The 72089-nt window shown below is 35.6% G+C and overlaps 1 long non-coding RNA gene across 1 annotated transcript; it reads right to left on the bottom strand.

Annotated features, from left to right (window-relative positions):
* Positions 1–21375: 21375 nt before the first annotated feature.
* LOC141373676 (uncharacterized) lies at positions 21376–44923 on the bottom strand. Its single transcript, XR_012379916.1, has 3 exons — positions 44846–44923; positions 32971–33125; positions 21376–21435 (listed from the first exon to the last, which is right to left on the bottom strand). It is a non-coding gene; the product is annotated as an uncharacterized lncRNA (long non-coding RNA).
* Between the last annotated feature and the right edge of the window lie 27166 nt (positions 44924–72089).

Raw genomic sequence — 72089 nt, 5'->3', positions numbered from 1 at the left:
AGATCTCAAAAAAGGAGAAAAAAGTGGACCCGAAAATCATAGCTCAAGGGCTTGGCACTGACAACTAATAAAATTGTTGAATTATTAAATAATTGATTTGTTCATATTCAAAAAATGAAAAGTGGTAAGTGCAATGTGTTTTCACCAAAAAACAACTCATGCTAAATTAATCTTTTTTTTTTTTCATCCTGTTGTCAGGTTGGAAAATCAGAAGTTTCAATAATAATATTGCTGGATTTCAACAAAATTTTTCTCTTTTTACTTTTTAAAGATTTTATTTTTAAGTAATCTCTACACCCAACCAGGGGCTCGAACCCACAACCCTGAAATCAAGAGTCACACGCTCTGCTGACAGAGCCAGCCAGGTGCCCCAATTTTTCTCTTTTTAAGAAGATGAAGGGAAATGATATGATTTCAGTTATATGTGGAATTTAAGAGATAAAACAAATGATCATAGGGGGGAAAAAAGAGAGAGAAGCAAACAAAGAAACAGACTCTCAATTACAGAGAAACTGCTGGTTACCAGAGGGGAGGTGGGTGGAAGGATGGGTTAAATAGGTGATAGTGATGAAGGAGGGCACTTGGGAAGAGCCCTGGGTGTTGTCCAGAAGTGCTGAATCACTAAATTGCACACCTGAAACTATTATTACACTGTATGTTAACTAACTGGAATTTTAAAAATTTAATAAAAAAAAAGAGAGAGAGAGAAGATGGGAGAAAAATAAACACGTACTGAACATCTGAATGAAGCCAATGCTGGTTGAACCCGGCTTCTTAAAAGGATGAATGTCAATCCAGGGAGAAATCTTGGGGCTGTGTTGCCTTTTTCCTCACATAGCTGTCAAGTGCCTGGTGTGTGCTAAAATTTGAGGGAAGAGCAGTGAGCAAGATCAAGATCGGGCAAAGACAGACTCTCCCTTGCCTTCACGGAGATTATGTAAGTTTGACTTATTTCATTAAAAAGTGGGTGGAAAAATAGAAGGTTATTATTAAATCCTTAGACTTTACAAAGTCAGATGTAGAACCAAATCATCATATCAGAGACTTCAGATTGAAAAGGTTAGGCTAGAATGAAGCATCACACCTGAGAGCAAAATAGTTAATAGGGATAAATGTAAATTTGAAATCTATTTAAAACTGAACTCAGCAGATGTCTCTTGAGGTCTTGAAGTTTTGGGTGACTCCAAGATTAGAGGAGGTTAGAATGTGATTTAACTTTCAAATTAGCTAATGAAATCCTAAATTGTATAAATAAAGGTAAAGTTCAGTGTCCAAAACAAGGGAAAATGAACTACATTGCTTAGATCAACTTGGAAGTTCTCATTTTGTTTGGAGCACCATAAATTTAAAGAAAAATAACAATAATTTAGGGGAGATTAAGCATGGCAGTCAAATGTCTGGAAATCCTGCTACATGAGAACCTAAAAATTTGGAACATTTAAGAAAATGCAAAAGAATAGAGCATGTGCACTAAGAGAGTAATGTAATTGTTTTAATATGTTCTTAGGACAAAACTAGGATTAAGTGATAGAAATTACAAAGACACAAATGGCGCTAATAAGAATATATACACATATATTTACCAACTACATAAAAGAAGAGAGGGCTGATGTTTAATATGGTGGATAATAAAAATGACCACTCTGAATGGCAAGCTGTGAGGAATATTTTAGAAAGAACTTCTCAATTAGAAAGGATTTCAGTGTAAATGATAGCTAAGATCCCTTCTCATTTCCTAAATCTAAATCTATGAGACTATGTAATAGAAATATTTTCTTCTATATATTTGACTTCAGATGAATGTTTCTTCCTGAATTACTATTCTATAACCACAAGAGATGAACAGTTATTAAGTAGGAATGGTTTCTCCAATTTCTCTTGCCTTGATCTATGGATGTTATCATCTTAGAGTTTAAACCCAGTAACAAGTGAGCCTGGCATCTCGATCAAGCCACATTTTACCTCATTTATTGTACTTTGCTCAAACAAAATATTAACTTATTTCTCCTATTCTGAATCTTCATGCTGCTTTTGTCTTCATTTTTTTCTAACAACAAAATCATTTCATTCTAGCTCCATTTTGGATTTTTGGTCAATTAAGCTTGTAGTTTCTTTTAATCTTTAATTTACATTATTCTCAGAAGCATTCCAAAGATGCCATGGTTTATGATGTATTACTGTAGTTCCTGGGATGTCATGACACTAAGTAATTCTCAGCTTTGCCAGTGTCCAAATCCCAGAGAATCTGTGGGATTTCTCCAGACACTGACTTCCTCTCTCTTGCACAATAGCTGAGGCTATGTCCTAACTGTGTTGGGTGAAGGGATCTTTCTAGCCTTTCTCTACCCCTGCCTTTTAAAAGTACTTGTTATCTTCAATCCCTGCGTTTCTCCAGTCTTGTGAAGTACAAATATGTTTGATTTTTCCTAAATTAATCCCTCAGCAGAATTGCAGGCTTGTTCCTCCCCCAACACCCTGTTCTACTTAGTCAATTACCACTTGTCCATCTGTTTCTCATTTTCTAACATTTTGTTGACATCATTTGTCTGGAGTCATTTCTTATCTTGTTCTTGTTGTCCTCATGGATTTATACCTTTATTTTATCGTGGTGTGATTTTAGAAAGAGACAGATATAAACATTTGATCTGACAGGTTAAATTAGAAGTCTCATCTTTTTTTTTTCATTTGAATGCTTTTGAATTTTTGTTGCTTTTATTAGTTCAACCACATATTGCCTCTTTTTATTAAAAAAAATTAGTGTTAAAACCAAGGAAATGATGGGCAAATGAATTCAAATTGTAATAATATATGTCTCTGTTCAGGGGAAATTACATATGGTAATAGTTCTTTTTTTTATCCATTTAAAAATATTTTCTAGATATTACAGCTGCACTATTTTCATAATAAGAAAAATTAATTAAAATAACCAAAATAATTTTATTCCATATTTTCCTTATTGTGCATTTTTAAATAATTTGAAGAAAATACTTAACCCAATAAAATTGCCTTAGAGTTTATATTAAAAAAATTAGAATGCATGTTTAAAATAAAAGTATTGAGAAGAATGGGTTATAAAATAAAACAACATGAGGATTATGAAATGAAAATTTATTGGGAATAAGGTGCTTAAGAAATATATATTAGAGCAATTTAAATTTACGACTTGGGCATTGTGGTCACCTTATTTCTTTTAAGGCTACTTGTAGTGAGCTTTAGATGTAGGACACTGCCTGCAAGATCATGGAGATGCGAAGTTAAAGCCTGGCAAGCTGTGCTCAAATGGTTTGGATTTTGAAGAATTAATATTCACATTTTAACTTCGAGATTTTGGTGGGAGGGTCTCCCTAGAGGAGTTGTGAGCACTGTGCTCCACAAGTGTTAGATGTTCTCCATAATAATCCCTGGATTTGTCCTTGGTGGGGGCTGAAGGCAGTGGGAACCCAGGGGAGGATTATTGTTGGCATTGTTATTTAAAAACAGAGTAAACAAATAACAAGGAATTCACTGTAGAGAATCTGCTGCCTTCAGCTTTGAGATAGGGGGATTCAAGTAGATTTTTCAAAATTTTACTGCTGGTTTTACTAACAGAACAAATGTGGATTTAAAAAAAAATGATACAAACTGCTGAATGTTGTTCTCTAAAGCAGCTCCCCCTCTCCCACCACACCCACACAAAGTGAGTAGCTCAAGTCATAGGATAAATTATTGTGACATTTTTACCCCTTTTGCCAGTACAAGTGCATTTCACCTTATTTGATCTCATCTATTTTATTCCATTTTATCTCATGACAGGTAGCTCAGATTTTCCTTAATCTAGGTCATTAACCCCTTAGATATACATTTTTAGTATGCCCTAGCAATACTCAATATATTTAAATGAATTTCTGCAACTAAATTCATCTGCTATGAATGTACAGTTATGTCTAAAATAGCCATAAGCTTTCCCTTCCAACTTTCTCAGAGATGACTGATACTTCATTAAGCAGTTTTAAAAAAACATTTGTTGATATTTTGCTGTTGTTTATAATATAAATTTATACTTATGGTACAATATTTGGAAAATGCAGTTAAATACATGAAAATAAACATTATCTATAATCTTACTATTTTCAAAAATCAAGTGTTACTATATTGGTATAATCTTATTGGCTTTCATTTTCATAAGTAGATAACTTATTATTGCTGTTGCTTTATAAATTTACAAATTTAGGCTCATAATCTATGAGCTTTTCTATCTTTTTAAAATTACATATACTGTTTTTCTTTTTTTTTTAGAAAACTGCTTTCCATTATATTGTGAAAGAACATTCTCCTTATCTCATGTGTGGAGGACAGCACAGTTTTTAATTAAGTACATAATTATTTATTATATAGATGGTTCATATTTCATTTTTTAAACCATCTTCCCATTTCTGAACATTTGGATTGTTTCTGGTTATCTGTGTGTGTGTGACTATATATATTGTAGGGGAGGAAAAATAATTTCCCCACTACCCTTCTAAATTCTTGGCTGAGACCCCCCCCATAATAAAAAAATTGATTAACAGGAGAAAAAAAAACAGGAATTTTAATAACATGTTTACTTCCTACATATATAGATACCCCAGGAAAAACAGTAATTCCTTGAAATGGCCCAAGATATTACCTTAAATATCTTCAGCTAAAGACAAAAGAAGATACTGGGCGGGGGGTGGGGGGGAGGAGCCAGTTATGGGAGGTTATTAGGCAAAACAAAGTAAACAAGGGTAGAGTTATTATGCAGATTTAAGTCCATGTCCTCTCCATTGATAACTTTCTGGAAATGTAGTCATCCACCTCTTCCTGGTACAAAGAGGAAAACACCCTTACAAATGGAGATTTCCTTTATAAATGTAAATGTGTCTTACAAAAGGGTAATTTCTACATAGTTTTCAGAGCTTTTCCTATTTCTGCTGTCTCTTTATATTATGTATGCTTCTTTATATATGTGTATATACATATAGAGACAGAGACATAGAGACAGAACCAGAGAAAGGCACAGAGAGATAAAGACCTCAAGTAAGATAGTTTGTGAAATAAACAAAGACCAACCAGGTAAGTAAAGCAAAAGCTATTCATTTAGAGCTTGTGATAGCAAAGGAATCAGCCACCATCACTTGTGTTTGGCAGAGACTCAAAGGCAAGCAGAGAAGTGGAAAAGCATTAGAGTGTGTGTGGGAGGCGGGGGGAGACATAAGGTATGCCCTGATTGGAGGCAGTTGACATGAGGAAACTGTAGGCGAAGTAACTAGAAGAGGGGCATCTTATGTTATTAGTTAGGAGTACATTTTTGGCCTTCTCTGGTTGGTTCTAAATTGGAAGGGGAGAAGAAAATTAGGAAAACTGTCAATTATTAATCAAGCCTTGACTGACATTTTGGGCCAACTGCTTTAGAAATTATGTTAGGCTATCTGGATTGTTACTAGAGATAGCAGTCTGACTTCCTGCAATTCTGACTAATGGTTGGCTTCCTGGTGGGTTGCTGAAGATTGTGGATCAGAATTTTACTTTTATATCTGATCTGGCCATTGTTTGTTTGTAAATTCAGTCTCTCAACACTCCTTTAAAACACTTCAAATAGACATGGAACATTTACATAAATTTATTACATCCTAGGTGACCATAAAAGTCTCAATGATTTCTAATTGATATGCTACAGACCTCATCAAGTGATCAATATGCTGTAAATTAGAAATTAACATAAAAACAGTAAAGAAAAAAAGAGAAAAAATGAGGAGGAGAAAAAGCAGAAGGAAGCTGTTAGGAAAGGAAACTAGCATCCACACTAACAACCACAAAAACTTCACACCTGTGGAAAGTAATTAACAGTCTTCTCAAAAGGACAAAATCAAAATGGAAATTTCAATTATTTTGACAGAATGGAAGTGCCACATATCCACATCCATGGAATCCAAGTAAAGTAGTACTTGGAGGAACTTGTATGCCTTCTCATGTACATATTAAATAAGGCTTCAGTTAAAATCTGTGCATGTGATTTTTTTTTTCAATTTACTTGGATATTTTCAAAGAAGTATTGAAGAATGTTTATCCCGAGTCACCATTTTTTTTTATTTTATCACATTTGCTTTATCACTCTCCCTCTCTATGTGCATGAATTTACTTCTACACATTTCAGAGAAAGTTGCAAACATTATGCCACTGAATCCTAAATACTTTAGGGTATATTTTCTATAAACAAGGAAATAACTGTAGTGCAGTTAATTGATTCAGGAATTTTAATATTGATAGAATATTATCTAATATATAGCCCATATTCAGATTTCACAAATGGTCCCAATAATATGCTAACTTTATTTCTTGGATCCAATTCAGATTATGCATAGAATTTAGCAATCGTGACATCACTCACAAGGCCTTTTAACCTGGAAGTTTTGCAAACCGTTTTTTTGTCTTTTGTGAAATATTCTGAAGAATACAAACAGACTAATCTGTAGACTGTCCCTCACTTTCATTTCCTCACAGTTAGATTCAGTTTATTCATTCTTGGCAAGAATACAACATAAGTGATGCTGTTTTCTCAGTTCATCACTCCAGAATGTTGGTTTGTCCCATCCTTAGTGATGTGAACTTTGATCATTTGCTAAGGTGTGTCTGCCATGTTTATTTCATTTTAAAGTTTCTGTTCTTCTTTCTGAATAATGCTTTTGTAAGGAGATACTCTGAGACTATCTAAATATCCTGTTCATGAAATGTTTGTATTTGCTGAAAATTCTCATCTGAATCATATGTCTAGGATGATTACAAAGTGGTGATTTTCTAACTCCATTGTCCCTTCTACATTGATTGGTAGGCATTCCACTATAAGAAAGTCTTCCTTTCACTACATTTATTTATTTACATATTTATTTATGTGTTCCTTAACAGATGTACATTTCTGACAATGTACTTTGTGCCTTCTTAGGGTAGAGATTCTTGAAGTAAGTGCATAAAATTCAACCAAGCTGCTTTCCAGAAAAGCAAGATTTGGAACTCCTTTTACTAGTGTATTAAAACCCTTACATCTGCAGCACCTGGATGGAGTATTCAGTTAAGCATCTGACTCTCAGTTTTGGCTCAAGTCATGACCTCCGGGTCGTGAGATTGAGCCCCGCGTCAGGCTCCATGCTCAGGACAGAGTCTTGAAGATTCTCTCCCTCTGCCCCTCCCCCCTGTACTCACTCTCTCTCTCTCTCTCTCTTTTTCTCTCTCTCAAATAAGTAAATAAATCTTAAAAAAAAATAATAAAATGCTTATCTCACCACTGGCTATATTTTCAAGTGTTTGAGATTCGACAATGTCGGGTGAGATGTGGAAACTGCTATTTGATTTCATAGTTTGTGTTTACTAATGATACTGCAAGTTTATTTCATATTTATATAGGTATGCTCACTTACGTCTTTCTTTTCTTTTGGACTATTGGCATTTTTCTTACTGATTCTTTAAAGGATACATATTTGACATACAATTGTCCTTAAAATATCTTTTCTTCCAATCATGGTTGTGCTGCCAATATTTACAAAAGTCCCTGCAACTCCAGTTTACCAGCTCAGGAAATTTCTCGAACTCTCTTTCCAAAAGTTATCAGGAGGATGGCCAGTTGCCAACTCTCCTGTCTGAAATCCAGGCTCCTGGCATCCTGTTTATTGTTTGCCACCTGATGTCTTATGCAGACTGATGCATTTGTAGGACCATCACCTGGATGCTGATTTCTGTTTTACCCCCAGGACTCTATAACTCCAATTAGCTTCAACTCTATGTTCCTAGCCTGAGGATAAGTCTTGTTTTAAGCCCCCTATTCACTCCGGCTGCAATAGCCTTGGGTTCTGCTTGTGTTGGAGGGAAATTTTGACAAGTAGAAGATACATTTGGAAGAATACAGATTATGGAGGCCTTTGCATTTCAGCCAAACCTGTGAGTGCTTCATCAAGATTAATGGTTCTCCTTGTGTGGCCCTGGGAGACCCATAGACCCTCTCGGGTGATCATGAAGAACAAAACTATTTTCATATTAAAACTATCTTTTTCTTTTTCATTCTCATTCTATCATGAGTGCATGGTGGAATTTTCCAGAGGCTACATGATTTCTGATATTGCGACAGACTGAAGGTAGAAACCATGTGAGAATCCAGCCATCTCTTATTCAATCAGCCACTAAATATTTTTGCAAAAATGTAAAATAATGACACACTTCTCACTAGATTAGTTTTTTAATGTAATAACTTTGTATTAAAATATGCTATTAACACTGGGATATACTTGATATTTTACTTTTTATGTTTAAATAAAGTATTTAATTTTTTGAGTATAATTTTAAGTATAATTTTTAAGGATAAAATCCAAATGAACACAATCAGCCTTGTCATATTTTAAAATAATAAAAAAACCCTTATGCTAAAAAGACATCAATAACTAGGTCACACATGTAAATGCCTAATGATTGTTAGAACTCTATGTTGCAAGGACTGACTCAAGCCTACATGACCAGCCTCTATATAACCCACTTTCTTTTATTCTGGACGTGTTCTTTACACTGATTTTCTTTCAGATCCTCTAAGGAGTCAACTGCTTTCCAACCAGATGGCCTTCACAGACGTTCCTTTGTCAGGAACCCACTGACCCTCCTGTCTGACATGGCTACCTTATCTCATCTCTCCTTTACAATAACTTCCTTAGAGATACCGTTCCCAGATTACTGCTCAACCAAAATTTAATCACTTTCACATTGTCCTTTTTAGCAGCTTGGCCTTTTCCATATAGACCTTGTTAATTTAATAAACATACCATGGAGCAAAAGGACTTGAACAAAATAAATTCTTGAGCATGGCTAATGCCCACCAACAGATAATCTGCTACACTGCTCACTTTTCTCTTTCATTTCCCATTGTCTTCCTAAACACTGAGGAACACTCATTTTCTTGTCACTTCTATGATAGATCCAATTTTCACATCTTAAATAAATTTTTATATTAGTTATTTTTTACGGGAGAGTTTTAAAATTCTTTCAGAGTCAATACCCTTGGTACAGTCTTTCCAAGTACATTTAAGTATTTTTATATTAGATTGTAAGCATCTAAAGACAGGTAGAAAAAAAAAAGATTATATGCCATACGCTCACACACACACACACACACACACACACACACACTATACCTAGCCCATGAATACACTGAAATACACCAAGTTATCTGACCAAATATATTATATGATGATTTGTGATTATTTATGTATAAAAATCCAAATATTGTCATTGCCTGAACTGTTTTTAGCCCTATCTTTATCATTGTCATCATTCAGCATTTGCCAGTTGATAATTGAAGTTAATGAAAATTTGGAAGAGGATGAGCCTGGGATGTTATGGTAAGAAAGAATTACCAGATGTGATACCATTCTTTTTTTTTTTTTTAAGATTTTACTTATTTATTTGAGAGAGAGAGTGAGCACAAGCCAGGGGAAGGACAGGGAGAAGCAGACGCCCTGCTGAGCAAGGAGCCCAGCAAGGAGCCGGGTGCAGGGCTCAATCTCAGAACCCCAGGATCATGACCTAAGCTGAAGGCAGACACTTAACCGACTGAGCCACCCAGGCACCCTGATGTGATACCAATCTTGCTGAATCTTGTAGACTTCTGGGATGGTGGAGGGTTTAAATGGAACTTCAAAAGAAGTGTCGGCTTAGAAAATTGAAGAGATATTGGAAATCCACTCAAGGAAAACTGTTTAAAGGCATGATTAAAGACGGAGAAATGTCCCTGACTTGTTTGTAGATTACTGAATTACTCAGGGTGCTCAAAATTGATTAGAATTGTTACACTTCAAAACAATACTGGGCAATCAGAAAAAGCAGATCAGCAATCACCAGAATGGGTCACACACAGTCCCACTTTGAAGAAGAAAATGTCTGCTTTCTACCCTCTTGTGTGTCCTCCTCAGTTTCCCATTCAAGAAAGTACATACATCCAGGAAAGTCAGTGCTTTCATGCCACTTGAAGTCATGCTGGTCATGAAGAAAAGGGATTTGACAAACACATTCCCATTAAGGTAGATTTACTTTTGGCGTTGACTTTTCCTAGGAAAAATTTTATTTTAAAATACAGCTTTGATGACAGAAATTAATGAGTGTTATCTTCACATAGAGTGACAGAGAGATACCTAAAGGTAAGAGGCCTGCCCTGTTCTCTTAACACACTCTGTTGGTTCTTTGTACTCTTCCCTTTTTGGTTTCTACAATAAAAACTCTAGCTTAGACTCTGATGCAAGCACACTACTTGTGAACAGAGTGTGATTCATACATCTATCTCCTTTCAAAACTCCTTTCTCTACTTGGCAGGCATATCTGGGTAACACAGTGGTAGGAGAAAGTCAAAGTTTTTGAGCTCAGCAGAAGTGAGAAAGGATCCTGCCCCACTCCCTTCCTATCTGGAGATTCCTGAGCAGTCATACTCACTGATATTGTTTCCTCATCTGGGAATGAGAATCATAAGCACTGTTGTGAAAATTAAAGATAACATGAGTATGCATAATGGGCACACCATAAATCAGCTAGTTTGGTAGATATTATACTTGTATAACAGACTGTACAGTTACACGACTATGTCTAGTAGATATAGATCTTTATACATAGCATCTGATTCTTCCTCTGCAGATAACATATTAGATATGTTATACATAGTATACATGCTATTCCGGCTTTCTTTTCTGTGTGTGCAGATCTAAGCCGCTATCCAGCTTGTACACACTGTCTAATCAGGAGGGAAGGTGGCCATAAACAACTGGGGAGGCCATATTTGTGCATCCCAGCTGCTATCAGCCCAGTATTTATTTAAATTCTATGTCTATCTTAAATAACACTTCTTCCTTGATGTCTTTATTGATACCATCCACTGATGATATTGAGACATCCACAAAGTCTCCCACACTGGATTCCCACAGCGCCTTTTTATGTGTCTATTTTATTTTGATAATTGAACATTTTTTAATTAACCTATTTCCCATATTACAATTTTCATACACCATCCTCCAAGTAGATTGTAATCATTTGGAGAACAGGGAATATGCCACACTTCTTTCATAACTGGTGATCTCATGGGCAATACTTATATATTAAAGATGCTTCAACATATTTGTTGAATTTTATTACAGTGAATCTGTTAGGAATGGGGAGTGACACATACTTTGCTCTCTAATAATTATCGAGCGCTCTTTTCAGTCCCAGCTATGCCGGATCTGCACCCAGCCGGTGACCCATCACTGAAACTACCTTTGGCATCAGTTTGGCGATTGTGCCACTGTGCCAGAATAGAAAGAACTTCTGTATTCACATGTTCAGCACAATAGGCTCTCCTATTCTGAAGTGCAATAAGTTTCCAAGTATGATTGCTTTTGAAGAGCAAAGTTTCTGTAAGAAGAAGCTGGAAAGAATTTGCTCCTGCTCTGACTGCATTTTTTAATCATCACTGTTTGCCCCTCCAGTGCATCCGCCCATTTCCGAAGCCAGGCTCATGATTTTGATGCACCATCGTGGCTAAATACAGTATATCATTTCAGCAGGCTCTTCACATTGTGTTATTGTTAATGATGCTTTTTATTTACCAGAACCATAGGCAATAATGATATTACTCTCATTCAGTGAGCCTGGCAGGAGACTTTTTAAAAGTGTAATGCATTTGCTCTAATGTCTCTGATCAGGTGGATCCGGCCTGGAAAAACTCCAAGTTGGATAATTACATTTTTGCTACCTATAATTTCCACCACCCCTTTGAGAGCTTGTAGCATTCTTCTCCTTTCATACTCCACACATGTGTGGTGTTTGCTGAACTCAATTTTAAAAAGAAAAGAAAATCAGCCTGGAATCTTAATCTCCAGGAGGTGAGGGAAGAACAACCAAAACTGGAGAGTTCAGAATGAACATTTCTAAATTTGTGATGTCACTGAATTTTGATGTTAGTGTCCCTCATCCCTTCAAAGTCCATGTCCTGTTTCACCCCTTCCCCATGGCCCATCTTCTCTCACTTTGGATGAGCAGTATTCTAATGCTATCACGATGTTTTCCAATAACGAGAGGAAGTGAACTAGTAAAATCATTCTTACTAAAATATACATATAATACTTGATAACATGTCTAGAGACATTTGAACTTAAAAAAAGATGGCTACCGCAGGGCTAAAACATAACATAGAGGCATGATTTCCAAGGGCAGAATTTTAGCTCCCACATCCTGTGAGAAAAAAGATACTCTCAAGTGGTGAATATGACGTAGGAAAGATGTTAGGGTGCAAAGCCGAAGGTCAAGAAGGAATTCTTGAGATGTCTTTGGTGCAAAAAGGTGGTTTTATTAAAGCCCAGGGACAGGGCCCATGGGCAGAAAGCGCTGCATTGGGATCATGAGGAGTGGCGCATTATATATTTTCAAGTCAGGAGTGGGTAATGGAGAGCGTAAGTCTCTAAGGAATTTTGGAAGCAAGGTTTCCAGGATCTTGAGGGGCTAGCTATTGTTGGGAAAAGGTCATTTATTACTGTCTAATAAAACTTTAGTAATGAGACCCTTCAGATGTGTATCAGTCGGTCATATGCTTGGCGGATGATTGCCAACATGGATCTCGGGGGGTTTAGAGATAAAGGATGTTTCCAAAGGAATTTTTATGTTAAAGTAGACTTACAGGATCCTGGGGGTCAGGCTAAGATTATCTTTTGCCCTTAGCAAAGTATTAACATGGAGGCAGCTGACTTCCTAGAGGAATGTCACTCTGCCTGTTTCAAGGACTTGTCAATGGGCCATAGATAATAATGAAATTTAATAATTTTTACTTCTGCCTTTGTTTCCCACATCAAGTATAGTGCATGCACCTTAAGTTCCCTCCTGTGCCTCCACACAAGAACTGCACTGCTTTTTAGGTAAAAAGAAATACTAGAGCCTACATTTTATTGTCTCTAATAGGTTACATTAGCATACAAGTCTCTTTGCACATAAGGTGTGACAGCGTCAAAAATAATGTTTTTCTTTTTTTTAATATAAGAAGTCCCAGGATTAATCTTTTTTTTTAAAGACTAAAATCAGCTGAAGTGAAGTGATGAGGGTGACTGAATGACTAAGCTGAGTAATAATATCTGAGTACAAAAAGGTTATGACCTTCAGATCCATAAAATAGCAAAACTAAATTTCAATCCTGATTGGTAGAATTAGAAGGGTTGCCATGGCAGGGTATCAATCCATGTATCATAATTACATGAAGGGATGATTTTTAAAGGGAAATACTTCCTTGAGTGTGTCATGCCCATTTCGGTGGTGTTTCACATTGGTTCTGTATGGACACACATGATATGCTCTTACTTCTTTCAGATGTCTCACTTCCCTCTGGGGACCTGGATGCTCACAGCATCTCTATAGTCCATGTCAGCCCATCTAAACACCTCTTTCAAAGCTCTACTTCAGAGTCACATGCAGTTTACTATCAGGGCAATTGCTCAACTGACAATGAGAGCTGACATCACTGTAATGGAGAAGCCTGGCATGTATTTATGGAACATTAATTCAGTCTATAATATTATAGCTGTCAAAGTAGACTAATGTAGATTTTAATTTATATATTTTCCCTTTTCTCTTCCTGATATGCCTTGAATTTGTTGATTCTATGCAGGCTTATGAGGGGGGCGGGGGGAAAGAGGGGTGTGAAAATTTGTGCTATATCGCACCAGATCAACTTTCTTTGCTTTCCTAATGTTACAGACAGACAGATGCCATTTTTATCTAGAAATGATTTGAGGCAGGGATGAGCAGAATGATGGATTCTTCTGTTACACTGGATTCAGGGCAGGGTCAAGGTGACTCTTAAGGGAGTTTTCCACATACCAATTTACATCTGGAAGTGATGGTGGTAGTGGACAGAAGCAATTCTGTCTCTGAAGGTCTAGAAGGGGAGCAAATTTTTGGAAGGTGATAATTTAAATTTTATAAGTGCTGAATTTTAGATGTTGGCAGGACATAAATGGAAATATTCCAAATGAGCATACTCAATGGGGAGTGATGCTATTTAAGGTAAGAAGAAAGATGGTATTAGGAGACGCATCCTTTCTTTTGAGTTCCTTTTAAATTTAATCAATGGAGCCATGTTTAACTTTTGGGCTTATATTCAAAGTCACCAATTCTTTTGCTTAGCCTCTGCTCACAAGTTTCCCTGGTCCTTGACCCATTTTAGCAGCAAATGTGGCTCATATTCTCAGCCTAGCATCTTGTGCTTGGAGTAGAGGTTTGGGTAAGTATATCCTTTGAACAGTATCATCTTACAACTTCTGGTGTTTTCCCATTGGTTTTACTACCACAAACACAGTCCATTAATGAAACATCTGAAATCTTTGTTTTGTAGTGTTTTCATGTTCCATGACTGAGAAATCAGAGTCCACCTGGATTCAACTCTACTGTCTTTTCTAAATCTGTTGTTTGATTAAGTGTCTGTGTTTTTTAAAGCACAATTCACCAGCCTCCCTAACTTTGGCCATTGCTTTCTTTTTCAGAAATCTTTTTTTTTTTCTTTTTAAGATTTTATTTATTTGACAGAGAGAGACACAGCAAGAGAGGGAACACAAGCAGGGGGAGTGGGAGAGGGAGAAGCAGGCTTCCCGCGGAGCAGGGAGCCCGATGTGGGGCTAGATCCCAGGACCCTGGGATCCTGACCTGAGCTGAAGGCAGACGCTTAACAACTGAGCCACCCGGGTGCCCTTCTTTTCCAGAAATCTTATCCATACTTATACAATCAGTCTTAGTAGATTGGCCACTACCGATAGTTCTACCACTAGTTACTAGTCTTACTAGTCTGCTACCTACTAGCACAAGGGCTGACAAACTTCTAAAAAAGGCTAGATAATAAATGTTTTGTGCTTTTTGGGCTACATATATACTTAATTTTTAATTTTGTCAATCCTTCACCTATTCTTCTTTGTTTTTCATGTTTTGTTTTTTTTTTTGTCTAATTTACAACCTTTTGAAAATGTAAAAATAAAAAAATCTTAGCTTGGGTCATTCAAAAGCCTTACTGATCCCTGTACTAGAGACCGAATGGAGGAACAAGAATGTATTCTCATTCTGTAAAAAGGTCAGGAAGACTGAGGAGAGATGATGAATCATCACTACTAAAAATTAAGGAGGTAAAAGTGGTGATCTTGGGTTAAATAATTTTACCAGAACATTGCTTTTTGGAGGCAATCACTTTCTAACTTTTCTGTTTTGTAAGTGTGACTTTTATCTTCTACTTCAAGTAGAGTCAGTATATCCCTGGCCTTCTACAAAGAACTTAAATCATCCCAAGTGTCTGTTATTTTCTTTCAAATCAAGTAGAGAGTGTTTATAGTTCCCCCTTAGAGAATAAATCCATCTTGAGTTGACTTGGAATTGGACTGGACTTCACAAGTAAGTAACTTTTCGGTAAGGCTGTGCCCTTGACAAGCTGTGTCATGAGATGACCTTTCAAAATGCTTTTTCACCTCTTGCATTCCATTCTTCTCAAGTGACTATTTTGGATTCTGAAAGATTTTGTTTTGTCTTTGCAAATTTCTATCAATGGAAAGTATTAACACCATAACCCATGTGCCTCTCACTTGACTTAGTCATATTAGCCAACAAATCTTTTAAACAAGATGTGCAGAAGATACAATGTAACAAAGTAAAAGAGAAGAGGGGAACAGAAAGCCAGAAGGGAGAGTGGGAAAAATCAACAACAAAAAAATGTCTTACTAACAGTTTGCTTGATTGGGCTCCCTTCAAGAATCTCCATTTCTTTTTTATTTTTTTTAGATTTTATTTATTTATTTGAGAGAGAGCATGAGTGGGGTGGAGGGGCCGAGGGAGAAGGAGAAGCAGACACCCCGCTGAGCAGGGAGCCAGATGCAAGGCTCAATCCCCCGGCCCTGAGATCATGATCTGACTTAAATTAAATGTAGACCCTTAACCAGCTGAGCCCCAGGCACCCAAGAATCTCCATTTCTTAGTAACAGGATTGTTGACTACTAAGTATCATAAATCTATACTGAGGGGCGCCTGGGTGGCTCAGATGGTTAAGCGTCTGCCTTTGGCTCGGGTCATGATCCCGGAGTCCTGGGATCGAGTCCCGCATCGGGCTCCCTGCTCAGCGGGGAGCCTGCTTCTCCCTCTGCTCTCTCTCTCTCTCTCTCTCTGACTCTCATGAATATATAAATAAAACATTTAGAAAAAAAAATAAATCTATACTGATCCCCAGGGAGGGAGGTCAAGCCCAGGAGGCGCCATGATGTTTAAGAGATACGTTTTTGCCTACACAGCTATTGAAATAGCTGGGTCAAAGACAGTCTAATCTATAGTCAGTCTACTATCTGGGAAATTTCTGCTGTCCTCCATGAAATTCAGAAAAAAAGAATGATCTGGTAAGAACAATTTTCCTTCCTAGTTTGTTGAATAAACAAGCCAAAAACATACCTCACACATACCCAGCCAGAGAGGACAATTTTCTTGGCTTGATGAAACATCTCCAAACAGAAAAAAAAACTATGAATTAATATTACTGAACCTCAAAGGACATGATAAAACAATGGTGGCCATCTGTGACTCAAGGGATACTGATTCTTACAGTATGGGGTAGGTAATTTAAAAAAAGTTCATTTGAGATTTCTGATACTGTACATTCAATGTCTCTTTCAGGACTTTGTGTTGTTATCTTTAAAAAATTCAACTAGTGCTTCGTGGAGTCTCTTGGTTTTTTGGTATTCCTTTGGTGCCTAGCACAGGGCCTGTCCACCTTAGGGATTCGATAGAGATATGTTGACCAAGTGATTAAATTTCATCCCCAAGCTACTCTTGAGCCTCATAAATCCCTCCCATCTCAAATTTGTCACTCTGAACACATGAGAGAAGAAAAGGACAATGCACCCCTCTGTGCCCTGCCTTAGTCACTCATTGTCCTTGCATCAAGTTACAAAGATTTATTTCTTTTAATCAGCCTTGATCCAACACTCCCTTTAACCAGTTAACCTTTCAGGTTGTTTTCCCCTTACTTCTGAAAATTTGTCTTCAGCTGTCTTCTCTTAAGGTGTTCAGGAAGAGCCAAAGCAATACAGTAGGATAGTTTAGTAAATAGACCAAAAAAGTGGTAACTTCATTAGTATGAATATGAGGAATACTATCTATGACACACACACACACACACGACAGTCTTCCTTATGGTCATCCATTATGAAATTCTGACCAATAGACAGATATTCATGAATTTGGAGTGCTCACATCCCAGGCTCTGATCAGGTAATTAGTACCTAAAAACTGTATTGCCAAACAGGTGGATGTTGAGGGCAGAGTTGCTGGAGGAATTTCGTAGGAGATAGGAAAAAGGACAGGGAGCAGTGATATGGAATAAAGCAAAGCATTTCTTTTGTTGGTGATCCCTGGTTAAATGTCTCTGACAACATGTTTTTAAATTTTAATCACTTAAAATGTGTTCTGGTATTTGTTTACCACAAATGGCATTAAATTTTACATGCTAATATGTTTAAATTTTTTAATGAAAAAAAAGCAGTGTGAAGGCCCTAGAAACAAACTTTCTGATTCCACAACTATTTTGAGGAAACAGTTCAATATGTTTTTTTAAAGGCCCAGTAAAATGGCATTTCTTTGAGTTTGTATGATGTTAGGTCACATTGTTCCATCATTTAATGCTAATAATTTTAGTTGTCTTTGCTGCAGGTTTAAATTTACCTAATTTTCCAGACATTCAAATTCCTGTCTGTGCTGACAACCTCATCACTCCAAGACATCCCAGGCTAGTTTTTGTTTGTTTTAAGGTCATGTGTTTTCTTGGGAATCCTAAACTCTTAGGGAATATAAGAGTGACAGGCAAACCATGGAGCATTTTCTTTCTTAACAACAGTCAAACTCCAAGAAGATGCTCATCAAATAATTGTGAGGCTTGAAAACATTCAAAAGTCATCATCTCCTGTGATGTGTAGAATAATTAAATGCAACATCAGCATGACATCGGTGGTAGATAATTTCCAGCCGTAAAATGCCATTGTCTCGCATTAACTTGAGGGTTGTTGGAGGTTTTTGTCTCCATTTCACCAGACAGAGTACAAAACATTGTGACATGCTTAATATTTCTTCCGCCAAGATGTCCACTCCGATTCCTCACCCTTTACAGAGTTGTTGATTTCATTCTGCATTTAGCTGCCAAAAAAGCGATTGCGTGTGCAGCACCAGTAACAAAGTGAAAATGAATTATGCATCAGAAGGAACTGCATTTGAGTCAAAAAACTTAGACTTCAGCATCTTCAAATTACAATATGATTTAAGAAGGAATACATTTAAGGAGATAGCAATGGACTGAGGTGAAGGGGTCAGCATTGGCCCGGTTTAATATAATTTAGCTTTCAATTATTTATTTTTTAAAGAGCTACTAAGCACACTGAATCTCTTTAATGGCAATGTCAAAAGTATGGAGACTGGAGAAAAGCCATGAATAATAGTGACAGATTGTTATGCATGGTAATGTTATAGGGCCTGCTGCAAACCGAAGCATTCACCAGAGCAGGGAGAGCAAACAAGGAGCAGCCTGCTATGAAAGCAAGGGACATGGCTCCCTTCCCTGGGCAGGGAAGACAGCTGAACTCCACTTCCCATCTAACTGGCTTTGTCAAAAAGGCCACTATGCTGATCTGTCCACAAGAATTCTGCACTTCTTTTTTCACAATGGAAACATATAATTGCTTGTTTAAATTGTCCACTTTTAATTTTATTGACAGTAAAATTGACTCAATAAAATGGCATCACACAGTCTTTGAGCAACTGGGCAGTTCTTTGACAGGAACTGGGAGAAGTGCCCCAGAAGACAGGGGGCCACAATTTGCCCCTCCTTTGGGAAATTGGTTATCAAGTGGATAAATTTGAATAGGGAAATGTAGGAACCAAAATATAGGATATACATGTGTTAAAGAATCTGCTATAAATGGAAAGTGTTTATTAATACAGAGGAGGAAGGTAAGGGTCATGGTGAAGTAGAGTCTGGATGAAGGTTAAGAATGTCCATGTTTATCCATCAACTTGCCACGGGTCCTGCTCCCCTCTGCCCACCATTTATATTTGCTCTCTTGCAACAAACAACACTGACCAAGAAGAAACCCTACCCATGTGCTGTGTTTCTCACCCCTGGAACTGTAATTCATTTCTTCCATGGCCACTCACCTGGGTGACGCAAATATCTCTCAGTCAAACAGTCATTCTGCCACACTTAATAGTCTTTTGGATACTAGAAGTATTAGGACTCTCATTCCCTCCCGTTACCATACCATTTTTACCCCTCCTCCCCTCTCTTAGAACCACTTGCCCCACCAGCCCAGTCTTTCTTGGCTTACTGCCAAGCGACAAAGGCAGTGCCATATGGGGAATAAAAACAAAACAAAACACAAATGAGGAATCAGGAGGGCAGATTTCCAGTCTTGGCTTTTATATGCTTATTTAGACAATGTTGGGACTTTGTTTCTTCAACTTTTAAGTGAACAGATTGGTTATATCACTGGTTTAAGAGCGTGTATATGTACATACATATAGCTTAAACCTTTAGTGATAGAATATTTTTCTTTTCAAAATAATTTTCTTTCACAGACCCCCAAGCGTTGATCAGACAGAAACAGAGGCATGCTGGTTGGGGCAAGATGAGAAGTTCACGACATCCAGTGCCCTTCCCTCCTGGCTGAGCTTCCCAAGCTATGCAGAGTCCAGTCTTAAAATTGACATGATAGTACAATTTCTCAAGTTCTTTCAAGCTCTGAATTTCTTGGATTTCCTGTCATTCTATAAAACATTTTGTTCTAAAGTGTTACTATCTTAAAATTCATTCTACTACCATCTGTGCCTTTAAAAAAAAAAAAAACATGGAGAGAAAAAAAGCTAAAACTAAGGGAATACTTAAGGATACAGTTTCTGAGAAAGGGAAGTTAATTGTTCCCAACTGCACATCAAAGTGGTCTAAGTCATTGCCTAGCCTGTACTAGTTAGCAGCTCTACAGAAACTTCAGGCAGAAGGATGTGTCCATTTACCATTTCACTGACAGATCAAGGGAGAAGTGGGAGATCTGTCCCACTGGCATAGACAAGTACCAGGTCACTGATAGTTTTTACTCAGTTTCATTTTGTACAATTGTGTCTGAGGAAGGCAGTGCTTTCATGACTATACAGTTTGTGCATTTCTGTCCTATGGTGAAGACTGAAGGGCATGTGGTTCTGAGAAAACATAGCTGCTTAAATATGAAAATACGTAACAGCAAGCTGCCAATGGAACAGAGTGTCAAGTGAGGGAGCCAGGGTTTCCTAGAGCCTAAGCTACATGTGATTTTGAAAATTATAAAAACAAAGTAACTAAAAATAATTAAAAGAAAACTTGGATGGAGATAATTCTTGCTTGATACCTACAGAAAAACCAATTATTTTTCTGATAAAATATCCAGGGTGGTTAGCTGCTCTACAAGAGCAGGTCCTATCCTTTGATTAGCCACATTCTAGGGAGGTCTTTAATATTTTTCAAATGCGAAAATAGAATTTTTAAAGCAAAATTACATTTAATCTATTCAATTTAAAAAAAACTAAAATAGAGACTCTTAAAAATAGACAACCAATAGGTCTGATGGAGGAAGGTGCTTGGGGGATGGGTTAGATGCATGCTGGGTATTAAGGAGGGCACTTTGATGAGCACTGGATGTTGTATGTAAGTGATGAATCACTGAATTCTACTCCTGAAACCAACATTGCACTGTATGTTAACTAGAATTTGAATAAAAATTTGAAAAGGAAAAAAAAACCCTAAAATATATGAGAGTATGAGAGAATGAGAAAAGAATATTTTATTTGGAAAAACAGTGTTAGAAAAAAAAATGGAGCTGAAAGCAAAACTAAGTATTTTATCTTCAAGAACGACAGAGATCTGCTGATTTCAAGGTTTGCAGTTTAGCCTTCTCCAAGTGTGACTGGAGTTTGGGGTTTAACTTTCAATATTTTTGTTTTTTATCATCATGCCGTCCCTTCTCTCTAATCAGTAGTGCAAATATTTCCTTCTTGGGGAAAAAAGAAAGAGAATATGAGCAGAACTATTCTGTCACAAGCCTCAGTGCCGCCACTTTGATATCCTGGGATCCACTTTCTCACAGATCTGAGGCCTTGGAAAAGACTAGAAGCTTTATTTTCAGCTAACAAGCAAATAATTAGCTAACTGTTAAAGAGTTAACTAGTGATGGTGTAATATCCTGCCCCTCCCTCTTTAAAGAGTAAGTGAAAAAGAAAAGTTAATCATGACTGAGTAAAAGAAAAACAATCATTGAGGTAAGTAAAAAGAAATACAAGACTCCTACCTTATCTGTATTTCACTTTCCACAGTTTCAGTTACCCGAGCTCAGCTGTGTTCCAGAAGCAGAGGATCTCCTGACATAATAGTAGAAGGTCAGTACTAGCCTCCTTTTTTTTTTTTAAGATTTTATTTATTTATTTGAGAGAGAGAATGAGAGACAGAGAGCATGAGAGGGAAGAGGGTCAGAGGGAGAAGCAGACTTCCTGCTGAGCAGGGAGCCCGATGTGGGACTCGATCCCAGGACTCCAGGATCATGACCTGAGCCGAAGGCAGTCGCTCAACCAACTGAGCCACCCAGGCGCCCTGGTATTAGCCTCCTAACACCATGTCACAATGCCTACATCATTCACCTCACTTTATCTCATTACATAGCCATTTTGTCATCTCACTCATCACAAGGAAAAGAAGAGTCAGTAATAACATGTAATTGATAACATCTTATATGTTTTGAGAGAGAAAAAGTGACAGAGAGAGAGAGAGAGACCATACTCCTTAACTTTTATTTAAGTATATCTTATAACTGGTTTATTTTATTACTGTTGTTGTTAATCTCTTACTGTACCTAATTTCTAAATTAAACTTGGTTATAGATAATTATATATATATGAAAAAACATAGTGTATCTAGGGCCCAGTACTATCTGTGGTATCAGGACTCCACTGGAGGTCTTGGAAAGTATCTCCCACAGGTAACAGGGAACTGCTGTGTATGTTTGTGGGGATGTGTATGAGGCAGTGAGACAGAGAATGCTTTCATCTTAATCAACCATACTTTCAGGGATCATTTCTATAGTTTGTTACTTCTTAGAATTCAATGTAACCTGTCAAAGGCAGCTTCAATCAGAGTTAGGGGTAATTTGGGATCTTCACTGGGTTGGTGGGGTCTAGATAACATTATCCATGATTCTCATGAATGCCACACTGTTTTTTCTATTAAATAGAGCAACCCACTCTACATAATCATGACAGTCATGTGATTGATCTTGACATGTGGGAGAGATGCCACTATTCACACTGAGTGATCATCATGTAATACAAAAGCCAGAAGAATATGTGGCAGGGTATCAAGTGACCAATCTGATTTCTCTGGTCTCTCTTTGTAACACATTCCCCACTCCCTGGACTAGGACCAAGGAAGAGGTTAGGAGAGAAAAGAAATCCATTTTGTTCTGCTTTCTTTCATTTTTATATAAACCTTGTTCAGAAAGTTTCCTTGTGCTTTGTAGGATGGGTGGAGATGCCCCTTCCCAAGTCACGTTGACATTCAGCCTGACAGGTAGATAGCACTTAATTAGTCTCAAGAATCTACTTGTTAGAGAAAACTTTGTTGTTTCAAAGAGTCACAATGACAGATAGACAGTTTCTTGGTACTGTTACAAAATTCCTAAACACCACATAATTTAGGAAGGGGTTATGTCATCGCATTCAAAATAGGAAGCCTATCCTGAAGCATAAATCTGGCCTCTAAATTTGGCAGACCACTACAAAACCAACCAGAACATTTGTTTGATTTTGTGATATTGGTTGTCTTCTTCTTGTGATGATATAAATGTAGGATGTTAGATCACTGAAGGACATTAATGTAAAATTCTTTCAATTACAGATTTAAAAGAATGGGTCCTCAAGAAACTATAGAATTTTCTAAACAAAGTCAAATGTCATTTGTTCTAAGAAAACAAGAGGAGAGACAATAACATGAGTGGAGGAGCTCTTCCTAAGGTAGGAAGAGCTTTGGGGTAAAACATGCAGCCCTTCCCTTGTCAAGGGGTTGTTGTTGTTGTTTCCCTCCTGTCTTATAGAAATTCTCCGTGAAAAGATTTATTCATATTGTCACAAACTGCCAGAGCTGCATCTCCACTCCATATTCAAAATCTCACCTCTTCAGATCTGAGCAGTTTTTATTCTCCAACAGCTCATTTTCCATAAACACATTGAGCAAATTCACCTATTTGTGTGGTGCATTTCACATGCAAATCTACCTGGTTAAGAGCACAGTGGACACTGATTAGATACAGGAGATGCTAATCATGAGGACTTTTAAAGTTACCAAGGCAGACGATATCCTTGTCAGTGTCCTAGGGATGTCAGAGGTAGAGTCTGTCACTGTGATACTCCTGGCAGTGGGATGGACCATAGGTGCCAAAGCCCTGGAATCCAAACTCTGGAAATGGATTACCATGAGATGGCAACATTGAACAGTAAAAAGTTTTGTTCTTTTTGGTCCTTGGGAAACTGATGGGGGTCAGCAGGGGGTGTGTGACAATTGTACCTTTCTCTTTTGCTCTAACTTTCTAGGGCTTGTTTCATTAGCATAGTTTTTTAAAGTGCCTTGAATGTAGATGGCTCCTTCCCGCTGAGCTAGTCAAAGTGCTTTACATACATTATCTCTCGTTTGTCCTCCTCTAATCCTCAGTGTTTGATAGGTGTCAAAGGAATCAAAGGAAGGTCCTTTTTTTTTTTTTTAATTTGAGGGGGAAATAAGGGTTACAAGATTGATACAGAAGAACAAATTTCCAAGATGGCATCCAGCTTTGGAATTCCCTTATAACACAGGAAAAAAAAGAAAAATACCTTCTTTGATTACTACTGTTCACCAGAAGCCCACTATTCTTTCTTTCCTAAACCTGAAAAGGTTACACTTCTCATTTTTCTTATTGTGACTTTAACCTTGTGGATGGTCTTGGCTTATGAAAAGTGAGCAAAAGTGGGTACTATGGATCAGAGACGTCCCTGCCCTGAGAGAAAACACACATGCGTGCGCGCGCGCGCGCGCGCGCGCGCGCACACACACACACACACACACACACACACACATACACATGCACAAGATATCTGTGTGAAAGAGAAATATGAAGTCATAAAGATTTGGGGTTATTTGTTGCATTGGTATAAACTTAGCCTATTCTCACTAATACATCTTGTTTGGGTAATACTTAAACACAATGAAATGATAACAATCTGCTACTTAAAATTTCACTGGAATCACAGTGTATACAAATGGACAAAAATGCACATTCCCAACAGGCAAATAAGTTAATTCCTATAATGTAGATTTCTACAAATCAATGAAGTAAGTATATGTTGCTACAGGGTATTATTCCCAGTACTTTTCTATATTAAAAGTAATAAATTGTACTGATTTTTCTTAATGTGAAAATAATGAATGTAAATTAAAAATAATTATGGAATACAAGAAAGCACAAAGAGGAAAATAAAAATAATCTATTTCCCTGCATCCAGAGATAACCACTGTTATTATTCAGAGACATTTCATAGTAGTTTTTAGCAAAATGAACATTGGTGGTGGTGGTTGTTACACCTCTTTCTGGTTCCTGTAACAAGGACTACAAAGCTGAAAAAAGCTGAAAAAGCGGAAGAGAAAGCTGTCTGCCTGAATTCTAGCGCTGGCTTGAACGCTATCTGGCTGTGAGACTTTGGCGAACCTTTTAATAGGCGCTAACTCCCTTTCTTTTTTGGCATTTCTACTTCACAATTCTGTCCCTTTCCATGAGATTCCAATTTCATAACGTTTGTTTCAGCTTTTATTATTTGGCTCTGTGTCAATTCACTAAAAACAATTAGCTGAAAGTAGATTCACTAAAAATGATCAATTTCCCAAATGACCATTTCACCAAATTTGTAGCAGATTAAAAATGAATCTTTAAGAATTTTACTAGTTACATTCAATAATAGATAGTCATAAAGTATACTTTATCATCAGTAACAAAAATGTTGGCATTTTGTTTTGTTTTTTTCCTTTCACTGTGCTGCTTACACTAGTATCTGCGTTGTCTTTTAATTCATTTTTTGTTTGTCAATCTATCCCATTTAGCATGAGATCTATTGTAATTTTCAAACAGTCTAATACTTTAAAAAAATTACACTTATATTTAATATACTTCAAATTTGTAGTTGTAATCATATAGAGGAAGATAGCAATTATTTCTGAAAATATCTACTTCCTCTTTTGAATGATTGAAATCTTTTATGTTGGAGTTTAGTGCAAACTAATATCAAATAAGATTAGTCCAACTGTCTTTGCTAGCATCCAAAATTTAGTAACGTCTAATGTGTGAGAATTTTCCTAGTTATTTCTTTCGAATACTTTAGAAATTAAAAGTAATTAAATTTAACATTTAAAGTAAAATGAATTTTAAATTTAATATAAATTCAGTTACAATTTTAAGTTTAAATTTATACTCACGTAATTTAAAATTCAATTGTTCAAATTCTTTTACATTTAAGGAAAATTTTAACTTAGTTTTGCATCAACATTAATTTTACTTTATTTTAATCCAATATTTAAATGTAATTTAGTATTAATTTTATCATTAGAAATATAACATCCAGGCTAATAGGCTATTTTAGGAATTAGAGAATAAAATCTAAAAGTGTTTAAAAATTTCAGAAGCAATTAAACAATTTTCAAAAGCTATTAAAAATTTCAAAATTACTCCAACCTTCTTAAAACAAAAGGAAATAGCTAAGACAATCCAAGTGAAATGTGAAAATCTTAATTAAGAAAATATTTTCTGTATTTCTCAAGGTGACCTGTTAAAAAATAAACTGAGGCATATTACAAATTTTAAGAGTTTATCTGAGCAAAAATCAACCAGGCAATACCAAATTGGAAGTGGTTATGGGTGCTCCACTGACAGGAGCTCAGACAAAGACATTTAGACTTATAGGAAAGGCAGAAGGAAAGAAAATTGTTGACTGGCTATAGCTTAAAGCCTAGGTGGCTATTTGTAATTGGTTGTCCTCAACGTTTTGATTTTGTAACCTTAGGCATGTATAGACTTAGATTTTGTTTTGCCTACATAGGCTGCGAGGACATTAGAGTGATCTGAGTCTAATGGTCTCTATGTTTAATCAATTTAACAATGCTGATCTGTTTTATATTTTTTATTGTGTATAAGTTTATGTCACTACTTTTTTGTTACCATATTAACTTTAATTAGTATTCAGAAAAAATGGATTTAATTATTAATCTAAATGGAAATTCCTATTAAAACTTCTGGAAACAACAAAGAAAACCATTAGCACTTTATACACTGGGTTAATGGATTCTTCGTTGATTTCTTCTCTAGTCACTAACACCCTTAAAACCAAAATATACCACCAAGTGATCATCCCTCAAACAAAATAGGAAAGAACAACAGCAGCAACAGTGAAACTAGATCAGATTGTTTTCAGTTCTTATCTAATAATAAAACACAATATGCAACAAAGTGTTTTGGATCATTTTGATAATCTGTTAATTCATCGTGCAGAGCTGCTTCCCCATCTAAAGTGGCTTGCCTCATGTATATGTTGTTCTTACCTGGTTTTGAAAGTTTACTCATCACATTTATTCAACAGATTTATCAGCTATAGTTCCTGGTGGTTAGAGACATGAACTCTGCTTACCAGGGGCGTGTGGTCAATGGTGGAGACAAAACAATAAACAAAGAGCAAAATTGCTGTACAATGGGTTTTTTCCTTTAGTTGAAGTTGGTTACAAAGCACTGCAGTTAGACAGTGAAGAAGAAGCAAATAGTACTGCCCAACAAACCCCTCGATCTCCCCGTGTTCACTGACTCCTTTCAGGGAGTCTCCCTCATCACATGCAGGCATTTTGGACATCCTGCTCCTCTAGCTTGCTCCTTCCTTGGCATCTTTGTACTTCTCTTTGCCTTTCTCTTGTCTGGAGATGCTCTTCCTGCTCTCCTTCCAATCTGAACTTAAATGTCACCACTATACAGAAGACTTCTTAATGACCCCCTCTAAATTAGCCAACATCCTACTCTATTGAGTTAATCTCTATTGTATCACTGCTTCTTCCCTTAATAATATAGAAAATGCTTACCACTACCTATAAGTAACTTGTTTGATTCACTTGTTTAACTATTTATTGTCTGTCTCTCCCAGCTGGAATTTAAGCTCCATTAGGAGAGTGATATTTTCTTGTTTTTAATCTATTGTTTCCAGAGATATTAGTCCATAATTGACATTTTATATTTGTTGGATAATTAATTTCTCTATTCATCTCTTTATTCACCTATATATTCATTCATTCAATACACATTTGGTGAGCACTTATTATATGTCAGGCTTTTTTGTTTTTTTTTTTAATGCATGGGGGATAGGAGTAAACACAAAGGCAAAATCTTGCTCTTATTAATGCTGCGGTCCAGACATGGAGACAAACATAAAACCAAGAGACATGATAAGATAACATTTACGATGGTGATAAGTGCTGTGGAAAAAAAATAGGGCACAGAAGGATGGGTTTCATTTGGAAGGGGGTTGTCATGTTATATATTCTAATAAAGGAAGATCATGAGTAGACTATGACATTTGAGCAGAACCCTGAAGGAAGTGAAAAAATATTCCCTATGATTAAAATGAGAAGTACACTGGAAGTTTTAAATAGGAGGGGGTAATCCGACTCTTACAAAAATCATTCTGGCTCCTAGCCTGAATATGCTCTATAGGGAGGCAGGATCTTGTAGAAGTAAGGAGATCACTACTTCCTAGGTGTCATTGCTTTGGACCATGATATTAGCAGTAGAGGAGAGGCAGTCAGATTCTAGAAGTTACAGGATATGGCATTTGTTGATGGCACAAAAGTACAATGTGGAAAAAGAAAGGATTTAAGATGACTTTTAGATTTTTTATTTATTTATTTATTTGAGACAGAATGAGAGAGAGAGAGCACATGAGAGGGGGGAGGGTCAGAGGGAGACGCAGACTCTCCGCCGAGCAGGGAGCCCGATGCAGGACTCGATCCAGGGACTCCTGGATCATGACCTGAGCCAAAGGCAGTCGCTTAACCAACTGAGCCACCCAGGCGCCCTGACTTTTAGATTTTTGACCTGATCCCTTAGGTGGATGGAATTGCCAGTTTAGAGAATAAAGTCTATGGGAAAAACAGGTTTGGGGTAAAGGGAGGATACTTGGGAATAAGTTTGGGGCATGTTAAGTTAAAATGCCTGTATGACATCCAGGTGGAAAAACAAATCGGCATTTGGATATAGAAATTTGGAATTCAGGGAATTCATCTGTCCTTCTTAATAAATATTTGCTGATCACCTATGCTATATCAGAAACTGTGAAACATGCTGTAATTACTTATTTGTTTTTTTAAAAGATTTTATTTATTTATTTGACAGAGAAAGAGAGAGAGAGAGGGCACAGCACGGGGAGCAGCCGCAGAGGGAGAGGGAGAAGCAGGCCTTGCCAAGCAGGGAGCCCGATGTAGGGCTCCATGAGGGGCTCGATGCAGGGCTCGGTCCTAGGACCCCGGGATCATGACCTGAACCGAAGGCAGATGCTTAACAACTGAGCCACCCAGGTGCCCTGTGATTACTTATTTGAAAAGGACACACTCCCTATCTTTTAGGAATTTATAGTTAAAGAGGAAAAAAGAAACATAAGCAGGTGTTTCCAATAATGTGGGATAAAGTTTTTCATAATGCCGCAGGAATGCGTAGAGGTGAGAGGAGAGGTGATATGAAAGCCTTATGTAGTATTGGGTTAAGAAATAATTCCTGGAAGTGTTGAATTGCAGAGCCCTAAATATGTGTAAGAGTTAACTAAGTCAAGAAAGGGATCTAGATTTCACAATAGTTTTCCTATCATTTTATTTCTGAGATTCAGGTGGATAATTATTATTTTTAAATGGGCAACAAATTTTCAGATCCATTTAAGCAAGAATTTTTTTTTTAAGTTTTACATCAGTAAATATATATATATATATATATTTTTTTTTTTTTTTCCTTGAGACCGATATCATTTTCACACTGTTTCTCCCATCTCCATGGTACATTCACATAAATTCATTCCAGGGTAATGTGTTTTTTTGAAATAAAGCGAAACAAAGAGGGACGCCTGGGTGGCTCAGTCAGTTAAACATCTGCCTTCGGCTCAGGTCATGATCCCAGAAGCCTGGGATGAAGTTCCAAATAAGGCTCCTTGCTCAGCGGGGAGCCTGCTTCTTCCTCTCCTTCTGCTGTTCCGCCTGCTTGTGCTCTCTCTCTCTCTATCTCTCTCTGTCAAATAAAAAAAAAAATCTTTAAAAAAAAACCCACAGAGAAAGTGGATTTGGCTTTGGGAGTTGTGTTTACAAAGGAAATTCTTCAAGACAGGATGTATTACATATATCATGGAATAACTTCCATACATTTACGGAAAGTTATCCTTATTCTGCATTTTGACCTTGTAATTTTCTATAAATTTTTATTTTATTTTATATGCATTATTATATGTGTAATTATAGTATAATAAATGAATATAGTGGTGTGCCAGATCCTCTTCCAGGACCCAAGTCTCATTTTCCTGGCTCCAGAGCATTTTCTTCTTTGAAGTTGCCCTATGATGAAGGAGTCTATGCCCCACTGCTCCACAGGGTCAGCACATAGCCAATGACTATTCAGTGTCAGAGTATAAAGGCCTGTCTGTGCACCTTGAGTCAAGACACCTCTGAAGAATCATCTCAGTTCCAGCTCTGCTGAAACTGCATCAGAGTTTGACTTCTCCTTCAGCTCAACTTTGCTTCCTGCACTCCCTTAGAATTTTTGTTCCTAAAGATGCTATGCAATAAACCTTCTGTAAACAAACTTCTGGCTTGGTGTCTATTTCCTGACAACTACCTGTGATAAAACAGCATTATTTACATAATCTGCAGTATAGGCTGTCGAAGCAAATAGCATTTAAAATCCCCAATTAGAGTTAAGAATGTCCCCTTTGCTAAAAGTGCTGTTATAATTTTGGACTAATCCAATAAAAATATCCTTCATTTCCAAATCCTGCCAAGCTCACACATACCCTAAATTGTGAGAGGGCGGACTATGTCTGGATTTTGACTCCCAATTCCTCATCACTAGGTGAATGAGTAGGTGAATGTATAATGACTGAAGGGAGAGAATGACCTATGTCATCCAGATCAAAGACCCTGCCAAATATTGCCATTCGTTTTTGATCTGCTCAGCTGTCTTCTGAAAGTTTGGACCTAGATTTGGGCATCCTCTTTAAGAAGGACAACTAGAGAGATTCCAGAATACGAGAAAGATGATTCAGATTATGGACAGCCAAACCAGCTAATCTCACATATAAAAAAGATTTAAAGAAGTAGGTTAAAGACTAAGAAGCTGAAGCCACATTGGACATACAAAGATATGAGGAATGAAAATTATAAAGCTGCAGCACCTGCTCATTAGCAACAGAGCTGTCTCAACAATAGAAAAATATATCCTGTGAGGTTTTGAATGCACACAACAAACTGGACTGAAGGTGACCAGAAGCCAGGGATATTGTGGAAGAGATCCATGCACTGTGTTGAGATTCAAACAGCTGACAGCCAAAGACTTGTCCTGCTCTGATTTTGCAACATTGTAGAGTTAGACAAAGAAGGGTTTCAATCTGAAGTTCACATCAAACAACATGATAATCTACACAGAAGGAGAAACATGTGAACCAAATATATTCATGTGAAATAAATGGATAGATAAATCTGTATACTAGTTGGATAGTTGTAGATATGGATACAGATGTTGTTTCAATGATAAGACAGCACCAGAGCTTTAATTCATTTCTTTTCACTGTTTTAGAGAATTTCATTGTATGCATGTCGGACAATGTATTTATCATTTTCTTTGTGGGAAGGCCATGTACTTTTTGTTGTTAGTACACACAGTGCTGCTATGTATATTTTTGTGCATGTCCCTAGGTACACATGTGTAAGAATTTCTGTAGGATACATAACCAAGAATGGCATGGCTAACTCTCAAAGTGTGAGCATCATTTTTTTTAGTAGGAAATGCCGAATTATTTGCCAAAGTCATTTTATCAATATTCACTCCCGCCAGCAATGTGCAAAAATCAGTTGCCTCCAGGCAGCATCAGGACTTGCCTACCTTCTGATTTTCTACCAGTGTGCTGGGCCTATATAACACACCTTCAAAAGATTTTACATTTCACTGTGCTGATTATTGACAAATTGAGGGTCTTTTCATGGCATTATGTATTATCTCTCCTTCCTCTTCTGAGAAATGCCAGTTAGGGTCATAGTCTGTGTGTGTGTTGCAAAAATCTTCTCTAAATAAACCAAAAAACCCTAAAATCATCTTCTTATTAAGAGGAGTTCTTTATATATTCTAGATCTAATCTTCATTAGTTGTATGTGTATAAAATATCTTCCTCCAGTTTGCAGTGTGTTTTTATTTGCTTAATAACCTTTTGGAGAAATTGAAATGTAAATTTTAATATATTCATATTTACCTTTCATGGGTTGCAATTATTAAGTCTTGTTTAAGAAATTTTTTTTTTATGTCAAGGTCTTCAAAACATCCCTTTATATTATTTTGTAATTCTGTCTTTATAATTTAGACATTTATGTTTAAATTTTTAACCTAGCTCAATGATTCCTGTTAATAGTGTAAGGTAGAGATTCAAATACATTTTTTATGGACAACTGATTTTTGTGGAAAAATTTATTGAAGATGTTTTTTCCTCTACTACCCAGCAGTGTACCTGGTCATTAACCAATATCCCCCCAGACCTAGGTCTGTTTCTAACTTCACAGTGTTTTTTTCTCTTCATTATTTCACCTCTATTTCCCCCCTAGACAAATTACTTTAACTTTACAATACTTCTTGGTATTTGGTAATGTCTTAACCATTCTTATCTGGAATGTACTGTTTATTGTTTATTCTTGTACTTTGCTCTTGCATACATGTTTTAGAATCAATTTATCATTAAAAAAAGAAAAAGCCCTGTCAAGATTTTTATTGTAATTGTGTTCAAGTTATATTTGCGGGAAATTATATTTTTTCAATATTGCATCTTCTAATCTGTAAGCATTATATATGACTCCATTTATTTAAATATTTTCTAATGTCTTCTAATACAGATCTATACTTTTTTTTCATAAGGGGCTTACAAAGTCTATATTTTTTTTAAAGAATCATAATTATTTTCAACTTTTAATGGTATAGTGTGCTTTTAAATTTTTTACATTTTTAATATACCTATTTTACAGAAATGCAATTTATTGCATATATTTATTTTATATCCAGCAATTTCCTAAATTATCGTATTGATATTTTTCATAGCCAAATGTCCTTAGAAATGGTAATCTGACCATTTTAAAGGAAAGTGTAAGAGCCTATGAGAAATGGAGGCAAAAAGAAAAAAGCTTGAAGATATGTAAGCGCTCCAGCCAACATCATTCCAGTGATGGGAAAAATTTATAATAAAATCCTTATGAATGGATTTTTACAAATCCAGCTTTTGTGTTTTTCACTGGGATGTGTCTACTGCTAAGAAATTGTGTTCTGCCTTGTTCAGATACCAGGTTCTTTTCTTGCTGGAATGATGCTTTGGGGTTTATGATAGATAGAAAAGTAAAATCTAACTTCTTTCCCCCCACATCCATCCCTACTTCAAAAGAAACTGCTCTGTTTGATCTTCTTCCTGAAGTTCCTATTGACATGACATCAATCATTTTATTTGTATACCACTTTTCACAGTACTAAAAGTGCTTCACAGAACTAGTAACATCCCAGTTCCCAACACAGACTGACAAATTATTTTTTCAAAAGGCAAGCTTATCAAGCCTGCACTGCTTACCTTTCTGTGTGCAGAGCTGTATTGGCTGAACGTGAAATAAGGGTGGAATCTGGCGCCCATGTCATTAGACAAGCAGAGGTGCTGTGGAAATCTTTGCAGTGGTCTCTTGGAAATGCAGACTGTAGGCTCCTGGGGCTCTAAGAGGCCATATGTACCTGCAGGTAAGAGGACATGCCAGTTTCTCCAATGGCCTTTCATAGATAATATACTGTCAGGAGACCCAAATCCTGGGGATGAAAATTATCATGTAGACTTAACCACTCCAGGGGCTGCACTTGGTAACCAAGTTTGCAGTTAAGTTAATTTTAAATAAAACTGGACACAAATATCATTTATTAGAAAAATGTATAATGATGCTTTTTATTTATTTTTTTAAGATTTTATTTATTTGTTTGAGAGAGAGAATGAGAGATAGAGAGCACGAGAGGGAAGAGGGTCAGAGGGAGAAGCAGACTCCCTGCTGAGGCAGGGAGCCCAATGCAGAACTCGATCCCAGGACTCCAGGATCATGACCTGAGCCGAAGGCAGTCGCTTAACCAATTGAGCCACCTATGCGCCCGTATAATGATGCTTTTTAAAACCATTCTTCAACATGGCTCTTCTGCCCTGGTCAGGTTTATCTTTTTACTCTCTCTATAGTCATTTCATCTTCTTTCCTCTTCTACTCTATCCATGAGACCATTCTTCCCAATTATTATCAGCACACTTTGTCTGTCTTTCCAGTAATCAGATTACATAGCATGATTCCTCTCTCTAATCTAAATAATCCAACCTAAATTTATGTTTCCCTTATATTTTTTCTTCAGTAGTACTTTAGAGATATATTACACGTGTACCTATGCTGTGGTAAATGTGTATGAGTTTCAATACTGGGCCAGAATAACATGATCATGTGAATTTCTATTTGAGCTCTACAGGCCAGCTGTGTAATCATGGTGGAATAAAAGTAGCATCTCACACACACACACACACACACACACACACACACACACACTTAATAATATGTATATGAACTTATTATATTATTGTTTATATTTGCTTTGGAAAATTCCCATGTTTTATAAGTTCTTCTGATTAAACACTTGAAAGCAGAGGATGTACATCTTTGTTCCATAATTTTTCCTAGAGACATAGTAAAGGTATAAATACAGGTATATATATATATATATATATATATATATATATATATAATCATTTTTGAGTGACTGAAACTACTAAGAAGTATGATAATTTTAGTTTGTAAGTTCTAAGTAGTAAAGGAGTGAGGCATTTTAAGTTTGTATATGCTTATGTATAATATATGTAATGTGTATACATTTATCGTTATTTGGCAAATGATTATAAATACGTATATGCATACACAAATTGAAAACATACAATCTGTATGATTATTTTATAATAAATAAGAAATTTGGCACTTATACTATAAAAACATTATTTCCATAAAAGTTATACACAGATTTTGTCTCATAATAATATAAAGCTAATTACAAGATTAAGAATTTATCTCAATAGCTATTAAGAGAAAAAAAACACATGTATAATTTGTATTTGATTTGATTTAGGAAAATAAAGTCCAATGGTTTTCACTAAAGAAACATGTTATGGCCTAGAAAAATTATATTTATAGTATCTAACTTGTGCAAATATTTTCCTTTCAACAAATTCTTCTATTAGCACGTACATTTCTAGTCATAAAACAACCTTTAAGCCACACTTTACTAAGCCCTAAAGCAGACAAAAATCAAATGCAGATGTGGAATGGGAGCCAAACAGATGCTGAAAAACCCTGTCAATATCCTAAAGGAATCCATTATCTATCAGAAAGAAACTTAATTTCTACTATAAAGAATTTGATTATGTATTGTTATACAAAATGTGATTAATGTTTTGTGGTGATTAATCAACTGCAAAATATATAATTATGCCATCTGTATTTTTCCAGCTTCTTGTCACTTAAAAATTCTGCAGGGGAGTGGGGAAGTGGGGGTATTGAGAACTTGTGGCATTTGGAGAGCTTTAAAGCCACAGGAGAACTAGTCTGGGGAACAGAATAACTTACAGGCCTGGTGCTTATTGTAATGGAAAAGGACTAAGATAGTAAACAAAGAGACCCCCAAGGCCCACTGGTTCCCTGAACGGAAGACTGATAAGAGAGGCCACAGTCTCTCAGACACAGCAAGAATTAGCTCCCATAGACAAATAGCCATTTGCTCTTCTCTCCAAGAGCAGGTTACAGACTTCATCGTGACTAGTGGATGTAATGGCCTCAGTGCCAGGTAAGGGATTTATCATTTATTTCAGTACATCCATAAAGTAAATATTTTTGCCTTTCTATTCCACTACTCTCCAAGATGTAAGACTGTGATTAACGTTTATGCCACGACCCATATTCATGTCTCCCTAAAAAATGAAAACTGTTAAGAGTTGTATTTACACATGGGTCCCAGTTGGAAAAAGTTTCAATATACTTGAGAGTTGCTTATTAAGTTGAATTCTGCAGAATACCTAGGGTTTAAATCTCTTATTTTGACCCAGATAATGCTAGATAATATGTTTCATTGATTTTTTTTTTTTCATTTTACTATTGCTTTGGGGGGAGCATTATATAGAAAAAGCTTCAAATGAGTTCTGCTTCAAATTCCCAATGGTTTTTAGTAGGGAGAATAGCATTCAGTAGAATGTGCTAAAGGGTAGCACAGGGAGATGGAGTGATTTTCTTAAAGCATGCTTCCTTAACCCTGGATATACATCAGAATCACATGGAATTCATTTTTTAAATGCAAAGTCTGGGCACACATGCAGAGATTCTGCTTTAATTGTTCTGGGGTAGAGTCCAAATAGTGGTGTTTTTAGAAGTGTCCAGATAGTTTTCATGTAATGTTCATCCAGGATGGATATCCAATAAGCCAGTAGTTCTTCAGATATGGTCCTCATACCACCAGCTCAGCATCACCCAGAAAGTCATTAAAAATGTAAATTTTCAGGGGCGCCTGGGTGGCTCAGTCATTAAGTGTCTGCCTTCGGCTCAGGTCATGAACCCGGGGTCATGGGATCAAGCCCACGGAGCCCCATGCATGGGCTCCCTGCTCCGCCGGAGGCTTGCTTCTCCCTCTCCCTCTCCCCCTGATTGTGTTCCCTCTCTCACTGTCTCTCTCTCTCTCTGTGTCAAATAAATAAATAAAATCTTCAAAAAAATGTAAATTTTCAAAAAAATGTAAATTATCAAGCTCCTCTATAGTCCCACTGAATCTGAAACTCTGGGCATGAGGTCCAGTGGTCTGTAATGTGTGAATCCTACAGGTGATTTTGTTATATACTAACTGTTCCTCAAATTTTAGCCTGCATTGGAATCCAAATTTCTGACACAGTAGATTTGGGGTGAGGCTCAAGAATTTGTATTTCTAACTGGCTTCCATGTGATGTTGATACTGCTGGTTCAAGTCTCATACTTTGGGTCTCCGGGGTTAAAGTGTTGCAGTCAATGTAAGCTGAGACTAACAAGACAATATATTAATAGATGTTTTAGATATGTTCTGTATGATCCTTCTCATCTAAGAATTATTCCACTTTTAAAAGATAGCTATTATAAAACCTTTAGTTTCAAACTCCAGCAGGTGATACTCCCATTCTCTCTCCAGCTTCTAGAACAAAAGCTATGTGTGTGTGCAGGAACTCATCATCTGTCTTGTTCATTACTGAGTGTGAATTGAGCACAGGTTAGTTCTCAATAAACATTTATGGGTTAAAAGAGAAAATGAACGGATATTTTGGTTGAACTTACCAGTAAATTCAGTCTAGCAAAAGATTCGACTTACTCTTTTCAGTAGTTATTTTACTGAATTGACAGGCTGTTTTGAAATAATATTGACTTGATGTATTTTGGTTAAAAGTTGGAATCTGTCCACTTTGGCAACTGGCAACAAGCAGATGTCTATTGACTAGATTTTTTGGTTCTGGACCAGTTATCGTGGAGCCTAGCAGACATCCACTGATGCCATCACGGCAGTTATTTTCTGTTTATATGACCCTAATACCCATAAACCTTTATGCCTCCCAGTCACATGATTATGAATCTGCCATCAGCAACTAACACAAAGCAGTTAACTACTAAAGGAGAAACCATCTCTTCCCTCATTCTTTCATGTGCATATTCTGACAATTAGAACAATGCGAATGGAAATATGGAAGACTGTCTGTGATAGTTTAATTGGGCTGGGGAGGTTCTTTCCCAATTTTTAAGCCTGTGGGTATGATATACCTAAACATCAGCAAACATGAGAAGTAATAACTATTTTCTAGCACACAGCTTGTGGAAGGATAATCCTTCTTTCTCTCCTTTCCTAAGAGAAAAGGAAGAAAATAATTTGGAGAAATAAAGATGTAGAAGAAAAGGAGGGGAGCTCCTCTGTGGGAAAGGCTGACACGGATGCAATCTCAAAAAACACACTACAGTGCAGTGCCTTGTACCATATACTGCTTTCAGGGGGATTTGAATGAAAGCTCCAACTAAACTATTTCATGGAGTTGAGAGCAAGAAGTTGATTGTTTAATAAGTCATCTCCACCTGTGTGTAAAAACAGAGCATGTTTAGCGTATGTTACCAAGATCTCAAAAGATGTTTGATTCTGTCAAACTTAGCATTTTTCATCAAGGTCTCAAAAAAAGACTTTAGATTTATCAAATTAGTGAGGGAGGTGTGATCTGAACCATGTGCTCAAGTCACCAGTTGGCTACCAAAAAAAAAAAGAAAAAATCAACAAGAAGCAATGTTACTAAATGTTGACAAACACCTCAATCACCCATCAGGATGACTCAAAAAGAAAATGTATTACTTATTTGGAATCTGGAGATGACTCCTAAAAGTAGAAAGATGTGTTTAGGAGAAAGAGAAGGTAACTGAAATTCAGTGATCTAGGAAAAAATACTTAAAGGTGAGAAAAATAGTAAAACAGAACTACCACCACACGACCTAAATACATACACAATTATCTCAATGACTTTATAATAAAATGTATAATACATTAATGTATATATAGTAAATAAATGGTTATGAAATATAAGATGGCATTTGGTAGAGAATGAAGGCAGACACATATTTAGAAATTTAAAAAGAAAAATGAAAAGATATAAAAACAAGCTCTATCAATCATAAATAGGGATAGATTTGACTTTGTGCATTAATTTTGTCACTGACCTTTAGAAGCACAACTGTGCAAAGGGCTAGAAAGGATATGACAATCAGGAGTTATCACACACTGTTGGCATAGTGCTTCCAGGTTCCATGACTTTGGAAAAGTAAATGTCTCTGTAATACCAAAAACATGGAAACGTCCATTGGGAGAAGAATTTAGAATTTTCACATGTTGAAGGGTGGCTGGCTAGCTCAGTTGGAAGAGCATGCAACTCTCGATCTCAGGCTTGTGAGTTCAAGCCCCACAATGGGTGTAGAGATTACATAAAAACAATATTTTTTTTTACATATTGATCAATGACTTAAAAAGTACTGTATAAATATAGATTTACTTTGAAAATTTTAATGTTGAGTGAAAAAAGAAAGTTGCAGAATGGTAAGAACAGAATGAGAATATTTATGTAAAGTGTAAAGCAAACAATGCATGTCTTATGAATACATTGGGATAGGAGGCCCTCCAGGCAAGGGTGGAGAATATATTGAGAAAGGAGTACAAAAGTGATTTCTATAAAAATTGACTTGACAAAAAGTACACGTGATTTAAACATTCAAATTATTATTTTTTGATGCTTAATAATTTCTGGAAGTCCATTAGATCATTTTATTTGGGGAATATAATGTTTAAGAAGTTGAAGGAACAAAGAAAGTGGCACCATACAGTTCTGTCTCTGAGTGGAGCAGAAGAGAACGTGCTAATTTCATAATTTATTTGGGCCTCTGTGAGCAGAGTACTAAGTTGAATGGACATTATGGGTAACTGATACATTCTGTCTTCACAGAGTTTGCAATTTCAAAGACTCAACTGGTCAAAGAAAACTGAAAGAGGCTCAAATTCTAGATGAAGTTTTCTGTTTCTTATGGCATTTTGAAAATAGTTGCAGTCTCTGTCGGCCATGTTCTCTTTGCTACAAGTTTTAATATTATTGTAAAAAAGAAATTCAACTTGAGGAAAATCAAAGTATATTCATTTTCACGTAATGGTTGAATATTGAAGAAATGGCACCAAAAATAATAAGGTACCTAAGAATAAGCCTAACCAAAGAGGTGAAAGACCTGTGCTCTGAAAATTATAAAACATTGATGAAAGAGATTGGAGACGACACAGAGAAATGGAAAGACATTCCATGCTCATGGACTGGAAGAACAAATATTGTTAAAATGTCCAAATATTGAAGAAATGTTATTTTTATGTGTTCTGATCATTATAAGCTTCTGTGTGAGAACTAACCACTAATGCTTTGTTATAGAATTTCAACTTTCCAAAGATACCATAGCAGGGGAACCAATTAAAGGAGACCATTAAGGAAATATATTGCAATTAAGTTTACATTCAGCAGACAGGGCTTGTTGGTAGATAAGAGGAATCTTTTAAATGTGGGCTATTTATTTTTACCTTTTATCATGTTGATTATCACAGCATGAAGCATTCTTTTAGATTAAAAACACTGTGAAACATTAAAAAATGAAAAAGCCAATATGCACAATTAAACAATTATCACTCTCAACCTAGACTCACAAATGAAAATAAATAGTTAAGACAAGAGCATATAAACACTTAGGGGGTCTCAGTTACACTCACTGCCTCTGTGGCAGCTCCATTAACTTGAAACCTTGGGTTGTTATTAAGAAATTACAGTCTTGCCTCAGGAAGGGATGGAGTTATGCTTGTTCCTAAGCCTGGGATAGAGCTTCTTCATCACGAGGACAGGCATTCTCCCTTCATAGGTGTAGTGCGTCCATGTTTTAATGTGTGGCATTTAACAAATGCACAATCTATTTCCTTTTTCTCAAAATGTGTACTCAAATTCTACTAAAGAGTGTCAGTTTGCAACTTGCGGCAAAGCCCACGGTTTAAATACATAGCATGATAAAGAAAATATAAAAAAGTAAACAGCGATGGCAACAACAAAAGCACTTTTATGCAGGCTCAAGAACCAGTTTATACACATTCATGGACCAGAAATGGAACAGATGCAGAGAACAGTGAGCACAGCTATTGTGTCAGGCCTGCTGGTATCTAAGACAGTGAACAGATAATGGCAACGATATTCAGTAACGGATTACCTGCCTAAAGCCAGCCACAGCTCAGTGGTCAGAATAGTCTATGCTGAAAAGGGTTAAGGAAGCAGAAACTTAAGAATCTAGGGAAGAATGAAGACAGGGTCAAAACTTTATGATCAGAAAATGCAACAAACTATAGCTGGCTGGACGACAGGAAGTGCAAAATCCCTGGTAGCTTAGCAGGAAAGAGACCTGACCCACAAATGTGAGGACTGAGGTTCACAGAGCAGGGGCAAAGCTAAAATCTTGAGACAAAAACAGGTAAGAAAATGGTGGGTGAAGTGAGAAAAGGAGAAACAACACACAACTTCCCGTTCAAAATTAGCATTTCTTTCAAAATAGCAAAAGCAAATAAAAGATCAAAGATCTATAAATTCCTGGGGGGAAAAGATTTATCTCAGCATTAATTTTGTGTAAAAGCCTTAGAGTAGTTTAAACATGCTAAATTACAATAAAATTTAAACTTCTCTACAAAAACAGGTATAATAAACAAAGTTTAAGGACAACATATGGCAAGAAAATATTTACAATGCATTTAAATGACAAATGTTTATTCTATGGTGTATATTAAGGATTAGCAGGGGTGCATGGCTGGTTCAGTCAGTAGAGGACATGACTCTCGATCTCAGGGTCATAAGTTTGAACCCCACGCTGGGTGTAGACATTACTTAAAAAATAAAATCTTAGGGGCACCTGGGTGACTCAGTCATTAAGTGTCTGCTTCGGCTCAGGTCATGATCCCGAAGTCCTGGGATCCAGCCCCTCATCGGGCTCCCTGTTCCTCGGGAAGCCTGCTTCTCCAGAAGCCTGCTTCTCCCGCCCCCACTCCTCCTGCTTGTGTTCCCTCTCTCGCTGTGTCTCTCTCTGTCAAATAAATAAATAAACAAACAAACAATAAAATCTTTTAAAAAATTAGCAAATCAGTAAGAAAGATACAAACAACTCAAAGATTATGAACATGATTATGTAAGACAAAAAAAAAGTTCATTAACGATATGAAAAGGTGTTCAACCTAAATCTTACCAGGAAAATGAAAAATCAAATGTTACCTGCATCTGATTTGCAAAATTTAAAATGTCTGCCAATACCCTGTGTTGGGCATAATGTCTCCTTTAGTAAGCCTCGTATAAAACGCATAGGTAATATTACCTGCCTATACATATACTTGGAAAAACCCAATAATATAATATCATAGTATCATAATATATTATAAATAAAATATGAAAGGAATAAAAGAATAGTTTATAATGATTGTACAGTTTAATACATAAATACTTGGGTATGACAGCATAATGTCAGGCAATTGCATCCATATCACGGTGAAAGGAACAACAATGAGTATAGGACAGATCCTGGCATTTTTAGTAGACAATTTATTGATCAGGGATATTGTTGTCATTAGTAATGTGCTTTGTAAAGCTTTTTAAAGTACTGATTTTTATGCATTTCTGTATCTCCCAGCAAAAAATAAAAAGTCTATCTTTCTACAGTTTATACAGTAGTTCCTGTCATTGAAAATTCAGCATAGATTAAAACTAAGCAAAAAATTCTTTGGACTATTCTATGGAAGCTAATTTATAACTCTGGTAATTACACACAAGTTTGGATTTTGTTTTGTTTTGTTTTGTTTTGCCTATCTTCATAAATGCCCAGTTATATTTTCCCAAAAGTTCTTTGAGGAGAAGGACAATTCTTGTCATGAGCGACTGTGACATGCATTGTTAGTCATCGCACATTCCTGACCCCACACACTTAATGCCAGTAGCACTTTCCAGCCATTATGACAACCCAAAACTTCGCCACAAATTCCAATGCTTCTCAGAATGTGGTATCGCCCCTAGGAGAAGCCCTGACTACAGCGAGGGGGACTCTTTCAGTGCACTGATTGTGATATAAATCAGTGCAGCTTACAAGAGCAGTTTGTTAATTTATAATAAATTTAAAGGCTTCATTCTCTGAGACCAAGCAATTCTACTCACAAGCATATACTCCAGAGAAACCATAGTTCATGACTTGGGGAAGAATGTACATGAGTGATTATTGCAGCACAGAGAAAAATTGAAACCACCTAAATGTCTATAAACAGGAGACGGGATAAATAAATTGTGACATATTCTTGCAATAGAATACTTGATAGATATACATATAAAATGATAGAGCTATATATATGAAGTGATAAATTTCAAAAACATAAAACTGAGAAAAAGTTGTAGAAGGAGCTGTACAGGATGATGTCAATTACATAATTTAAAAAAATATGAGGCCAATACTTTACATTGTTTAATATACATGAGTATGTAGTAAAAAAAAAAACAGTAACGCACATCAGTGTTGAGACAGGCCTTTCCTCTAGCAAGGGAGGGAGAGGAATTTGTTACTTTTAAAAACAAAAGTTTCTCCTGATCAACCTTTAACGATCAACATATAATAAACAAGCATTAAAAAAAAAAAAGTTTCACAGTGGATGTGTTAAAATGTTTCTGTTGTTAACCTGATATCTATGAAAGTGTTTCTTCTATTACTCTCTATCATAATGTATAGTTATTTTTTCAACTATATTTAGTTAACCAGAACCAGTATCTCTTTCAAGGCAAGTTTTTTTGTTGGTAACAGAAAAGATTCTTTTGTTTTATATAAGTCTTTCCTCTTACATTTGAAATATTTCCTTACAAATAACTTTTCCCACTGGTCTCTTGATAGCCTCAATTCTCCTGTGTTATATGAAATCCACACTTTTTGGATAAAACCATGTATAGCTCATCTTTTTTTTTTTCTTAGCTTCTAGCATGTCAACCTTGCAGATCATGTATAAGAAATAAGTAGCTAGAATGTGGAGGTAGGTTTTGTACGAAAATAAACACATGAAATGTGTGTTACTGATGAAGTGGTTTTGCCCTGTGTCAGGAACTTTATTTCAGAGAGTGTTTGTCCTTGAAAAAAATTAATCTTATGCTAAAATAGATGTGTTTTCTATAATCTCTCAAACTTTAAAAAAGGAAAATTGTTTCCTAGATTATTTCTAAGCCTTGCAGACATTCTGCAACATCCATTAAAAGACAGAGTACCTATATATGTTTCTTTTCTGTTTTGTCTTTTTTTTTAATGGTAAAGATTTATCCAGTAAGAAATTACAAATAGGATAGTATTTAAAGGTATGCCACAGCTGTTGAAAAATTTTATTTTACTTTTGAACTTCGGACAGTTGCAGACCAGCAGAGACTTCATAGCAAGCAGCATAAAAGCCATAAGGCAGTGACCTTTCAAACTCAAACTTCTGTGTAATGTGAACTAGTGAAGTAAAAGGGGGTGTCTGTGAGTGACGCAGCATCAGGGTGATAAAAACAGATGAGGGTCCATTCATGTGATCTTCTTTGTGACTATGGACTCCAATTTAAGTTATGATTTGTATTATATTTATTTTGTGTTCACAAACGCTTAAGATCTCAGCAGGCTAGATGTTTACTCCAAGGGGGGACATGCTAGGAGCTAAAGTCAAATTCTGGAACTTAGCATATGCAGGTCACTTCAGAATCACCTCCTGACACAGTAATTCCTATTGTCGCTTAGGTATGCTATTTGTTAAAAGTACTCAATAAATGTTGTTGAATAAATAGATTAATTGGATTTGTCACAGTAGGGCATCATGCTTCATTTAGCCTGAGAACTGGCTTCCATCAGTAGCATAAGATGTTGTTTTGGTGTTACAGGAATATCTATCATGGTGACAATTCAGATATTAGCTTTATTTATGAAAAATACTCATTTCTATTTAAGCCCATTATGCATTGTCCTCATTAATTTATCTAAAATTTTATTAAGTTTCTTTCACATAGACCCTGTTTCAGTGTGTAATAAAAACTCTTTATTCACCCCAAATTTACTACTTTGAAAATATTAGAGAAGGGTTCTCTGGGTAGGGTAGTCCATGACACTGGCATTCCCATTTTCTTCCCCCACCCTCCCATGTAGCAGTTTTAAACTTCAAGCCCTGGTCGTAATTTTGAGTCTTCAGTCAATCACTAATTCATTCATCTGGTTAGTCAATCAATAAATGTTTATTAAGTACCATTACATGCCAGGCATCATTATAGGTGCTGGAATAGAGCAGTGACAAAACATGCAAAATCTCTGCTTTCACAAAGCTATTCTGACGGAGAGACAGACAAATTGAAATATAAATCTGTATTATCTATCTATCATCTATCATCTATCTATATTATCTATCATCTATCTATCATCTATTTATCTATACGAATCATCTGTCTATCATCTATTCATCTAACTATGCCAGACCACCTAAAATGCTAAGGAGAAACGAAAGCAGGAATGGGAAACAGGAAGTGTGTGTGGGCTGGGGAAGAAGAGTGATAGTGGTGGTGGGCAGATTGCAGTTTAAGAAAGGCTGACCAGCCTTTTCTAACTAGGTGGATATTTGATTGAAGATGGGAAGAAAGTGAGAAAGTCTATCTGAGAGAAGGGCTTTCCAGGTAGCAGGATCAGCACGGGCAAAGACCCCAAGCCTGGGGTGGGCCTGGACACAAATCCCAGACAAAGCCAGAATGAAAATCTCTGATGTTTGTCTGAACTCTGAAGTCAAGTATCTCTTTCTTTGTCTCTCACCTTGACCATCCTCTCAGCTTTCTTCACCACGATTCTTGAGTTGCAAAATCCAGGGCATGAGAACGCATTCAGGTTTCCTATGAGGAATAGTAACACTTGGACTTTAGTTCCTTTCCCTTGGAAGCCCAGTGTTTTTCAGCCATCCACCTTCCCAATCCCCCTCACCCAGCAATTTTATAGCACAAATCTTCCTTTAAATTGACATGGTTGAAAATGTTTTGACCTCTTCAATTCGTGTATACTACTGTCAGTATTAAAGGGAATGCCATATCTGCATTTAAAAAGATAACTGAGCCTTCTAAAGGGAAAACTGGGGTATATGAATCTCACTTGTTTTATGAAGTATTTTTTGATGCGCCATATTATCAGACTAAGAAAACTTTAAATAGCGAGAAAAATAAGAACTGCATCAATTTAATATTGATACATTATTTTTTTCTAAAATGCTACTTGATAATCATGTGCAAATAGTTCCTGATTTATATGGATTTGTTTTTCAGTGAGCACGAATGCACCCTGAATATATCCCTTGGATTTTAAATCTTTTTGAGGTACCGGAAATGTTTTCAAATTTGCTTTACTTTGAACAATGTAAGAAAAGTCAAAACCTAATTCTGAACTCACGTCTATACAGTATTACTTGTTAAGATTTACATGCTCATTCAATTAATTATAAAAGCCCACGCTCTTCTGAACCATTCATACATTGTTTCAAACCATTGTAATTCCTGCAGCTGTGTATCCCATACTATTAGTTACCTCTCATCTCTTCATTTTTTCCATTTTCAACTATTTTCCTAACAACATTAACTTTATTTATACTTATATCAGCATAAAATCCCTCTGGTTAGTTACTATGAACATCTTATTCCTTTATTTTGCTTTATTGAGTTACAATTTATATAAAATCTAATAATTTTAATTGCACAGTTCAACGGATTTTACCCATGTAATACCACCCAAAAGGCTCTTTCATGCCCCCTCGCAGTCAAGAACCATCCACCTCTGGCCCCAGGCAACTGCTGCTTGGCTTTCTATAAATTTAGATTAAATTTGTCTTTTCTAGAGTTTACATAAATGGAATGAGCCTGTGCTCATTCATGTCTGGATTTTTTGACATGATTTTAGATTGATCATGTGATTGTCTACCAATAGTTTGTTTCTTTTTATTTCTGGGCGGTATTTCACTGCATGATATATCACAATTTGTTTCTTCACTCATCTATTGGTGGACAATATGAGGGTTTCCAATTTTTGGCTATTTTGAATAAAGCTTCCCTAAATAAACATATACAAGTCTTTGTAAGGACATATTTTCATTTCTTTTCTACTTAGTAGTATAATTGTTCTATTTCATAAAATTGCATGTTCAACATTTTAAGAATGTTAAACTGTAAAACTCTTCCAAATTGGTTGAACCATTTTAAATTTTCACCAGCAATTTATGAGAGTTTCAGTTACTCTACATCCTCACCAACACTATGTTGAGTATGTGTGTGTGGTGGGATGTGTTTTAATTTTACTCATTCTAATGAGTGTAGAGGTCTATCTCTTTTGATTTTATTTGCATTTCTCCCAAGGCTAATGCTGACTATCTTTTCATTTGCTTATTGGCCATTGTATATCTTTATTTCTGAAGTATCTTTTTAACTTTTTTCCTCATTTAAAAAATTGGGTTTGTGTCATTAATATGGGGTTACAGGAGATGTTTTTAATATATTTTCTGGGAATTAGTTCTTTGCCATGTATATGAGTTGCACATTATTTCCCCCTGTTTGTGGTTTAACTTTTTATTTTCTTAGTAATATCTTTCAAAAAGCAGAATTTTCTATTTTAATAAAGGTCAATTTATATGTTTTTCTTTTATGATTAGTTCTTTATGAACTCTATGTAAGAAATTTTTGCTTTCCACAAAGACACAATAGTTTTATGTTTTCTTCTAAAAGTTTTATAACAGTAGTTTTTACATTTAAATCTATGGTCTATTTTGAGTTAACTTTCATTTATGGGGGGAGGTAAAGTTTGAGGCTCCTTATTTTTCATATATATATCCAGAAATCCCAGTGCCCTTTGTTATAAAGATGCTATCCCTTATTAAATTACATTGGCATCTTTATTGAAAATCAATTGGCCATGTATGTATGGGTGTGGACTCATACATACATGGTCAATTGATTTCTGGACTCTCTATTCTGTTGCCTTGATATATGCATGCATTCTTACTCCAATAATACATTGTCTTATTTATTCTCGATTTATAGTAAGTCTTCAACTAAGGGCAAATCCCCAACTTTGCTTTGGCTATTTTTGACCATTATCATTTCCATATAAATTCTAAAATCAGTTTGTCAATTTCTAAAGAAATCTGCCGAGTTTTATTTGGGATTACTTTGAATCTATGAATGACTTTGGGCAAAAATTTTAAAGATGCCTAATAATCCATGAAAATGTTATATCTCTCCATTTATGTACACAAGTCTTTGCTTTGCCAGTTTTTTATAGTTGTCAGTGTACATGTCTTACAAATATTTTGTTAAATTTATTCTTTTTTAGGATTTATTTATTTATTTTAGAGAGAGAGAGAGCACAAGTGTGAGGGGCAGAGGGAGAAGGAGAGAGAATCCCAAGCAGACTCTGTGCTGGGTGCAGAGCCCGACACAGGGCTTAATCTCATGACCCTGAGATCACAGCCAACACCAAGAGTCAGATGCTCACCTGCGCCACCCAGGTGCCACTTGTTAAATTTATTCTTAAATTTGTTGTTGTTGTTGTTGTTTTGGTAATTTATGTTTCAACAATTTATTGAGATTAAAATCAACTCATTTCTGTATACTGGTCTTGACTGCAAAACTTGCTCTGGTAGTATAGAAATTATCTCTCAGGAAAATGGGTTAATTTTAGGCATTCTTGATTTGTTATTCTTTCCCCTGGATCACAATCTTGCCTTCCCATTGCCCAAGGTCTAAAACAGTGGTTTTTATATATTATCCAGTTTCCTGGTTGTTTACAGTGGAAATGTAATTCCAGGTTCTTTTGTTCCTTCATGACCATAACTGGAAGCCCACAGTGATCTTTGCTTTTTCTTTTAATTGTTAATATATTAAATGTTTATGATGTAATTCAAGGAGATTACATTCCTTCAAATATTAAGCTTCTAATCTAAGCAAAGGAAATTATTTTTTTTCACTTTTTTCAAGCATTTTTATGTTTCTCAGCAGAATTTTAAAATGTGCTTAATATTTTTACACTTTGTATTTTTAATTTGATATTTGTAAATTGCATCGCTATGCAATTGTTTGGATAGCATATGTTAATGTTTTTGTACTAATGCATTCTTTTTCTCTTTTAAAGTGTAAATTTTTTGACATTTCTGTTAGTAGTCAGAGTGAGTGTATTAATCAGGATCTATTTTTGTTTGTTTTGTTTTGAAGGATGAGTGGTTCCTTTTTTCTTCCCTCCCTCCCTTCCTTCTTTAAACAATTTTTAAATTTTAAATAGAAACAGTTTGTTGAGATTCTATGTCTTCTTTGATTAATTTTGACCATTCATATTTTATTAAAAAGTCATTCATTTTCATTGTGAATTGTAAAGTTTTGTATAGTGTTGATTACAATACTCTCTGTATTGTGTAACTATTCTCTTCTATATCAGCATATCTGATAGTGTGTATTCACTTTCCCCCTTTTTTCTTCATTAAATTATTTTGTACTTTATGATTTAATTTAAAAATCTTTAAAATTTCTTTAATAGTAATATATTTTTATTCTGTTTCATTAATTTTGAATTTTTGTTTATTCCCTTTTTCTCCTTCCCATACTTAAAAAAAAAATCTCTTTTCTATCTTTCTAAGTTCACAGCCTAATGGATTTAAATTCATTAATTCTTTTAGTGATAGTTTAAAGTCATTCATTTCCATCTGGGAAAATATGTCTCTGATTGTATCTAGTCTTCAGTACCAAACCTTTTTGGCTGCAATCAATTTATTTTTCTTCTCCACCCCACCAGTATCAGGACACCCATCTCTGAAGAAAAATCAGAATCTCTGTTTAAACAGGTTGCACTGGAATGTGCTATGCATGGGATTTGAATTTAATTAACTGGGTGAGTCATTTCTCAAATTGGATAAGGCGATGGAGATGGTGGGCTGAATATATAGAACTCACTATCTCCAGTGTTTTGTAGGTTGAAAATTAAAATAATTTTCTGTCCTCATATTTGGTAAATTCAAAATGAGCAAGCTGAGAGAAGTTATGTATGTTTTGATGGGCACTAACCTTCAGAGCTCAGCGTCAGGCTTACCAATCATGATTTTCTCCAATTGATGTCTTATTGCTTGTCGTGGCAACTTAGAGCCCAGTATTACTCCTTATATTCTTACATTGAGGGATGCTCCAGGTATGGCCCATCTATTCTCCTGAAACATGACTAGTTAGCATATTTTAACTTGAACAATGACACAATAAAATTGTAACACATTGAAAAGTAGTGTAAAAATAATGACAGGATAATAATATCTATTTCAGAAAGAGAAAGAATGGCTTGGGGTAAGGAAACAGAATGTTTAGAGGCCTAAAAGAGAGTTGCTTGTGCAAGCAGTAAGAAAAATTATAATGCATGCACAAACACAAAGAGAAGATGCCATTCTTCGTGTTAAGCAACAGTCAAAACATGAATTCTTGTCTCCCTGCTTTTTACTCTCCTGGAGATAATTAACAAATATAAGTCTCTCTCCAAAGCAACATTCTGTTTGGCCCCTGACCAATAGGTAACTCTATTCCCAAAGATACTGGTCTAATTCCTTCTCCCTGGTGAAAGAGCTCAGGGATAAAAGTACAGCTCTGTCTCTCTTTCAATTACATCTACCTACTCCCAATAGGCTTCACCCAAACAACAAGTCCAAGGATTCGAAACAAGATGTTTTTCTTTTGAACATGTCCAACTTGGCTCAGCCTCCCTGCAGTGCAGTTCCAATATGATTCAATATGATTCTGGAATAAAATCAAATGATGTTTCCTTTTTTCATCTACTGTAAGGAAGTTTCTCATCTCACAAGGCAAATTTCTGATTTCTCTGGGATTCACATTCAAAAATTATGTCTATATTTAAAAAGTATAATAGATGAGAGTTTGGGACACGTTAAACTCACCCACTAAATTGAAGTAACAGAAAATTCTGACAGTTTATGATGGGATCATCTTTAATTTGTGTGTATTAGTAAAATAATACTGTATTTAGTTATTCCATGCTAAGTAGGCTAAATATTTATAGTGATAATCTGTGTGTGTACACAATTACTGAAGGATAATATTAAAACAGTGGCCTACTAATAACTATATTTTAAACAATTCATAACATTAAATTAAAATGCTCAGTCTCTTCATGTCTTTAGTAACTCAGATGATTACCAGAAGACCATGGTTAAAAGAAGGTATAACTTAGGTCACATCACCTCACTATGTGATCCCAAGTTCCAAACTATGTCAGGTCATTGCTCCATACTTTTTCATTGAATCAGATGCTAATAGTTATAGTACTCTAGCCAATAAGCCAATAGATTTATCAAGTTGTTGGGTTACCAGTAAAGTCAAGTCATTTGAGATCAGCAAAGAAAGAGTAACTTTGGAATTCAGCAGAACATATCAGTATTTTCCATTTTCTTCTTGACTAGAATATTATAAAAATGCATGCACCAAATATGACACACATAGAATATTTTATTGAGTTGTTAGCAAGATACCAAAGATGTATTTTTCTCTTGCAATCATATGTTATAACTGTAATTAATACTATTTACATAGGCAATAGTTGATTTTTGTGTGCACAAATGTCCTTCCTTCTCTTGTGTGCTCATTATCACTATAACAGGCAAGATATTGAAATAAAATTACTGTGGATTGAGGAGTGTATCATATAGTATGCAATATACAGAAACAGTTTAACTCACAATGGGTAAGCATGTTACCATTTATAAGTCACCCTAATAGCATCCTCAAGAGATAGGAATTAACATTTGCTATATTAAAACCTAGACTTTTAAAGTAAAGAATGTGCTATACAGATGGCTAAACTCCCACACAATGCTTCTTTTTCCCCCAGGTTTATTGACAGATAATTGACATATAACATTGTTTAAGTTTAAGGTGTCAAATGTGATGATTAGATATAAGTATATGTTGCAAAATAATTACCACAACAAAATCAATACCTCCATCATCACACAGAATTAACTTTTTTTGTATGTGTGTGTATGATGAGAACATTTCAGATCTACTGTCTTTGCAACTTTCAAGTATATAATTCAGTATTGTTCATTATAGTCACCCTACTATACATTACATACGTGGAATTTTTTGATCTTATAACTAGAAATTTGTACCCTTTGATCAGCATTTCCTCACTTTCCTCACTTCCTAGCCCCTGGTAACCACTATTCTACTCTCTGTCTCTAGAAGTCTGGCTTTTTTAGATTCTATATATAAATAAGATCACACAGTACTTGTCTTTCTCTGTTTGACTTATGCCACTTAGCATAACGCCCTCAAGGCCCATCCTTGTTGTCATGAATGGCAGCATTTCCTTCATTTTTATGGCTGAATAATATTTCCATTGTGTGTACACACGTGCACACGCACACACAGACACACCCAGCATATTTTCTTTATCCATACATCTTTCAACAGACACTTAGGTTGTTTCCATGTTTTGGCTATTGTAAATAATGTTGCAATGAACATGGGCTGTAGTTATCTCAAGACAGTGATTTCATTTCATTTGAATATATACCCAGCAGCAGGACTGCTGATTGATATGGTAGTTTTAGTTTTAATTTTTTGAGGAATCTTCATACGTCCATAGTTGGCTGCACTGATTTATAATCCCATTAACAACAGTGTAGAAGATTTTGTTTTTCTCTACATCCTCACCAGCATTTGTCACATTTTGTCTTTCTGATAATAGACATTGTAACATGCGCAAGGTGATATCTCCTGGTTTTGATTCCCACTTCCTGGATGATTAGTGATATTGAGTGCCTTTCCATGTATCTGTGGCCATGGGTGTGTTCAATTTGGTTTTGCTAGTATTTGGCTTAGAATTTTTGCATCTATATTCATCAGAAACACTGGCCTGTGGTTTTCTTATAGTGTCTTATTCCAGCTTTGGTATCACAATAATACTTTCCTTGTAGAAAGAGTTTGGGAATGTTCCCTCCCCTTCCAACTTCTGGAAGTGTTTGAAAAGAATTGGAGTTAGTTCCTTAAATATTTTGGTTAATTCACCAGTGAAATCATCTGGTCCTGGGCTTTTCTTTGTCAGGAGGTTTTTGATTACTGATTCAATATCCTTACTCATTATTGGTCCGTTCAGGTTTTCTATTTCTTCATGATTCAGCCTTGGTAAGTTCTGTGTTTCTAGGAATCTATCAATTTTTTTTCTAGGTTATACTATTTGAGGGGGCACCTAGCTGTCCATGGTAGTCTGTTATGATGCTTTCTGTTTCTATGGTGTTAGTTGTGATGTCTTCTCTTTCATTGCTGATTTTATTTATTTAGTCATCTCTATTTCTTAGTATAGCTAAAGTTTTGTCAGTTTGCTTATCTTTTTAAAAAGCCAGCTCAGTTTAATTGATCTTTCCTATTCTTCTCTGGTTTCTATTTTTGCTCTGATTTGTATTTCCTTCTTTATGTTTTTTCCCCACTTTGGGCTTAGTTGGTTGTTTTTTTTTTCCTACTTCCTTGATGTGTAAAGTTAGGTTGGTTACTTGAAATCTTTTTATTTTCTTAAAGTAGGTGTTTATTGCTATAATATTCACTTTTAGAGCTGCTTTTACTGCTTCCCATAAGTTTTGGTATGTTTTGTTTCCATTTTTGTTTGTCTCAAGATGTTTTTTTATTTCCCTTTTGACTTCTTCTTTGACTTATTGATTGTTCAGAAATGTGCTAATTTCTACACGTTTTTTGAATTTTCCAGTTTTCCTTCTGTTATTAATTTCTAGTTAGTAAGATGTTCATCCCTTTGCCATATTCTGTTCTGAGCTCTGGCTGCTGTCACCCAGTCATGTAATTCACGCACTAAATATTCTAAACTAGACAAGAAAGAAGTGGTCCCTTTGCCTGTACCCCCACACAGCTGGGGGAGCTCACTTACATGCTCTTACTTTTCTCTGCAGGAGAAATTGCAGGCAAGACTTGGCACTGAGCTGTGCCACCTTAGGTAGTGATGCTGTGGGTAAAATAAAACTACTGTTCTTACTGAAATCAATGCATCCAATATGAAATTTTTTTTCCTCCAACTCTGCTGTAACTTCTCCGCCAGAATCCTGGAATTCTACAGAACACTCTTGTCTGTGGGTCATAAGCAAAATCAGTCTGCTTTGGAGGCAAGATGGTAAAAAGCTCTTACCCTAACATGATGAGGACATCATTCTCTCCCATACAGTGCTTCTTCATGGCAAAGGTGGATACAGGGGCAAGAGAATATATGACTTAACATTGTGGTTACTCAATGCTGGTAGGACGACAAGCAGTACTTTGCCTGCAGGCCCCCTCTCTCTCTTGCTCTTTCTCACATAATTTCCACCAGTGAGATGACTTTATCCTGTTAACAGAAAGTTAACAGGGACCTGTTAACTTAACCAGTTAACAGAAAGTTCAGGGACCTGGGATGAACTTTCTATCAAAGCAAGAAACACATATAATCTTCTTTAACTCATTCTACCTACAAAATATTTATAGCTGATACAAAGAGGGTTATATTCTTCTAGAAATGTGTAATCTATTAAATCAATTTCTCTTACCATAAATCAGTAACTGAGAAGGATTACTCTCTAGAGCCTGACTTTCAGTCACTGTGATGAAAAAACTGTAGGAGATGTGTTTCCAACCTTCTCAGTATTTCTGTGATGTCACATGATTGGAGGTTTTTATATTTGTAGATAATGTTGGACCTAACTTCAGCACTTATGATGTGGTTGAGAAAAAAACAAATCATTTTGTAAAATCTGAAAGCTGAGAGGGATGTTAGAAGTTCATTTTGCTTTGTAGTTTCTTCCTATGGTCTTGATAATCCTAGAGATATGAGTAACCCCTGATTGCTTTAGAAACAATGTACAAATGATTTTACTTCATATGTTAACAAAAATGCACGATTATCAGGACATCTGTTGTCTTTTTTTGGTTGTGCCAGAATATATCATTTTTCAGCTGGTCCACATTGCTATCTTAATCAGCCAATGCACTGTTGAAAACTTTTTGGATCTTCTTGTCAATCCACTAAAACTCTTTAGAATGGCCCATTAAATGACACAGTGGTTACTTTTAAGTTAGTCAACAGATTTCCTTCACTAGTCTTTGTCTTCAACAGAATGATTCTAAGTCATTAGGTGTAGTGCTGCAGGAAAAAGGAAATTCAACAGCATACATAGTCTTATTGCCATTTGTCATCCAATTGTGGGACTGTATTTTAAAGAAGAAGTTAAATCAACTTCATATACCAGTATCAAGTACATGAAGTCATACTCATTTTTTACTAACTGGTATGATTTTGTATAGCCCATTCTTTACAGTCAGCAACTGAGCTGTACCATTATATAGTTGGAGTTCTGAAATATACACACAGGTAGCCTAGTGTTAATTTGAAGACAAGTGTTTATATATCCAGGCTATTCTACTAATAATTTTAATTATAAAGGGTAAAAAATATATTGTTTAAAAAGATCTTATTAGACTATTTTGTATTAATTCCCAGATCTTTTGTTCTTATTTTTAATAATGGAGAAAACTGAAATAAAGTGATGAGTCAAAGATAATAAAACATAGATCATCTGTAACCAGAACTCAGGTTTAATTTGTTCAAGCCCTGTACCTTTACCTATCAGTCATATTCAATTTAACATGACAATATATTTTCTTTCATTGTTCTCTACTTGCCATGATTGACTCATAAATAATAAATCTAGATTTATATTTCCAACTTTAAACTATGTTTGCATCCCTCATGGAGCCTAGCATATAGCTCAATAAACTGTATGATATTACATATTTGTTGCGTGGAATTTTTCTTGAAAAACCTGATTAGTGATTGGAGAGCTAAGTGGGATCACATAAGAATTCATGCTTCATGGTCTTTCTACTTGCTTTCAAGACACAATGATTGAGATTTGACCCACTGCTCACCTCTAAGAAGCCAGCCACTACCTCCTGACCATTCCTTTTCACCTTACCCACCTAATGATAATTTGTGATTTTATGAATCCTATGCAATTGCCAGCTTACATGAATATCTGAGAAACTTTAATACAGCAGTAGTATAATGTCCCACCAACTCTACTTTGACATTTGGATTTTTTTTTTCTAGAACACTAGGGCTACTTTCATTACAAATCTTATGAGTTTTCAAGGTTTCATTATAATGTGAATCCACAGAAATTTGAGGATTAGGAAGTAAAATCATTAGTTATATCTTCAGGGGATGACTATGGTCACCTAGGAAAACCTTGTAAAGTTGTCATAAAATGATACCTAAGACATTTTAAATGACATAAAAAGAAACGCTGCCAGGCAGCAACCCCTTTGGTAACTAAGGGCATAAAACACACTGTGTATAGGGAAGAAGCATTTAAATGACCACACAAACACAATGTAGTGCTCCCTGCTAAACTGGAGTGGCACCATTAAAAGTTGCAATAAAAAGGGCAGGTCACTGGCAGACCAAGGATGATGGCAGAGGGATTTAATCAGCCTTTTGCAATGAGTTCATTTCCCTGCCTGTGCTTTTTATAAATAGTGTGATTTTGGAACAAAAAAATACCCATTCTTTCTTTTTAGTCCCTACAGTAAAACCTGTAAGTCAGATCCTGATAATTCTTCTCTGACATTAATTTAATTATATTTCCAAGCCCTAGCTGTCCCCTTGCCAAAATTTTCCTTCTTCCAAATACCTGCATATACAAAGCCATTACACAATCAGGTCGACACAGTAGACTCGTTGTTTTCAGAGCTCTGTTACTATCCACATCTTCAGCAGTGGCCCCTCCTTTAGAGGCCGTCTTAGCTTCCAGAGCTTTCATTTTGTAGCCCACCAAGACTGAACGATTCAGTCCTGTCCTCTATTATCTTATCTACCTCCCTTTTCCCTCTTACTTTGAAGACCTTCCTTTTTGCTTTTTTATTCTGTACCTGCCATCCATATTTCTTCTTCCCAGGATTATCTGGATCACCTTTTTCCTGCTTAAAAAACTACTGGAAATGGTGGATGGTATTGATTTGATCACCAAAATCCATATTCAGTGTAAACATTTGGGTGTTTCAGTACAGTGCTAAAACCTTAATTTTCTCTGCTTTGAAGAAAGAAAATTCCAGAGAGCTAGTATTAACATCAGTGAAGACAATGGATACAGATGGCCTATGTGTCAGGAAGCATGAAATATCCCAGGCTACAGCAGGCAGAAGGAACACTGAGGGTAATATAAATAACATATGCTATAATCTAAAGACTTTTGTGTTACATGGGAGTGTCTTTTTCAAAGTAGACATTACTGTCTGCTTCCAAAAAGTAAGGGATTTTTACAATCTGTTCTAAAATTAACTAATGTTCCATAGAGCATAGGTAGGGAGAAATGGGAGGAGAAAGATATATAGAAACACAGAGAAGAAGAGTTTGAAGAAGTGTTAAAAACTCTATCTATCTATCTATCATCTATCAGATTGTTAGAGAGAGAAGCATAGCATCCCAGAGAGGGAGAACAGAGCAAGTTCCAAAATTACAGAGAAAGTTCCAGAAATGCTTGTCAGAGTATATGCAGAACAGAGACCTATTCCAAAAACAAAACAAAACAAGTATATTGCTTTTTTTGCAGTTGAAACATTAATGAAGGGCCAACTCTAAACCTTCAGCATTTCATAGATGAGTATGGTTGGTAAAACTAGAGAAACAGAAGTTAGCAATGCACTAAGGAAAGAATAAGCACAGAGAATTGTAAACGGAATTTACTGACAATTCTCTATAATTGCTATACTAAGTGGTTTTTCCAGCCCAAGATCAACATAGATATTTCAAAGAGCATCAACTATTGGTACCCAACCAGGATAATAAAAGGAGAAAGTCCATTGGACTAGGTCTTCTTGGCTAAATATTTTCCTAATTTTTTGATGAGGAATGATTCACATTTATACTTGAAATTCACTGCGTCTGATATGGCTCATGATATTTTTACGTAAGCTAACTGTATAGAAATTTGCATAGACATTTCACTCTGTAGTTAAAAGAGGGCCAATGTTGTCATGGTAAAATACTGAAAGAAAGAATGCTCACAGATTTGGTTTCATAAAAATGTATGAACTTAGTGTTTTTATTTGGCAACAGTAATGCAAACCTACTAAGGGCTGTCCAAATGAAGCTCTTCTAAGATGATGACTTAATGTGGTTAATAACTAACTTAGGGGCGCCTGGGTGGCTCAGTTGGTTAAGCGACTGCCTTCGGCTCAGGTCATGATCCTAGAGTCCCGGGATGGAGTCCTAGATCGGGCTCCCTGCTAGGCAGGGAGTCTGCTTCTCCCTCTGACCCTCCCCCCATCTCATGTGCTTTCTCTCTCTCTCATTCTCTCTCTCTCGAATAAATAAATAAAATCTCTAAAAAAATAACTAACTTAGTATGCTGCACATTACCAAAATGTAATTTCAAAAATTGACACATTTATATTAAGCATTTTGGTTATATCTATAATTTTAAAGTGCTTATATAACACCTCATTTACCTGTTGCCTTTATAAACACCAAGGGAGATTAATAGTAAGTAGAAATTTGATTATATCTCTCTAGGTACCATAGATCAAGAAACTAATTAAAATTTGTTTGAGCTTTGTGCAAGATCTGGAGTGCCAAGATATAAATTGGGAAGACAGGCTGGTCTCATAAGACAAAGCTAAGGTAGTATTGGGGTCAATACTGATTAAAACCACTAATCTAGATGACCTGTAGAACTTTTCTAGGTCTACATTTCTCCTCTACCATGTTCTTTTGGTTTTTCACAGTGACCAAACATCACTGACACCAAGAAGTTAGATGAAGATTGTGGAACTTAGAGTTGGATGAGTTATAAAGATTTATTCTAATAATTTACAACTTGTATTTCTCAGAGATTATCTTTCACCCCAACCTGTTTCTTGGGAACTATCTTCCCCCACCCCCACCAGGAACAGTTAAAAAAAAAGTGAAACTTTTTTTTGAAAGTAAGTACAAATAATTTTGTTTTAACGTGTTTTATATGCTAAATTACCAGACAAGATATTGTAAAGAAAATCTTTCTGAAAATTCTTTGGAGAACCACTGATCTAGTGCAATATTTAAATTCATGTTGGAATGTCTTTTTGAGTAACTCTGGCTATTAGTGAGAGAGCAGATTAAAATTTTAACTGGCATTGCAAAGGAGAATGATTATTTTAACTGGACATTATATTGACACTAGCTGAGAAAACAAACACAGCAAACACTTTAGGAGGAAACATTATCCTATCTACCATGACCTTTCCTTTTCTCATGCAATCAAAATAATGGCTATGCAAACTTATGAATAAGAAATAAGCATGTGTAAAAATGTGTATATAGTTTCAATGTATATTGTTTTAATTTTTGTTTTGCTTTTATGCTTAAGACTTTTACTGTGTACTCTCACAGCTAAGTAGACTTAAGTGACCCATCAAAGTTTTCCACTTAAATGAAGATATTTATTCAAAAGGTCAAAGAAACCCTGATAAATAAGACAAGACACAAGGGTTTTTTTTGTTTTTGTTTTTGTTTTTTTTTAAACCACTGGGTTTCGATATAAGAAGTTTACAACACAGTAGAGATTGGAAATGCAAGTATTAAGCATGCCTTTCATTTTCTGTATCCTGATGTTTTAACTTCTGGATTCTTACTGACTCTGAAGGGACTGCTCTTCCCAGGGTCCTAGATATTCCCTGAGATAGTAAACAACTCTTCTAGGAGCATGAATTTCAAATGCAAACCAACCAATTTAGAGCCTATATGCCCCCACCTTCTCTATCAGACTGTTACACCTCAGGCCACTATCCACCTGCCCTAATCATCCAAAGAACTGGTACCAAACAAACAGAAAAGCTCCTATGTGTAGGGAGTGATGAAATTATTCAAACTAGTCAAACTGAAACCAGCTTGCCCTGCGTCATCTATTCTTTCCCACAGAAACCACAATACAAGCTACTACCCACATTTCCCCTTGCTTTTTCTGCCTCCTGACTAACTCTGGTGCTTCTCCATGTGGCCCCCTGCATGGAATTCCATGCCTCCTGTTCCTAGGGAACTGTAGGGAAACTTCTTCATTCATGGCAGTCATTTCGATATTTGTGTGTCTTACCATATTTCATTACAACAAATCCTGGGTATCCTTAAAACAGACAGAAAATTAAATTCTTTCCAAATTTTACGTCCTTACATTCCTAAATGTGTGAGACTGAACGAATTACTAAATCTAGGAGCCTATGTTTCCTCAACCATATATGGTGAAAATAATAGTATTTAACCCAAAGCATTGGGAATTAAATTTAAGTACCTGTCACAAATTAAATTTTCAGTACGTAGGAGCTGTTATTATGAAATATAACAAGACTGGTACGTTAACTATGATATATGGGTCTCCCAATTTCTAAAAATCATTTAATATAACATAATTTGTACTCATAAACTATAACTTTAAGCCGTCACTCTATATGTTTATCTTCTATATAACTACTTAATTATTATTTCTCAACTAGTAAATACTCTCATTCATTTAAAAAAGATAACATATTACCCCATTATTAGTGATCTAAGCATCACTGCTTTCTGACTTGGTGAGTAACTAGAGAAGTAAATTTGGCCAAATCACTGTGTTTTCCTCCCTCATTTCTTAGAGATTCACATTCAGGGATAAAAGCCTCCATTCTCTGATCATAGTCTGAAAATTCCTTAAACAAACCCAACCCAGTGTTCACCCAAGAGCTTACCAAACTTGTGTCCTCTTAACTAATTTGCTGAAAATGAAGGTCTGAGCTGGTCTAAGCTCTCTCTCGTAAGTATTCAATACTGTCTCCATAGGTTGAAAGAAGGAAAAAATTGTGGAAACATGAGAAGCAAAGATCAAAGAAGAGCAGAAAGAGGCAGAAAAAAAAAGTTTTTTTAAAGGACACTGTAAAGTCCTCAAATAAAGTAGCTGCAGGGTAATATGTGTGGCTTGTAGATGAAATTGCTCAAATTATCAGTTCTATCATTATTACTTTTGCTATATAATATATCAAATAATATATAAAAAATTTTGTATGATATTTATTTAACACTGGAATGGGAAGGCACTACCTATAAAACTGGGAATCTAGATAAGGAGACAAAATGCTAAAGGAAAAGGAAGGTAACACAAAATAAAACCAAAACAAAGAGGAACTTTTCTTTTTTCTTAAATTGCCCAAGATTAGTTTTCTCATTAATAAAATCTAAAGGACATTTGCAAAGATGAGATTTAAATAAATGAGGAAAATCTCATTCTTGTGACATCTCTTTAAGTCAGTGTGTAATTACTAATCAGCTACTATGTGTTCCAGTCCATACTACAGTCAGCAGAAGATGCAGGTATAACCAGAAGATTAAAACTAAATGGAAAATTAAACAAAGGCATTTGGCTCTGAATATAATCTAAGGCAATGGGCATTAATAAGTATATGCCTCAGTAATGAAAGCCTCTTATCATTTCCAATGGACCTAAGATATGTATGCTAAAAGAAGGGAAATAAAGTACTTGAACTAAATATATTTTGCACAACTACAGGGCTCTGTGGAGAAGACTGCCAGATGATGATTCTGTTGGGAAAATACCTCTCTGCCTTTTCTGAGATTTTGATTTTGATGTTTTTGATGACTGATATTTGTTTTTTGGACTAAATATCCAAAACTCAGACACAAAATATCTGAAAAAATAAGCCAGCCCTCCTTAACATTTTAGTCAACAGGGATCAGACTCAGAGAAATCATAACTGTCCTTGGAGAGCTTACAAGATTAAAGAATAACCCACCCCCCCAAACTCAAAATATTATGAAGAATATAACTTGTCAAAATCTAGCCTCATTTATTCTTTTAAGATCTCCCTGCCACATCCTTAGATAACTGTTGCATAGAGTGCAAGAATCATGGGGTGAGAATGTCATTGTGTATAGATGACAGAATTTTCTGAATAGTGGAGAGAGATCCACATGAAGAGGTTAAAAATAGGAGACCATTTTTGAAAGAGGTGCAAACCCTGGGCAAGAAAGCCAAGTTGGAGACTAAGGTCAGGTGAATGGTGGTGGGGGGAGGGGTCCCTCTGTGGAGTTTTAACTTAATTAAGACTTTTCTATATAGTAATACATATTATATTTAATATTTATCCATATATATATAAAATATTTGAATCAATGAAAATATTTGGAAATTACATATTTGATGAGACTTGTATATAGGATATATAAGGAACTTTTATAATTCAATATTAAAAAGACAATCTAGGGTGCCTGGGTGGCTCAGCTGGTTAAGCGACTGCCTTCGGCTTGAGTCATGATCCCGGAATCCTAGGACTGAGTCCCACATCAGGCTCCTGGCTCAGCGGGAAGCCTGCTTCTCCCTCTGACCCTCTCCCTTCTCATGCTGTTTCTCTCTCTTTCTCTCTCTCAAATAAATAAATAAAATCTTTAAAAAAATATTAAAAAGACAATTTAGTTAAAACTCAAAGAAGATTGGCAAAGGACTTTAATGTATAGTTCGCCAAAGAAAATATATAAATGTCCAATAAACACATGAAAATAGTCATTACGGAAATGCAAATTAAAGCTGAAATGAGATATCATTTCACATCACTAGGATGTCTACAATTTAAAAAAATGGACAAGAGTTGGTGAGGATATGAAACTGGAACACTTAAACATTGCTGGTATGAATGTAAAATGGTACACCCATTTAAAAAAGTTTGGCAATTGTTCAAAATGTTAAATGTAGAGTTACCATGTAACCCAGAAATTATACTCCTGAGTATATACCCAAGAGAAAGGAAAAATGTATGTCTACACAAGAGATTATATACAAATGTTCATAGTAGCATTATTCATAATAGCCAAAAAGTGGAGACAACAAATGTACATCAACTCATGAATGAACAAACAAAATGTGGTATATCATACAATGGAATGTTACTTGGCCATTTAAGGAATGGAATATTAACATATGCTATAATTTGGATGAACCCTAAAAACATTATACTAAGAAAAAGCAGCTGGACATGAAATGCCATATATTGCATGACTTCAGTTATACAAAAAGTCCAGTATAAGCAAATGCATAAGGACACAAAGTAAATAATTAGTTTTTAGGAGCTGAGGAGAGGGGGATGAAAAGTACCAGATGAAGTGTACAGGGTTTATTTTAGGGATGTTGAAATTGTGCTAAAATTAGAAAACTAGATAGTGATAGTCATTGTAGAACTCTGTGGATATACTAAAAAACACTGAAATGTATACTTTGAGAGTGAATGTATACTACATCAATTATATCATAATAAAACTATTACAAATAAACACATTTGCTGCTTTCAAAGAGGGTAATGTATCATTGGATACACACAGATAAAATTTTAGTTCAACTTGAATCTGATAAACACTTTTAAAATGCTGTCCATGCCAGGCAATACCTGGCAATGAAGGGGTACAAGGATGAACTGAAATGTCTGCCCTTCATGAGCCCACAATCAGGCAGAAGATAGAGACAAATACACCTGCTATTATTAATTATTGTTATAGGATATAAACTATGCTGAAATGTACTTAGTAGTAACTGGAATGAGGGACGAATCGGAGTCAAGCACAGGGTGAAAATGACCTTTCAACTTGACACTTGAGTTAGTTGGCGTTTTTCAGGATAACAAACATGAGAATGACATGGGGGGGAGCATTTCTAGTGAATGATATATAGAATATGTAACAATCCTGGATAGGCTATGGTTAAAACTTACATGCTAAGATGCTACTGACTCAAAGTGCTGTAAGAGATCAGAGAAGGTATTATCAGAAAGGCTGGAGTAATGCCTTAGAGAAAGCAACATTTATGGAAATTTAAAAATTGTATTATCTCATGCATGCTTTCTGTTTGCTCAAAATGAGAAAGTTTTTCTATTTTATCATGGAGTTCAGGGAATTATCTGACTCTAAAGTTCATAAAAGTCATTCATACAGACATGAAGACTATTTTTTCCAAATTGTTTTTCAAACACTATGTTGGGTATTATTTGGACATTGATGTGGAAGTAAGTGCTCTTTGCCTTAGGAATCAGCCCTCAATTCAGGGTGTTAACTCAGTTCAAGTACACATCTTGATCTTATTCACTGTTCTTTCTCTGTATATGACTTGCTCCTGAGCTGCACCTTTCCAAAAATACAGATGTTAATAAATGTCCAAGCAAATTTAATATTGAGTAGAAGTTCTATCCCTGATACAGTCAGAAGAATTAGAAAACCATAAAAAGGCAGTCTAGTGAAGAGGATGAATGAGTGCAACAAAAGTGAAAGTAGTAGGTACATATAGAAGAGAAACGTGATCTAGCCTAGAGAGTTAGGGAAAGATCTCTGGTGAAAGTGATGCTAGAGTTAGGAAAGCAGGGTTAGCCCTGGCATGAGTAAGAGGAGGTAAAGATCAGTTTGTGAAAAATCACAGCCTAAAGGGAACAGGGTGGGGCATATTATGTGGGGTTGATGGGAGTGTTAGGTAAGTCTTATAACATCAATTATTAACTAACTTTGTACTCTAAGTGTATGGCAGGGGTTACTGTGGAATTTCCTTTGAGAAATGTCACCCTGGTAATAGAGTGGAAAATGGATCAGAGAGGTACAAAACTCTAAGCAGGGAGAGCGGTTTTGAGGTTTTGAAGGAATCTACTTCAACTGGCAGTTACAACAGGAATTAAGGAAAATGGAAACGACATGGTGGTTGGTTGCATGTAGTTATAATAGAGTGGGAGTTACAAGGTGGATGAGGTTTCAGGCTTAGGCAACTGGCAGAGTCACACCATTTCCTAAAATACAGAAGGCAGGAGGACATGCAGCCTACGAGACAAAATAAAAGACCAATGGACTTCCACCTGTCCATTAGCTGTCCAGGAGAAATTGCCCGGTAAAAATTTAAACATGTGGGTCTGAATCTGTGACCTAGAGAATCTAATGTGGAAATCAAAGTTATGGTAATCGATGAAAAAAACATTGGCTTAGGAGGAGCTAGTCTTAGAAGACTGTTAGGAGAGAGTAATAAGGAGGGTAACAGAAAGAAATATTTAAACTAATGTGCAAGAGAAATTAAAGAGGGGCGCCTGGGTGGACTGGTCGGTTAAGCATCTAACTCTTGATTTGGGCTCAGGTTATGGCCTCAGGGTGGTGAGATCAAGCCCTGCTTCAGGCTCAGTGAAGTCTGCTTGGGATTCTCTCTCTCCCTCTTGCTCTTCCTCTGCCTCCCACCAACTCCCATTCTCTAAATAAATAAATAAATAAATAAATAAATAAATAAATAAATATCTTTTAAAAATATATTCATTTTAAAAAAAGAAGTTGAATGTGGGGAAAAAAGAAAAAGGTGCTATCAATGGCAATACACGCTATCAACGCGTATACATATTTCCTCAGATTTACATTATGATTTTATTTGACATGAAATATTACAGAAGTGATGCGCCTGGTCAGATTTTCATATTTGTCTGATTACTTACGAAATCAACTTTTTTTATTGTGGTATATTTGACATATAATATATTAGTTTCAGATGTACACCATAATTATTTTATATTTTTATATATTGCAAAGTGATCACCACAGTAAGTCCAGTTAACATCTGTTATCATACAAGTTACAGGATTTTCTTCCTTCTGATGAGAATTTTTTTAAGATCTAGTCTCTCAGCAACCTTCAAATATGCAATACAGTGGGGCACCTGGGTGGCTCAGTGGGTTAAGCATCTGCCTCTTGGTTTTGACTCAGGTCATTATCTCATGGGTTGTGAGATTGAGCCCCATAACAGGCTCCATGCTGAGTGGGGAGTCTGCTTGAAGATTCTCTCCCTCTGCCTCTCCTCCACTCTCTCTCTCCTTCTCAAATAAATCTTTACAAAAATATGCAATACAGTATTAAATATAGTGACCATACTGTTCATTATATACCCATGACTTATTTATTATATAAATGAAAATTTGTTCCTTTTGACTTCCTTCAGCCATTTTGCTCATGCCCCACTCCCCAACTCTGGCAACCATCAGTCAGAGTTCTGTATCTACGAGCTTGGTTTTTGTTGTTGTTATTGTTGTGATGGTTGTTTTTAGATTCCACATATAAGTGAGATCATATGGTATTTGTCTTTCTCTGACTTATTTCACTTAGCATAGTGTCCTCAAGTTTCATCCATTTGTAGCAAATGGCAAAAATCATTCTTTTTTATTGATAATATTCCATCACATATATATATACTATATTTTCTTTATCCATTTATCTGTCAATGGATGATTAAGTTGTTTCCATATCTTGACTATCATAAATAATGCTATGGTGAACATGGGTTTTGTGGGGTTTTTTGGGGGGGTGAAAATGGGGGTGGTGCAGAAGGAGAGAGAGAATCTTAACAGGCTCTACACTGGGTGTGACACAGGGCTTGATCTCACAACCCTGATATCATGACCTGAGCCAAAATCAAGGGTCTGATGCTTAACTGACTGAGCCACCCTGGCGCCCTGCGTATGTATTTTTGAGTTAATGTTTTCATTTTCTTTGGATAAATACCCATAAATGGAATGGCTGATCATATGGTAGCTGTATTTTTAATTTTTAAAAGAAACTCCATTCTGTTTTCCATAGTGGCTGCACCAATTTACATTCCCACCAATAGTGCATAAAGTTTCCTTTTCTCCATATCCTCACCAAAACTTATTTCTTGTCTTTTTCACAATAGCCATTCTAACAGCTTTTAAGGTTTTAAGCCATTCTAACACCACATTTTATTGTGGTGTTGCTTTGCATTTCCCTGATGATTAGTAATGTTGAGCATCTTCTCATGTACCTGTTGGCAATCTGTATGCCTTCTTTACAAAAATGTCTATTCAGATCCTGCTCATTTTAATAAAATTGTTTATTTTGCTATTGAGTTGTATGAGTTCTTTGTATACTTTGGGTATTAACCTCTTATCAGATATGTGATTTAAAAATATTCTTTCCCATTCAGTACACTGCCTTTGATTTTGTTGATGGCTTCCCTTGCTACGTAGAAGCTTTTTAGTTTGATGTAGTCCCACTTGTTTATTTTTGCTTTTGTTGCCTTTACTACTGGTGTCAAATCCAAAAAATCAGGGCCAAGACTGATGCCAAGAAGCCTACTGCCTGTGACTTATTCTCAGAGTTTCATGTTTTCAGGTCTTACATTCATGTCTTTAATCTATTTTGAATTAATTTTTGTATATGGTGTAAAATACTGGTCCAGTTTTATTCTTATGCATGTGGCTGTTCAGTTTTGACAACACCATTTATTGAAGAGACTGTTCCTTCCCTATTGTATATTCTTGGCTCCACTGTCATAAATTAATTGACCATAGATGTGTGGGTTTATTTCTGGGCTCTCTATTCTGTTCCATTGATCTGTGTGTATGTTTTCATATCAATACCATACTATTTTAATTACTATAGATTTGTAATATATTTTTAAGTCAAGGAGCATGATACCTTCTGCCTTGTTCTTCATTCTCAAGATTGATTTAGCTCTTTGAGGTCTTTTGTGGTTTTATACAAATTTTAGGATTGTTTGTTCTATCTCTGAAAAATGCCATTGGAATTTTAATAGGCATTGTAATGAATCTGTAGATCACACTGAGTACTAAGGACATTTTTAACAATATTGTTCTTCCAACCCGTGAGCGCAAAATATCTTTCCATTTATTTGTGTCTTCAGTTTCTTTCATCAGTGTTTTACAGTGTTCAGCGTAGAGCTCTTTCAGCTCCTTAGTTAAATTTATTCCTAGTACTTCATCCTTTTTGATGCAATTGGGGTTGTTTTCTTCATTTCTGTCTCTGATAGCTTCTTATTAGTGTATAGAAACACAACAAATATATGAATATTGATGTTGTATCCTGCAACTTTACTAAATTTATTAATTCTAACTTTTTTTTGATGAAGTCTTTACAATTTTCTCTATATGATACCATGTCATCTGTAAATACTGACGATTTTACTTCTTTTTCAATTTGGGCATCTTGTATTTTTTCACTCACATAGTTGCTGTGGCTGGGACTGTCAATAATATGTTGAATTAAAGTGGCTGCAATAGTACCTTTGTCTGGTTCGTTGGGTATGATGTTACCTATTGGCTTGTTATGTACAGCCTTGATTATGCTGAGTTGCATTCCCACTAATACTTTGTTGAGAGTTTTGATCATGAATGGATGTTGGATTTTGTCAAATGCTCTTTCTGTATCTATTAAGATGATATGATTTTTATTCTTCATTTTGTTAATGTATTATAGAACATTGACTGGCAAATGTTGAACCATCCTTGCCTCCCTGGAATATATTCTCCTTGGTCATGGTGTATAAGTCTTTGAAGTGTTGTTGAATTTGATTTACTCATAGTACTCATAGTTAATTGAGGATTTTTCATCTATGTTTATCAGGGATATTGATGTGTAATCTTTTTTCTTGTGGTGTCTTTGTCCAATTTTAGTATCAGGGTAATTTTGATCTTGTAAAATGAGTTTTGTACATTTTTTGAAAGAATTTGAGGATTGTTATTAATTCTTCTTTGAATGTTTGGTAGAATTCACCAGTGATGCCACCTGGTCCTTGAGTTTTGTTTGTTGCAAGTTTTTTGCTTACTGATTCAATCTCCTTACTACTAATTAGTCTGTTCAGATTTTCTATTTCTTCATGATTTGGTCTTGGAAGGTTGTATGTTTCTAGGAATTTATCCATTTCTTCTAGGTTGTACAATTTGTTAGTGTATAACTGTTCATAGTAGTCTGTTATGATCCTTTGTGTTTCTCTGGTACTAGTTGTAAGGTCTCCTCTTTCATTTCTGACTTATTTAATGTGCCCTCTCTCTTTTTCTTGGTGTGTCAAGCTAAATGTTGTCAATTTTGTTTTTCTCTTCAGAGAAACAGCTCTTAGTTTTATTGATCTTTTCTATGTCTTTTTTAGTATCTATTTCATTTATTTCCACTCTGATCTTTGTTATTTCCTTACTTTCCTAATCTTGAGCTTAGTTTGTTCTTCTTTTTCTAGTTCCTTGAGGTGTAATTTAGGTTGTTTATTTGGGGTTTTAATTATGTCTTGAGGTAGGCAATTATTCCTATAAACTTCCCTCTTAGAACTGCTTTTGCTGCATCTTGTAAGTTTTAGTCTGTTGTATTTTTATTTTCATTTGTCAAGGTGTTTTTTGGTTTCTTTTTTGATTTATTCACTGGCCCATTATTTGTTCCATGGCATGTTAAGTCCCCATATTTGTGAATTTTTCAGTTTTCTTCTTGTAATTGGTTTCTAGTTTCATAACATTGTGACTGGAAAAAATGCTTGATATGTTTCAATATTCTTAAATTTGTTAAGACTTGTTTTGTGGTCTAAATTGCAATCTATCCTGGAGATGTTCCATGTGCACTTGAGAAGAATGAATATTCTGTTGCTTTTAGATGGAAGGTTCTGTATATATCTTAAGTCAATCTTGTCTAATGTGTTGTTTAAAGTCAGTATTTCCTCATTGATTTTCTGTCTAGGTGATCTATCTGTTGATGTAAGTGGGGCATTAAAGTCCCCTACTATTAATGTATTGCTGTCTACTTCTCCCCTTAGGTGTGTGAATATTTGTTTATATATTTAGATGTTCCTATGTTGGCTGCATAAATATTTATAAATGTTATATCCTCTTGTTGGATTGACACTTTTATCATTATATAATGCCCTTCTTTTTCTCACATTATAGACTTTGATTTAAAGTCTGTCTGATGTAAATATAGCTACCCCAGCTATCTTTTGGTTTCCATTTGCATGGAATATCTTTTTCCATCCTTTCACTTTCCAACTGTTGAATGTCTTCATGTCTGAAATGAGTTTGTTGTAGGAATCATATAGTTGGGTCTTGATTATTTTCCATTCAGCCACTGTATGTACTTTGGAGAATTTACTTTATTTACACCTGAAGTTTCTTTTTCTTTTTTTAGACTAATGTCATTATCGATAGGTATGCACTCATTGCCATTTTGTTGTTTTTTGGCTGTTTTGTAGTGCTTCTATTCCTTTCTTCTTTGCTCTTTTTCCCTGTGGTTTGATGACTCTTTTGTGGCATGTTTTGATTCCTTTCTCATTATCTTTTGTGTATTTACTATGGGTTTTTGTTTGGCTGTTACAATTAGGCTTACATAAAACAACTTATAACAGCCTATTTTAAGTGGGTAGCAACTTGAGTTTAAATGCATTTAAAAGTTCATTTTTACTGTCCTCCCATATTTCATGTTTTTGAGATCATGTATCTTTTTATCCTGTGCATCCTTAACTAAATATTATAATTACAGTTATTTTTGCTACTTTTATCTCTAACCTTCATAATAGTTTGTAAGTGATGAATTTATTACCTTTATTATATATTTACCTTTACTAGTGAGATTAATAATTTCATTTGTTTTCCTGTTATAATTAGCACCTTTTATCTTCTTCTTAAAGAAGTCCTTTTAATGTTTCTTACAAGACTAGTTTAATGGTAGTGAATTATTTCATCTATTGCTTGTCTGGAAGACTCCATATCTTTCCTTCAGTTCTAAATGATAACTTTACCAGTTAAGGTATACTTGGTTGGAAGTTTTGTTTTTTGGTGTTTTCTGTCCCCTTCTTTCAACACTTTGAATATATCCTGCCATTCTCTTCTGGCCTGCAAAGTTTCTGCTGAAAAAATCTACTGATAGTCTTATGGGCATTCCCTTGTATATAACAAGTTGTTTTTCTCGTATCTCTCTCCTTGTCTTTAACTTTTGACATTTTAAATATAATATGTTTTGGCATGGGTATCCTTACATTCATCTTATTTGGAACTCTCTGGGATTCCTGGATCTGGATCTCTATTTCCTTCCCCAAGTTAGAAACATTTTTACCATTATTTCCTCAAATAAGTTTTCTGCTCATTTCTCTCTCTCTCTCTCTTCTCCTTCTGGGACTCCCATAATGCAAATGTTAGTCTGTTTCATGGGATAAGTCCTTTAAGCTATCTTCATTTTTTTCAGTCTTTTTTCTCTGTGCTGCTCCGTTTAGCTGAGTTCCTCTGCTCTTTCTTCAAGTTCAATTATCATTTATTCTACTTTGCCTCATCCGTTGTTGGACCCCTCTACAGTATTTCTCAGTCCATTTATTGTATTCTTCAGTTGTGTTATTTCTTTTTGGAACTTCCTTAAATTTTCTATATCTTTGTTGAAATTTTCACTGAGTTCATCATCTTCTCCCAAGTTAGGTCAGCATCTTTATGACCGTTATTTTGAATTTTTTATCAGGTAAATTACTTAGCTCTGTTTCATTAAGTCCCCCCACCCTGCCGAGGTTTTATCTTTTTCTTTCATTTGGAATATATTCCTTGGTTTCTTCATTTTGCTTCTCTGTGTTGGTCTCTACACATTAGATGAAACAGTAACCTCTTTTTATCTTGAAGGGTTGAACTTTGCAGGAAATAAACCTTATTAATGAAACCTGCCCTAGCACTTGTTTCTCTAAAACCTTTGTGATTGTCCAAGCATCCTATTTTATTTTTTAATACTTCCCAGTACTTGAGGGTATGCCAACGCCAGTCAGTGTCCCAAAGGGGACAATCTCCATCAGCACCTATATTCAGTCTATATATTGAAAGCCAGTTTTTAAAGAATACAACAGTTTTAAAGGCAACAGTTTTTAAAGAATGCAAATATATACTAGCCTGTGGAACCACAAATGTAAGCCCCACTGGCTACTGGAGCCAGGCAATCTGGAGATGTGTTCTGAGCACCAGTCACAATAATTGGGACTCCAGATGAGTGTAGAATCTCCTTTGTGGGAGATAACCAACTTCTACTACATGACTAAGGTCTTACCTGAAAGACTTTTCCTCTTTATAAAGTTACTCTAGGCAACAAGTGTGTTGGTGAGATATCTTGAGACTGTGTAAATATACCTCTTCACATACTTTTCTTGTATAATCTTAATATCTACTGATGTCTCTTTAATGAATTATTATTATAATGGCTGAAAAAAGTTATAAAAGTTTTAATTCCTTTAGTTCTTCTACATTTATTAGTTGTCATTCTGTTAAAAGGAAGACTATATGCTTTTTTTCTTAAGTGTGGTTTTGTGGATTTCCTCCATATTGTATTATTTAGAATAAAAATTAAAAAGATTCTCAAACTGATTTAATTGGTAAAAGCCTCTTCAGGCTAGCTTTTTCTTCCTTTTAACTTACCTCATTTAGTTTTTGAACATTTTTTTTTCTGACTCAGTGAAATGTTTCAGGCTTATTCTATAGTTTCCCTCTCCTCCCCTTGGTTTCTTTCACTGAGAATGGTTTATGGAAACCAAGCCCTGGACAGTGTTCTCATTGCTGCTTAAGTGTCATTGCTCCCACTCACTTCAGTGAAGAGAGCTAGGAAATAAGTGTAAATACACACACACATACACACAACACACACCTATACTTATTTCTGTATGCATCCTCATGTATCCATATTTAAACAGAAGAACATATAATATTTTTAAAAGTGACATTACACCAATATCTTTAATTCAAATCCAATATCCTGGGTTCATTCTAATTGTCTCCCTTTCCATTTTTGTAACTCCCAAATTCAACAATGAGGAACTTGATTCCCATTGTCCACAATCTACCAGATCTTACTGACATGGGCTCAGTTATATCAAGGTCCTATCTTCCTGTGGGTCCCACTGCTGCCCAATTTGATAGGAAGGAAGAAAGGAAGAAAAGAAGGAAGGAAGGAGGTAAGGCAGCTCTATATTTTTTATTACATCTTTCTATGTATGCCCTTATTATCTCTATTGAGAGCTTTTTATTAGCAAAAAGTAAATCTTATGCTTCATTATGTCTCTCCAAAATATCTAGCATAATACCTTACCCAAAATTTGAAAGTGGAAAACTATGGGCTGAATTCTACCTATATAATGGTTTATTTAGCTTGATGTGTATTTAAAACAAAAATA

The sequence above is a fragment of the Callorhinus ursinus genome, unplaced genomic scaffold, assembly GCF_003265705.2.
Source record: "Callorhinus ursinus isolate GAN/ISIS: 27379988/994484 unplaced genomic scaffold, GSC_fseal_2.0 scaffold11, whole genome shotgun sequence".
Lineage (NCBI taxonomy): Eukaryota > Metazoa > Chordata > Mammalia > Carnivora > Otariidae > Callorhinus > Callorhinus ursinus.
Note: the sequence above shows the minus strand (reverse complement) of the source record. Positions and strands in the feature narration are given on the sequence as shown.